This window comes from Dioscorea cayenensis, chromosome 7 (genome assembly GCF_009730915.1).
Source record: "Dioscorea cayenensis subsp. rotundata cultivar TDr96_F1 chromosome 7, TDr96_F1_v2_PseudoChromosome.rev07_lg8_w22 25.fasta, whole genome shotgun sequence".
Classification (NCBI taxonomy): Eukaryota; Viridiplantae; Streptophyta; class Magnoliopsida; order Dioscoreales; family Dioscoreaceae; genus Dioscorea; species Dioscorea cayenensis.
The window spans coordinates 20,773,455-20,824,929 of record NC_052477.1 but is presented as its reverse complement, the minus strand read 5'-3'; the positions used below and the strand labels follow the sequence as shown (position 1 = coordinate 20,824,929).

The window sequence follows — 51,475 nt, the reverse complement described above, 5'->3', positions numbered from 1 at the left end:
CCTCATGGTTCAACAATGCATATAAGGAAAACAATAAGAGAATGAAATGAAATCAATAAAGCTCCCTTCTTGCTTCACAATCTTTGTCGGAGAGAGATTAATGATGATCTTGCCAGTGTTCCTCCATTCCCATAATGATCTCCCAATCCAGATCCTACCCTGAACAGTGCCAAGCTCAGCCCTAGCCCTTGTCTCCAAAAAGAGGAAGAAGATCCCAAGAAAAACCTAACTTTAGGCTAAAAACGCAGTTCCCAAAGTAAGCACGGTTGTGCTCTTGGTCGCGCTCTTGTCCGTGCTCTTCTCGATATGTCTTGGAACTTGTTCTCGGTATGACTATAGCCTAACCTATAAAGTACACGAGTGTAAGCATGCCCATGCTTACTGACCATGCTTAAAGAGCATGCTAGTGTTAGGAGCAAGGATGTCGAGCTCTTCTTTCTCTGAAAATTCAAGTAAAGTGTACGACCATAAGCACGCCTCATGCCATCGATTGTACTTCAAGACCATGATGGTGCTAGGGGTAGTGAAACTGTGCTCTTCAGTTTGTGTAGATTTTAGTGAAGTACACGGGAATAAGCACGTACGTGCTTCCTGCTAGTGCTTCCAAGCACAGGTGTGATTCCTCAGTTGTGCTAAAATTCTCTAAGTCATGGAAACTACATGGTCAGTAGCATGGGTATGCTTCCTGACTGTGCTTGCCCTTAAAAGTGCATTCCAACTCTGTTTCAGGCCGAAATTTATCCAAATTCATTCTTTTTGTTCCAAGACCTATTTTCCTACACAATTAAACATACATACCCAAAGCAGCATCGATTTACAATAAATGTATGGCTAAACACAAGCAATTCATGTAATAAGGTATACTAAATATGTATATAAAAAGCACTCATCAGATGAGCAATCAGACTTGTTAAGCCCAACTCATACATAAGCACGGGACAACCGCCACGTTAATCCAAGTGGGGTAAAAAACATCTTCCCTAAATTAGCGCAAGGTTGACAAAGAACTTGAGCAAACCCACATTAGATTACAATTATAGAATATGCCAAATAAAAACTAGAAAGAACTATATATAAAGAAAATACAAATGCCAGTACACAATGTGATATACACAACTCAAATATACAACCCAGTGGATCCAATCTTTTTGATAAGTGTTTAAAAAGTGTGCATTTTTACACATCATTTACACTACATTTTAGAATGGTATTTAACATGTTTAGCACTAAACTAGTATCTAATTTCATTCTCTTGTTCACCAATAGCTTTAATTCCATCTTAGGGCCAAAGAAGCGAATATAGAGGTGTTTTAAAGCAAAAAAAGTAAGCTTGCTGAACCAGAGCATCACCACGGACTATGGTAACATCTTACCATGACCGTTGTCCACTTGTACTCATAGCCATCGTCAAGCCGTAGTAGTGTGAAATCATAGAGAATAATACATAAGTCATAACGGTCAGCAACAACAATCGCTATGAATCATAACTCGCCGAGACCAATCCATACAATGCCAAGATAGATCGTGCCAGGATACAACTTGGGGCCCAAATAACAAATCTTACTCACCATGACCTCGACAACTAGCGTGGTAAGGCCGTGCACGGACTCAATACTATAAATACCCTAGGGCATGGAGAGGCCAGATTTTTGGAGACCCTTGTCACTGGAGACAATTTCGATTAAGATTTCAGTAGATACCGGTGAGTTTTCCAAGGAAGATTCAAGGTGCATCAATAGTGGGTGCGTATGAAGAGATGCGATTCTCTTTAACGATTATGGGATCTACTCAACCTCAACCATTAAAGACCATATTAGAGGGAGCTAGCCTAGGAATTCTTTTAATTTATTTCCTTTGAATGATTGCTATTTATTGTTCAATACTTGTGTATCCATTAGAGAACCCTACTTCAAGGGAAATTTCATGTAAATTCATCTTGATTGTTACTTGTGATTCTTTATTGGAAATTCATTATTCTTTTTAGTCTTTTTTGAATCATTGAATGTTTGCTTAATAATATTTTGCTCCCCATTCTATAAAAATTTTGAGATATGATGAGCCTTTTTATCCTTGCAGGGATTCTAGGGAATGATATGCACCCCACTACCTCTAGAGGCTGGACTCACCACATAGTACTAGCCATACCCCGTGTTCGAGTTATGAAGTGTTAATCATCATGGATGAACTGGGGAAGTTTCCTCATACCCTTCTCTTGTGTTCTTATTGCATTTATTCATCATGTGTTGCAGATTTATGTACATCGAGAGCAATGCATGACTCTAAGTGTAGGGATGGGGTATTTCACACATTTGCATGCTTGGTTTATCCATGATAGTTGTGATCATCTTGTTGAGAATCTCCTAGCTTGAAAGAATAATAGATGTCAGTTGTATTTTTCTGCATAATTGAATGAAGTCCTTTTTTATCTCCATTGTTTTCCATAAGCTTCATCACCAGGCTTCTTTCTCGCACACTCCAACCAACCCATCACATTGATACCGGTCTTAGACTGCTAAGTGCAATTTTTCAATGGTCCTTTAAGAACTTTTGATTCTTTTGTGAGCTATAGCCTTAGTGACATATTGACATGTAGTCTAGACCAGGAGACATGAGATAGGCTATAAATAGAAATAAGTCAAGAGACTGATTCCATTGCTCACATTGGTCAAGTAGCTTAGGTTACAGCTCCTAAACTAGAGTGTACTCTAAGCTAACAGCTATTGAAGCATGAATGGGTATATGTAGATATGTAATAAATCGAGTAGATGGGTGCTTGGGTACCTAAATAGCATGTGCATCCTTCAAAAAGATATTGTATAATCTACGTTAGTCCAAATATTATCATATTGATCTCCCGATTATCTACTACTATTAGAATGAGAACAGAGTCCAATATAGGAATCGAAAGGATCTTAATTGACCATTGAGAGTGTTCTTAGCAACTCTAAAGCTGGTAATCATTGTGTGTGGGATGAATGGAACCCTAGACTGATCTAGGGTAATAAGGCGTAGATAGGAGGTTCACACACACATAAGAGCACCTATAGATGAAACAGGACTATCTTTTATTTGGTTTCTTTTGATACAACTCAACGTCTTGAATTCTTTTCACCTTATGCTTGTAAGATTCTCTAGTTTCAGAGCTTGAGGATTTACATTTAGCTACCTATCATATTTCCCTTTTTCTTCATGTTTTGTTTGCTTGAGTATGGTAACAAAGTGTTAATTAAATCGATCTCACTGAAAGTCCAAAGATTAGATTGTGTTAAGGTTGGTGGCGAGATAGGTGGCTCTCTCTTTTTCAGGATTACTTGTTTCCACCATCTCTTAGCACGGAAAATTTTTTTTCCTTGGGTTGGTCCCATATCAAAGGTTTCCCCTCAACAACAAGTTCTTGGTAGTACACTTCCTCCACCAAGTCATTTGGTTCATTAGCTTCAAGTGGTTCGTCCTAAAAATAATTCTAATAGTTTATCCTTCATGAAAGTGTCCTACACATACTCAAAGACAAAGTCATCAATGACATCCACACAATAACATGTATCATCAAAGTCCATTGGAAAGATAAACTTGTCTACCTTCACCAACATATCTTCAATAATACCTTTTGGTTGTCAGATGGACTTGTCTGCTAGTTACAAAATCATTGTGGTGGGCTTTGGTTCTCCTAACCCGAGTTTTTGGAAGATTCGGAAGGGCATCAGATTAATACTTTCTTCAAGGTCAGCTAGAGCTTTCTCATCCACAAGTCCCCCAATAGTGCAGTGAATAATAAATCCCCCAGGATCTTTTTCTTTCTTGGGAGCTTGTTGGTGATCAATGCTGAACATTCTTCACTAAGTGTCACTAAAGACACTTCTTCCAACTTTCTCTTGTTGGTGAGCAATTCCTTTAGAAATTTTGCATACTCGGCATTTGAGCAAGAATCTCAACAAAGGGAACATTTATGTGCAAGGTCTTGAACACATCAAGGAATTTTTGTATTGCTCTTCTTGTTGATCTTTCTTCATTTCCTTTCGGGTAAGGGGAGTTTTTGGTTGACACTCGAGCAATTCAGGTTCTTCCTTTTTCATTTCTCTTACTATCAGCTGGAGCTTCAAGATTATCATCCATCGCCGGCCTTGCCTATTTGACTGAAGTTCAACAATTTTTGATATCGGTTTCTTTCTCTCGAAGGGCTTAGGAGTTCCTTACCACTACTCAAAGTAATGACCTTCAAAGATTCTTTAGAATTGACATCGTGTTACTAGGGAAGGAACCTGGGAGTCTTTCCTCTATTATCTTTGACATCTGAGCCATATGATGCTCCAAGTTCCTCACAGTGGCATTAGTTTTCCTTATCATCTCTTCATGCCCTAAAAGATGAATTTTGTTGTCTTTTATGTATTGTGTTAATAGAGCTATGAGTTTGTTAGAAGGTCCGAGAGAAGGAGGAAGAGATGGGTGAGTATGTTATTGCGAGACCTAGGTGGTTGTTGTGCCATTTGTCCTTGTCCATGTTGGCTCCAAGAAAAGTTCGAATGACTCCTCCAACCACATTGTATTTATTCTTTACGTATAGGTTGTTTTGGTATCGATGGTTCTTCCCAACAAAAGTCAACTGTTTAGTGCACTGCTGGTACCCATATCATAAGAAGAACACCAAGGATCAATCTAGGATACCTAGTTCTCATAAGGTGATCCACGAGACTTGAGGAATTTGATTGTATTGCATCAAGCCTCTTTGTGATTGCCTCTACACCTTGCGGCGAAAGTTGTGACAACATCCACTTGATAAATCTCGGTTTCGCCTTTTATCGAGCTTGTTCCTTTAAGAACTTCATTGATAACCATTGTCATTTATCAATCAAACTATAGATTGTTCTCGGTTGTTTCTGCATAGGATCCTCCCAAAGCTACATCAATCATTTTGCTTAGTGATACTATTTATCGATTGTAAAAAGATTTGGATTTGCATCCATTCTACAATTTCATGTTACAGGCATTTTCTCAGTATATCCCTGTACCTCTCCCAAGTATCATACAAGGATTCGGACTCCATTTGTTGGAAGGAGGAGATATCACTCCTCAACTTGGTAATCTTTGCAGGAGGGAAATATCTTGTAAGAAAAGTCTCGGCCAACTGCTTCCATGTAGTAATAAACCCTTGAGGGCAAGGAACTTTGCTTGTTTGTCCCTTCCTCGCATAGAAAATGGGAAGAGTCTAAGGCGAATATCGTCCTCGGGACACATTACTCACCTTGAAAGTATTATAGATTTCAAGAAATTCTTCAAGTGTTCATACGGATCCTCATCTTGAAACCCATCAAAAGCTGGGCACATTTGCTTTGCACCGTCACGGATAAAGGTGGATTTTCCAACTCAAAATTGTTCGCCTCCTGGGCGAACGATGCTAGACCCGATTCCTTCCAAGTCTGATCAAGCAAAATCTGAAATACTCTATTGTTGATTCCTGACCATTTCTTCCTCTTAATTTACCTCTATACTAACTTCCACGGGCCCAGTTTCTCTTAGATTGACTTGCCTCAATCTTCTTTAAAGAATTATTTCACTTTTTGGATCGGGGCTTGCCAATGGAGATGAAGTGCTCCTGGGTCATGCAAATATCCCTCCACAAGATATAAAAATAGACAAGATCAAAATTAAGAGTGAAATAAGAAAATATAGAAGAAAATGAATGATCAAACAAAAAGGAAAGAGTATTCACAATTATGAACAAAAATAAACAAGACTGAGATCACTAGAATCCTAATTTTTCCTAAAAAGTTGCCAGTCTCCTGCAATGACGCCAAAAACTTGATGCATTCTCACTACAACAAAAAAGGCTTACTGTGACATTTTTGGAACGACATTTTTTATAAGTGTTACTGCAAACCATTAAATTGACTTTTAAGAAACAATTATAATAAATGTTGGTATACTTTTATTTATTCCTACATTTATAATAACATTTATACTTATAGTTATAATAGATTTTTGTTTTACGATATTTTTGAAGATTTTAGGGGCGTTGAAAGAAATGTCGGTAAATATGTATTTGTTATAGGCACTTATTATGACCTATGTAACAAATTTTTATAATTCAATATGACTTTTATTGCATCAATTTATTTCACGACATATTTGGAAATGTTATTTTTAAGTTAGGATATATGATATATATATATATAAATATATATTCAAAATATGAAAGATAATTTGAAATAGGGACTTTAAGGAAAAATAAAATCGGGTAATATTTTTGAATTTGAGCAGTGCTGAAAAATTGAGGCAACAATTATTTTATGAGCGCCAAAACCTACGTATTGTGGCTTATATATACAAGATCTATTAGAAAGGAAAGAAACCCTAATAATGTAAACAACCAAAAGTAAAAGTTTTTCTTTGGAGAAAAAGTAAGATGCCTCGATTTTTCTATTCCATATTATTTTCCATTGTTTTTCTTGTAATATTATTTAAATATTTATGTTTATTTTGATGGATGTTGATAGATGATTAATTTTTTAGTTAGTTTTTTTTTTTATAAAAAGTATGAGAATTTTAATTAATCTAGTCCTACTGTTTGAGAATATTTTTTATAGAAGATTGAATTTAATGGGGATGAGATCTCCCACATTTGTTGAAAATTAAAATGTGTTTTGGCTTTTCTCCTTGCTTATGTGATGATGGGGAGGTCATGATATCACATACAGTGTCATGGCATGGATCTAAGTCTTCAACCCTTGAGATTTCTTTTTTTTTTTTGTTTATTTAACCCTAGTTTTGTTGAAGTTTTAAACTTTTTTTTATTTTTTAAAAGGTTCTTGCAATGAGACACTCCACGGCTTTGGTGAAGTTTTTGCAATTTGCCCTTATATAATTTTTATTTTTATAGGGTTATTGTTAGTTATGACCCACACATAGGTGATAGGTTTGTTAAAGTTTTATATTTTATCCTTTTTTTCTAGGTTAAATTTTTTTAGGTGTTCTTATTATAGTACGAATCATATATTATCCATTTAAATAAAAAAAGTTTATCTGTATTCTTTTTATGCAAATTGTATATTCTCGACATAGTTTTTTTTTTATATTTCAAATTTGTATATTATTGATTTTAATATATCATATATGTTGATATTTGATTTAATTTAATTTTTATTGTTGTATTATGTTGATTTTGTTAAATATAAAAATTGTTGTTGGTTGGAGATAGTAGAAGTAGTCCTTGTTCTCAATTAACTACTTCTCAATTTCATTATAACGATCATGATCATATTATGATTTTTATAATATCGTCTAATTACATTTTTAAATTTTAAATTTTAGTAACGATTAATCACTTTTCTTTTTTAAATTGAATTTGATATCTACTAATATATTTGTATATTTTATTTTTGCAGTTAAGAGACCACGATGATAAATTTAAAGATAATTCCAAGGATTGAAGCCTTAACTTTTTTATAATGTTTGAAAGCTATTACTCAGATATTTGTAGATCATATTAATATTATTTTAATTAATAATTGCATTTTCAAAATTTTAAATTTTAAATTTTATTATTTATTTATCACTTTCCTTTCTAAATTGATTTGGATATCCACTAATGTATTTGTATATTTTATTTTTGCAGATGAAAAGGCCACCATGATAAATTTAAAGACAATTCCAAGGATTGAAGCCTTAGCTTTATTATAATTTTTGAAAACTATTTTTTTGAGATTTGTAGATCATGTTAACATTATTTTAATTAGTTAGTATATTTTTAAAAATTTAAAATAAATTATTTATTTATCACTTTTCTTTTTAAAATTAATTTGGATATCAACTAATGTATTTGTATATTTTATTTTGCAGATAAGAGACCACCATGATAAATTTGAAGACAATTCGAAGGATTGAAGTTAGCTTTATTATAATGTTTACTTTGAGATTTGTAGATCCTATTAATAGTATTTTAATTAGTGTTTTAGTGCTAGGTGGGATTTTTCTATTTTTAATAAAAAATTTTAATTATTATTTTATTACATTATGTAAATTAATTTTATAAAATTTAAATTTAATCTCATATTTATATATTTAAATTAGTATTGTGAAAAATTATACAATATTTTTTTCAACACTTGCAAATGTTGCATTTCGTTGTTATCCACAAACACTATACGGTTGACAACAATAATGAAATGTCGATATAATAGTTTTAAGAAACACTTAACAAATGTTACTAAATAATTTTTGTACAAACATTTATAAATGAAATTTAATTTTAAAATTAGATATGATGAATAAATTTTACCAATATTTAAAAATATTGACTTAAATTGGGATTCACAATTTCTATTTTGTTAAACTAATATTTACAAAAGGTCAATATAAGTAATTTAAGAAACCTATAACAAATGTTACTATATAATCTCTATAACAACAATTACAAATGTTGCAATATTTCAAAATTAATGTGATAAAAAACTTATGGCGACATCTGAAAACGTTGCACAAAATAAAAAAAAGTGTTGCTCAGGCCATATACAAATGTTTGAATAAAATTCATATTGAGATTGTTTACAAATATTGGGAAAATATCACAATAAATGTCGGAATATATAGATACCGAAGTTTCATGGAAATGTTACAACAAAGTATACCGACTATAGCAATTACAACATATAATCGACATTTGTTACAAAAGTTGGTATAGAGCTATTGCAATGGTTTTGAGTTATTTTGCAACACATGACAAATGTCACAAAAACCCATTTTGTTGCAGTGGATCTCTGCAAGTGTATGGATCGTAACAAGTAATAAAGTGGAACCCCGTGAGGGGTAGGGTTGTTGAACTACAGGGACTAGACTTCTCGTACTGATTGATCTTCTCTTCTCTAGTAAGTCAAAGGAAGGTTGGTAGAATGATTAACTAAACAATTAAAAAGATAAGGGATGGAAGGAACATGCATACTAGGATTGAGTTTTCAACTAAGAGAGCAATACACTAGGTCAATCCCTATGTACTTTAGTGTACTGACTTGCTTCTAATGTCTACCAGGTACATTCTAAGATTTCTGCGGGTGCTCAAAAGTAATGTGGAATTCACAGGTCTTAAATACGCCAAGTTTTGCAAGTGTAACTGACATGTCCGATTTGCGTATGTGTTCCGCAAGTGCATGGCTGTCGAAGTAATAAAATACCCGGTGGGTTGGGTAGTCGAATCCATAGAGAACAGGGTTACTAGTACTAACTCCTTCTCTACTATCTAGCCTAATGATAAATGGGATGATGTGATGATCTAATGTGCAAAGAAATGAATACCAAAGATGAATATGCAAGGGTAAATAAGAGGGAGATCTCAATTAGTATAAGGGGGGTATTCGGGCAATGCTCCCCCTAGGATTCTGGTATTAGGTATCTTTAAAGTGTTTCTATAATGAGTAAATTAAGTCGTGAAAATCTAAGAACAAACAATCCCTGCCTCCAGGCCACCAATACTAGTCCCCTACGAGGTCCCGGTGGAGAAATCGCTCAATCTCAACACCTCACACCGCATATAACCGCAATAGACTCTAGGGATTCCAAAGGGTGTATCCGAATCGTAAGAATAGACCTAACCCTACCTCTAGGTGAAAGGTCCTTAACCCCCTACAAGATCTCGGCGGAAAAATCTCTCAATCTCACGTCTCACACCAAATATGATTGCATAAAGCCTAGGGAATAAGGAGATAGAATACACCAATTCGGAGGGGAAAAGTGACGAGCCACTATCTCATGATTCACCCTCTCAACCCTCTTCAATCTTGAGGTTCTAACTCTAATGGAGACCTCTCACGCACCAAGGTAAACAAATCATGCAAACCAAATAAAAATAAGATCAATAAGGCAAGCAAGCATTAGGCAAACAAGATTGAAACTTAACCAAACTTGGATTAAATAGAAACACAAAGCAAATCTACAAAAGATTAGAATCCTAGGGGTCACAATCCCAAATACCCTCTAGGGGTTTAGCTCTCCATGGAGCAATATGCAAAAAAAAAAAAACCATCAATGAATTAAATTATATATAAGCCATAGAAATAAACCTCCCCCCTATATGTGAATCCACTATGAAGCTAGGTCGCTGGTGGCTTCCTTGATGCTATGACAGAGGAGGAATCAATCAAAGTTACTGAAGAAATGCCTCCTATACCACAAAGGCCTCCTCTCCAAACCGTAGCCATCTCACTTCTCAAGAGTCACTCAAAAGATGTCCAAAGAATAGGGAAAACGGTTATTTATAAGCCTAAACCATGTTTGTCACGTGCCTCCACGCGACCATGTGAGATTTCATGCGCCTGCGTGAGCTACAGAAATTTCCACCCGATCACGTGGAATTTTCACGTGGTCGCATGAACAGTGCTTTTGCTATAGTAGAATGTTACAGTGTTTTACTATGGTGCTTTGCATAGAACGTGGCTCTCATACTCTTCTCTTGAGGCCACATGTTCGAGCACACATCCACATGGTAAGTTATAAGACTTTTCATTGTTGAATTATCATTTGGAATCTCTTGCATTCTTCACACAAGTAGGGACATGGTTGTGCGAGTGAAATAGAATAAACGATGATAGAATAGGAAAAGGTGAAATAGAATAAACGATGAATAGCTAAATAACAAAGTGTAAAGTGTTTCCAAAATACCTATTCCCGGGAAACGGCGCCAAAAACTTGACAACACCCCTTGCGTGTGACCCGCAAGTGCACGGGTTTGTTGAAGTAATAAATCCCAGTTGAGTGTGTTATCATATCAACAGGGAATAGTGAATAGAAACACAACAATTGCTACTTAACTAAGTGAAGATGAAACAATAACAGTGTGGATAAAATCAATGCGAACAAGACTAAAGACAATAAGAAAAAGAGGTGGAATAAAATGAGAGGAAAGGCAATCGATAGAAAGTGGGGTACATAAACATTGCTCCTCTTAGAATTATTGCTTCAAGTGCAAGACCAACTATTATGTCTCCTAACTGATGCTTAATGAGTCATGGAAATCATAAAATACACGGTCCCAAACCTAAGGTTAGCCGTGACTAACTCCACACTATGACTTGGCAGAGAAATCGCTCAGTCTCAACATCTCACACTGTATACAATTGCAAGAAGCTCTAGAGATTCCAAGTGATAAACCCTATTCCTATATGTAAATCAAACCCTTTGATCCAGGCGAAAGACCCCTAGTCACAATTAAGCCCCAGATACTAAGGATTACTTCAACGCTTCACTCTATTGCTCGTGCAACTAAGCCCCAGCGGAGTTCCTCTCTTAGCACTTCACTCTATTGTGACCACCAAGAACTCTAGGAACATGGAGGTAGGATAAATCACACCGTTACCTCTCGATTCACCCTCTCAATCCTCTCCAATCTAGCAATGTCTAACCCTCATGGTGTGTCACTCATCCACAAAGGCTACCAAGATGGACTCTCGACCCTAATGTCACTCTAACGGAGAAATAATTCAACAAGCATTCATGATTGGAGCTCAATTAAAGACATTAATTAAGGAAAACATAATAAAATATCAATGAAATAATAACATCCTAGGGTTTACAAGTCCAAGTACCCACTATGGGGTTTAGCTCTCTATGGAGCAAGATACAATCAATAACGAAATCGAAAGTAAAAACATGTAATCCACAAGAAAATCTCCTTGGTATTCGTGTCGATGGTCTTATGGAGTAGCCTCGTCATCTCCAAAGGTCCCCTTGTCAAGCCTAGGGCACACCTCGCCGGATCAGTGCCGACGAAAGCTCCTCCAATAATTATCTTCTAAGAGAAATGCAGTGTCAAAGCTATAGAACCTCTCCAAAACCCTTGCCAAAGCCCCTCTAAACCCTAGCCACCGGCCTCCCAAAAGTTGGCGAAAAGATGGAGAGAAGGATGAAAGATGGATCCCCAAATCGGTACAAGTTGCGGCTTTATAAAGGGCTGGAATCAGGAATCCACACAGGAGTGTGGAATTTCCACACGCTCATGTGAATCTGCAGGAATCTAATTTTCTGCGGCCTATGAACAGTAACTGCTATAGTAAATTGCTAAATTAATTTGTTGCAGTAACCTGCTACAGTACTCTGCCAAAATACTCCTGAATCCACACTTTTCATCGAGGCAACATAAACGGGCACACATCTATGCCGTAGATCATATTGTTTCTTCAATAAAATGCTATAGTGGTGAAGATCTTGCTAACATTGCACAAGTCAGAATACGCAAATGTGACTGCCTTTGTGCTCCTTCAAACCATATAATTGCTTGAGCGCATGGAGATTGGCACACATTCACGTATCTTCGATCACAACTTGTGTCTTCTCATGTGTTCACTTCAAGATTCCATCAATATAATACATTCACAATCTACTTTTGCTTCTTTCTTCTCTATTTGGCTCCACAACTCTATATGCGCAAAAGAATACAAAAACACATGCATTAGAGATAAAATCTGATAAAAGTAATGCTCATCTTAAGAAAACAATACTTCATATTCTTAGTACACAAACACTTATTAGTGAAACTGCTTTTGTGCCTTTCCAACTAGCAAATTGGCATGAATCCTCTTGGAAGTTGGCACACACCTCCATGTACATGAACTCCTCTTACGTCTTGATCCTTAGATTCCACAAAAAACTCCCAAAATGTGTATTTATAACCTATCTTTGCTTCTTTTTCTTTTTTCAAGGCATTCACAATCTAATTGTACAAAAGAAGACTAAATACACTATATGAGACATAAACCATGGTAAAAATGATGCTCAATGCATGTAAAACATATAGAGAAATATATCTACTCAAGAACATATTAGTAACTATGAGTTTCATACAAGCAAAGTTTTGTAACTACACAAGGCAATCACAACTATGGTAATCCACGTACGTCAAGTTTTACACAAACAATTATGCAAATCAAGCACGCCAAGTTATGCAACACATGAATTAACACAAGAACGCAATAAAAATCCATAGAAATTAAAAGCAATTAATTCAAAGTACACTAAGCAACATAGTTCAGCATCCCGAGGTACCGTGGAACGGTTAGCTCCTCTTGAATTCATACAACTAAGAAGAAGAAATAAATGTACTAAGGTGAGAAATCACGACTCTCCTGTTTTACAAAATCTCTTTAGTTGTGCTTTAAGAGTTTCATGGATAAGCTAACTCCACTTCTCTAGTGCCTCAAACTCGACCTTGACCCCCTTAGATTGTGTGGTGAAGACTGATCATCCTCCTGACGATCACCCAAAGTTGGAGAAGAAAACCCTCGGCCAAGCTCCCGCTTTAAAAACCTAGATCTAGGAGATAAAAAGGACTTTTCGGGCTCAACACAGTTTGAGCACGGTTGTGCTCAAACCATGCTTTTCTTGAGGATTTTCAAGAGAATCGGCTAAATGTCATCCAAAGTAAATCATGGGGAGAGTACAATCATGCTTTGCTTGTTGATAAGTGCTTGTGTATTAGTAATACAAAGTATTATTTTCTTACTATGAGCATTTCTTTTCTTAGATTTTATCGCTAATACATGTGGTTTTGTCTTCTTTTCTGCATGAAGGGTTGTGGAGTCAAATGTAGAGGAAAGAAGCTAAAGTAGATTGTGATTACACTTTGGTGATGAAATCTTGGAGTGAACAAACGTGAAGACACAAGTTGTGCTCGAAAATACGTGAATGTGTGCCAACCTTCATGCGCTCAAGAAATTACATAGTTTGGAGGGGCATAAAGGCAGTCACATTTCCGTATTCTGACTTGTGCAGTGCTAGCAAGATCTTCATCAATGTTATCCCTTATTGAAGAAGCGACAGGATATACTGCATAGACGTGTGCCCATTTATGTTGCATCGATGAAAAGTGTGGATTCGGGAGTGTTTTTGGCGGAGTACCGTAGCAAATCACTGTAGTAATTTACTGTAGTAGTTACTATTCACATGCCATAGAAAATCATATTCCTACAGATTCACACGAGCATATGGAAATTCCACACGCCCATGTGGATTCCCGATTTCAGCCCTTTTAAAGCCGTGACTTGTACCGATTTGGGGATCCTCTTTTCCATCTTTTCTCCATCGTTTCCCTAACTTTTGAGAGGCCTCCGGTTAGGTTTATGAGGGGCTTTGGTAAGATTTTTGGAGTGGTTCTACGGCCATCGACACCGTATTTTTTGGGAAGAGAGTTATTGGGGGAGCTTTCGTCGGCACCGATTCGGCGAGGTGTGCCCTAGGCTTGACAAAGGAACCTTTAAAGAGGACGAGGCTACTTCACAAGAGCATTGACACGAATACCAAGGGGGGTTTACTTATGGATTACATGTTTTTACTTTCGATTTCATTATTAATTGTGACTTGCTCCATGGAGAGCTAAATCTCTAGTGGGTACTTAGACTTGTAAACCCTAGAATGTTATTGTTTTCATTGACCTTTTTAATATGATTTCATTAATTGATGTCTTTAATTGAGTTCTAATCTTGAATGCTTGTTGAATGACTTCTCCCTTAGAGTGACACTAGAGTTGAGAGTCTACATTGGTAGTCCTTGTGAGTGAGTGACACACCATGAGGGTTAGATAAAGCAAGATTGGAGAGGGTCGAGAGGGTGAGTCGAGAGGTAGTGGAGAGTCTCCTTTCCCATTTGTTGTGATTAATCCTACCTCCATGTTCCAAGAGTTCTTTGCGGTCATAATAGAGTGAAGTGCTAAGAGAGGAACTCCACTAGGGCTTATTGCAGGAGCAACAGAGTGAAGCGTTGAAGTAATCCTTAATGGTGGGGCTTAATTGTGACTAGGGGTCTTTTGTCTGGACCAAAGGGTTAGACCTATATTAGGGAATAGGGTTTATCAGTTGGAATCCCTAGAGCTTCTTGCAATCGTCATGCGAGTGTGAGGGTGTTGAGTCTGATTGATTTCTCCACCGGGGCATAGTGTAGAGTTAGTCACGGTGGACCTTAGGTTTGGGACTGTGTATTTTAGGATTTCCAAGACTCTTTAAGCATCAGTTAGGAGACATAATAGTTAGTCTTGCACTTGAAAGCAATAATTCTAAGGGGAGCAATGTCCGAGTGCCCCACTTTCTATCGATTGCCTTTTTCTCTCATTTTTATTGGCCCCTCTTTCTTATTTTTCTTTAGTTTTTCCATATTGATTTTTGTTCACACTGCTATTGGTTCATTTTCACTTTAGTTAAATAGCAATATTTGTGTTTCTGATCATTATTCCCTGTGGATTCGACTACCCACTCACCATGGTATTATTACTTTGACAAACCTGTGTACTTGTGGGTCACACGCAACGGGTGTGTCAAGTTTTTTGTGCCGTTACCGGGGAAAGAGCTACCACTTATATAGTGTGCTAGAGCACACTATAAATGGAACACATGGACCGTACTTTACTTGAGGTAAATGAACACTATCAATCCAAAGAAAATCACAGGGAGGAAGCTCGCGCGTGCTCTAACCATGCTCTCCTTAGAAGCACCCCCATACTATTGATTTACTCGAGGGCTTTTAAATAATGAGCAATAATCATGCCTAGAGAGCACTGACGTGCTCTCGGCCATACTGGCTTGGACACTTAGAAAAATTATCCTTTTTTTGGTTGATTTTTGTCTCCCGATTTCACTCCTATTTGTTTTGAACCCTAAACATATCCAGAATAGCATTATATGTGTACAAAAAAGATGCTAAAAGATGAGCAAAAGTATAATTTGGGGTACATTAAACATGATACAAAATGCACTCATCAGAAGTACATAGTCACATTTGATCTACATGGGTAATTTTGCATGGCCGTGTAGTTCTGGCGAATTTCTCCTTGAGGAGCACTGCCTCATGTGTACGTGGTCACGTGCTTTGCATGAGGATTCCTTTCTCTCATTGATTACATGGGCAGACATAGGGATACATTCCCATGTTTGTTTGACCATGTACAAGGGAGAGTTATGGTAGAGACTATTCATCATCTTTCTCTTTTGCTTAGTTTTGTCCCTTTATTCTCTCCAATGCTCAAACCACTTCCACGCTCATCATTTCTCAGTCCCGGTCAAGTTTAGGACCTTTTCATAGTTTGTGGAGATCGTCACCCCTTTTTATTCATCGCACTCTCTTCCCCTCTAAAACCTATTTTCTCCGGTTCCTATCAGTATAATTCTTTTAATTATTCTATGCGATTTCTTGCCCTTTTCATTCCATTCTTGAGGTAGAATGATTGCATGAGACATCTAGTTTAGTTTGGAACTTAGATCTTAAAATTTCACTAAGAAATTGCTTAGATTGAACTTAGGATTTTACCGAACATGGTCTCACAATGGCTTACATGGGAGTGTTTTTGTCCGTTTAAACTTCATGTTCAGGAAGAGGATGACCGTTGCACGGTCTCTGCTTGATTTACATGACCGTGTTTATGCCCGTGTAAATCTTCATTTGAAAAATTTGTTGGCTAGGCCTTATTTTTGCACATTTTCGACCCGAGAGATACACGGTCTTGTTTCCGGCCTTATAAATCACTTGTTTGGGGGTTTTTAGTTTATCCTCATCAAGTATACGACTCAACCTTAGGATTAAGGAGCGTATTGATACCCATGTATTTCTCAAGTTTGATAATTATATCATGCACTGGGAGTTACACGGCCATGTAACAGTCCACGTTTTGCTCTAGATGGCAAATTTTGTAAAGAAAATTTGAATTACATGACCTTAGCCTGAGATACACACCTGTGTACTTCGATGTGTAGTTCATTGTTTCTCTATTTTTCATATTTTCTAGTTGTTTTTAATTTAGTTTTCTTATGCAGGAAATGGGGAAATCGAAGTAGATTACCCATAGGGCCAAGAGGCAGAGGGGGAGTCATCTATAGCTTCCATAGCATCTAGGGCACCACCACAGCTACACCCACGGGCATCTTCACTACCCCCTCAGCAGCCTCGGCAACCTGCACAAAGATTCAGAGTACCAGCTCACTATAAGCGGTCCTGGTTTGACCAGTTGAAGTTCGAGGAAACTCGGACTATATACTGGCCTACACTTGAGTCAGTCGGGTTAGCTTTGGAGGTCCACAAGCTACCGAGGGAAAGCCCGTGGGAGACCTTATTCACCCTAGATAAGCCAGCATATCGAGAATTGACCCTGGAGGTGTTAGCAACATTCGAGATACCATGAGTACGGCTCAGCTGGACTCGAGATGATATAATCTAATTCTAGCTCTAGAGAGAGATGGTACAGATGTCTTATATAGATTTCTCCCTCTACTTGGGACTATGTGATTGGGCTTTTACTCAGATGCTCGAGTGCGCGGCTCTGAATACTTTAGTTCCCTCGAGGGTTTCACAGCAGACTTGGTGGCAACGTATCAGCCATAACGGATTCTACCACCTGACACGGTCGAAGACGTCGACACTGCGCACACCTGTCCTGTGGTATATTTATGCCCTTCTCAGCAGGTCATTGATAGGTCGTGGTGACTCCATGGGTATTGTGAGCATCATAGATCTCTGGTATCTGTATAGAATGACCGATCACATACCCATTCATCTGGGGTATGTCTTGGTATAGTTGATCATCCATTAGGCCTTCAACGCTAGCGCTAGAGGCCTCCACGCTAGCGCATACATCACTAGGCTAGTCTGTGGGATGGGATGGCTACGGGACAAGAAGTGTATGCGTTCGTAGGTGACACTGTTCCTCTAGGCATCGAGACCCTTTGAGCTATGAGGATGGTTCACTTTCAACATATAGCCAGAGGGCACCGATATATTCTGTTTGCCGCTTAGTCTTAGTCGGAGCAGCTATAGGAGCAGCAGTAGTAGCAGCAGTCACAATTCCTATCTCTGTCGATACTGCCATCATCTTCACCACCACCTCTAGCTGCACGAGCACCACCAATGACCACATCAGTTGCCCCATCATCTTCATCGACATCTCTTTTTCCTTCATCGAGATGAGGCGATGGTTAGTCGAGTCGATGACCATCATCGGGGATTTATTGGGAACGAGACTTCCTTCCCTATACTCATGCTTTGCTATTTTATCTGTACGTCGATAAAGGGTAGAGAAGGAGTCCGAGGATAACCAATAGTGAGTAGAGCGACTATCCAGGCCACACGAGTATACCTCCGGTTGCTCGATAGAGCGATGCTTTTTGAATTTATTTTTTTGTGATTCATTTCATGTTATTTGTACTTTCTATTATTTTTGTATTTAGCAAGGGTTACGTCCTTGCTATTTTTACTTACCATTTTAGTATTTTTACTTTTTTTGTACTCTCTTTTTTTGTATTTTTATTATGTCTATCTTCTTTCCCTATCCCTACTAAACTCTCTTCCTCATATACAGATTTGGATGTGAGCCCCACTTTCAAACTTCTTTGTCAACTTGCTTCTTCAACTCACTTGTTGTGCTTGGACATAGGAACAACATCCTCGTTGTATTGGCAAGAATTACCAATTTTTTGGGGGAAATACTAGTTCTTATTGCACCCCTTTCATATTTTTATCATTGTTCATTCATTCTTTTTATGCTTTGCATACATTGAGGACAATGTATAGCTTTGTGTCTGTGTGGGGAGAGCGGGCGAACTGTGGGTGAGTTTTGAATTCTCTTGTTAAGTGATTGATCTTAGGGAGCTTAAATAATCTAATTGAACATTGTTTTGAGTACGAACTTGACAACTTGTAGATTTTACTTGTCTTCATGCTTTATTGTTTAGTTAAATTACATATGATTTTTCTTGATTGGATTCCTGAACACTTAGACAGGGTAGGTTAGTTGAATTGTGTTTTAAATTACTAAAAAAAAGGGGGGGAATAATAGAAGGAAGAGCTACCCCTTTTGAAGTGTGAAGCTACTCTTGAAAAGTAGGATACTTGTATGCCTTCACAAGAGAAAGAGCTACCTTCTAATGATGTGTGAAAGCTACCATTTTATCGGTTGAAAGTTTTGTGTTAAATAAATTGTCAAAGACCAAATTTATAGTTTCTTTGTGTTTAAATAATTCATTCTTTGTTAGTAAGGGAGCCTTTTCAATTTGAATTACACACACACACAAGGAACACTTTAAATAGGGTGTACTTATACTTGTGCAATGAATGTTATTGAAGTCTACTTGTTGTCATCTTTGATTCACTCCTGTGAATATACATTTTTGAAAGCTTGAGATTGAACACTTATCTTTCTTATATACTTTTTGTTTGAGGAAAAAAACGACTTAAGTGGCCGATTATTTGATAAGTGATATTTTGTACGTAATTGATCTATGTTGTTTTAGAACTTAATCAACTATTTTAGGCTTTGTTTGTACATATAACTTGTACTTATTTGTTCACTTTGTTCCATAAGTTAGAGGAAGCACAACAAGAGCCAAAGGTAACAATTCTAGAGTATTTTGGTGCTTAAACAAGCAAACAATGGAATATATGACCATGGTACACGCCCATGCACTGGCTCGTGTACATCTCGGTACCATGTGGATCAACCGCAAGACTCTTGATCACATCTTACCAAGAAGAACATGCCCATGTAAACCAAGTACACACCCGTGTACATTTGAATGAGAACATAGCTCACCTTAGACAAGAGCACAGCTAGAGGAACTATTGAAGGGGCGTGTATCTGATGATCTGAAGAGGAATAATTCCTGGGAGATACACGACCAAAGTTAGAAGAACACGGTCATGTACAGTGGCCCGTGTACATCAAGTTTCAATGGTTTTTGGGATTTCTCCTAGGAGTTACACGGGTAAGGTACACGCCCATGTACTTGCCCATGTAATGATCTGGTCTGGCCAGTATAAATAGAAATCCTAAAAGGGGTTTTTAGGTCATCCAAGTCTTGGATGATTTGAGGGAGAAAATATGAGGGCTCTTTAGCTTTGATTGAAGGAAGGTTTTGAGAGATTAAAGGAGTTTAAAGGAGTCCTTGGAGTGATGATCCATTGGCGACGATAGTGAATCACATAATCTCCAATCACACGACATCCAGAAAGAGGATTTTTTATTTCATGTGTAGGTATTTAGAGATTGAGCTTTATCTTGTATTGATGAAATGAGCCCCATGGAGGGCTAACTTCCTTGGGTGCTCGGATTGATGTAGCTTGGGACTGCTTTTTAATGAAAAATCGGCCTTCAGCCTCCAGATTTAACCTTGTTATATTTGTTGGGATTGCATAACAAGAGTGCCTATTCCATTTGTTATTACTCAAGTGTCAAGAGATCCTTGCAATTAGAACTCACTTGGTTGAATAGGTATCACTGATGCTCACCAGCGATAGTAAGGGCACTATGTAACTTTCGATTGAAATCTTATGATTAACCCCGTTTCTTGACATTGAATCCTAGAACTCATTGCAATCGTGCGAGGGTAGGAGTAGAAGAGATTCACTTCATATCTTAGCATTGGATTAGACACTAGGGAGTCTCAAGAGAGCACTTGGTGTGTATTTTTTATTTCCTTCGTTCTGGTTAGCTAAGGTCCATTTTTTGTTAATTTGTAATCTCATTAATTTTATCATCCCAAGTGAAAGATCCGGGCACTGCTTTCTTTAATTGAGCTTGATTGCTTGTTTCCCTTTTGCTTAGGCCTTTTACTTGTTCTTTTCTTTTCTTATTATCATGTTCTCCCTTGAGAGTCTAAAGAAGTCGCACAATGTAATCCTTAAAAAAATTGGATATTTTTTGTTTCTCATTTTAATTAGCTAACAAAGATAGGGTTAGTACAAGTACTATCTAGTCTCAGTGGATTCAACCTTACTTTGCATGTATTACTTCAATTGACGCATCTGCTTGTGTGCATCTACTTCACATCGATCAATTAGGCTCTCAATCTAACCTCTAGATCCATTCATTCAAACAATGAAGAAGGAAGGAGAGAATGAGAGTTTACCTTGAGCAAAGAAAGGATTAATCTTCAAGCACCACTAGCAAGACCAAAAGATCAACCAAACCAACCCTTAATCTTCGAAAGAATACCAAGGATGAGAGGAGGAGAGGATGAGAGAGTGACGGAGAGGAAACCCAAGAATAAAACACTTAAAAAGGGCTTATGAAGGCACTTTACGCTCGTGTGTAACCTAGTGTGCGGCCCACATAAGAGGCCTCACACCTCCCTGCATGGGGTGTGTGGCCTGGTGTGCTGCCTATACGTAGCCCGCACACACTCTGTGCACAACCCACCCACTCTAGAACTTCGACTACAAACCCCAAAGAGCTCGGCAAGACGCACCGAGCTAAAAACAAAAAGAACTCAACTAAAACATCAAATCAACACACAAGAAATACCATACTCTACACAAGAAAGAAAAATGAAATACTACACTCACAATTCATGTTTTTTTTTTCAAATTTATATTTAGAAATTTTATTGTTATCATCTTATAATCCTATCCATATAATTATCTTAAAACTTCTATTTTTGTTTTTAAACTACAACACTTATAACAGGTCCCACAAATTTCTAGGGCCTCACTATTCATTTTTATTTTTAATTTATATTTAAACTTTTTTTATTTCCTATCCACAATTTAATTTTTAAAAAAATTTTTTTAATTATTTTTAAACTCTAAAAATTTTTTTCTTATTTAATTTATTTAATTGATTTATGATAATATTTTCTTATTATATTATATATTTTTATTATTTAATAAAAAAATAATTAAAAAAACATTTATTATGATTTTGGGGGCCCCATTTTTCTCTAAAACTGGTTTGGGTTAGATGCATAAATAAATATGATTTGGCTTTATTTTGAAGCAATTTTAGAATTTTTTTTTTTCTCATGGAAATAATTTATTTGCCATCGTTGAGCAATTAAAAAATTTGACTATTATGTTAAAGGTCAAGGGTTTGATTATCTCCTAATGCATGATTATGACGTAAATAAGGTATGTGTGATATCTTGTCCACGTTATAAAAAAATAAACTGTCACTATGTCTAATTAACGTATCATGACTATTACTTGTTCATATACCACCATGGTAGTTATTATTTTGTTAATAATAAAATTACCCTCTCATTAAAAGAAAATCCTCAAAACTATATACTTAATTGTTTCTTTCTTTTGGAAATATTAAACTTGAGAGATAAAAATTTGTCACAATACCTAAAATATCATTAATCTTTAAATATATGTGACGGTAATAACAAAAATAAATTTGAATTGAAAATTACCCATTTAGTTAAGGATAGGATATCGAAATAAAAGTTGGTTTATTTTATAAATTTATGGTAAATATTAACTAAAAACAATGGAGTTGATTAACAATGTACAATATTTAATCTGAGTTTTAGGGGATTTTTTGCTTCAATAACAATGCAATAATGGATAATTGTAAAACACCCTTGTAAAAACCATATTTACTTTTATATTTCTACAAATAAATTTTATTAATTTATATAGTTTTAGACCAAATTTAATTAAAGTTTTTTTTAATAACAAAGTTATCAGTGACTTTGTATACATCCTAAGAAGAAAAAATGAAAAAAAAAATTAACAATTAACAATTATTTTTATCAAATTTATATGTTTATTTATAAGGTATTTGACTATTATGTAAAAAGTCAAAGATTTATTTCCTCTTATTATTTGTTGGATCATATGCAACTAATTTTGTCTGGTGGAGCCATATGCAGAAAACCCCAATAAATTTTATTTTTATTTTTATTTTATTTTTTGTGACATATGAAGAATTATGAATTTTGTTAATGTGTCACACTGGCGTACATACGTTTCTGTATGATATTTTGCCGTGGGCATTTGTGCTTCTTGTGTGATATCCAGAAGATGGTACCCAAAGTTCTGATGGCAGCAGCTTCTACTGCTTCCTTTCACTTGGCTTCTTCATCTGGGTTGTCTCCCTCCTCCAATCCCTGCTTTCCCCAGTGCATGCTGCCCTCACTTTCCTCCTCACAGTATGGTAAGGAATTCACTTCTTCATTTCTTTCTCTTTTGATTGTGTTACATCTTGTAGTCATCTCTACATCCTTTCTTGTTTTTCTAAAATTCTCTTCTTCCTTGAAGAATCATGAAATTTCAAAGAAAAGTAGTTTGTTTGTTTGTTGAATTATTGTAAGATTATGAAATTTTAGTTTATTTTTTGCGGACAATTGGAAACCATACAATGAAAGAATAAAAACATTGATGTAAGATGACCACGAATTAAGGAAGAAATAGCTTTCTATCTATGGAAATCAGCGTTGGTTTATCTTATTCTGATCATTTGTCATTATGTACTTTCTTTTCTTTTTTTCATGCTTAAGTAGCATGAACGAGGAACCTTTTTGCTATGTCAGAGTTCTGATGTAGAGGCCCGGATCTTAGTTTGTTAGATTAATTTAATCCCAATCATATTTTGAGGATTGTTGGCTCTTCAAAAGTGTAAATTGGGCATGTATGTGGCGCCTATTTATTTTTATTCTTTTTCTATAACATTGGCTATGATATTTGATATCTGTAGATCAAATTAAACTTATAAAATCTTACATTTTTTTCTTTCTCCAATTTCTGAAGTAAATTCCGCAAATTATATAAGTTTTTTTATACCTTTTTTTGTTGTCCATTGAAGAACATAGAATTTCGATAATTTGGGCCATTTTTTTGGTTTGACATTTGTAGATAGATGCTAAAATTATTCTGCTGCACAGACACTGTAAATTTTTTAGAGCAGCATAAGGACAATGAAATTTGGGAAGGAGGTATTAATTTTGATGTCCACAGCTTCTGGATAGAAATAACAGTTATTTTTGAATTTTTATCCAGGTTTTGGAGGTGCTTACTTTTTAAGACACCAAAAAAACCAGAGCCATGCAAGGACAGTGCCACAAATTAACGCTGTTGCTATCCCAGCCTCTGTGGAGGAACCGCAAGTGTATGCCTTTTTACAATTTTTTTAGCCCTTATTTATTCATATTTGTTTTCTATAATCATTGTTCCAAATTTCATAAACATCCATGAGAAACATAGTCGATTATGCCTCATAAAATAATGTCTACTGAAGTTCCTACCTGGGAATAATAGGTGGAAGGTATCTAAGTCCAAATGTTAAGGAAATCAGGGTTTACATGTTTTTTATAAGTCTCGCGGCTTTTTTTGGCAGTTCTAAAATGGTTCAGGTGGCATGCTTCTTGACAGGTCTAATTGAATGTGGTGATATCCTTACACGCTTATAGGAAAGGAATAATTGGAACTCTGACCAAAAACCCATGTTGTTCCCTGAAACAAAAAGGTTTCTTTTGGTCGAAGGATTGAAAGGAAAATTTAAACATGGGCCAAGAGTGGTGAATTTTTGATAGTTTGATGACTATGGCCACACTGCTCTTCTTAGTTCAAGGATAAAAAAAAGTACACTTTCACCATTGTAAAAGTAAAGATTGAGTAGAGCCTTGTGTCCTGTCCCTTGTAACTTCAACTTTGGCTATCTTTTGCATCAAGAAATCTTAAAGCTAAACATTCTTATCATTTAAAATGCTATTGAATGTTTTTTGGGTTTTTTTCCTGAATGGAATGGAGCTTTTTCAGTGGAGTAGACCTTTGAGTAGTGCATCTTCTTTATTTTTCAGGTGTTATCTTCCTACCTGGGCTGATTTTGAGCTTGGAAGGACCCATGTTTTCTGGAAAACTTCAAATGGTCTTCCTCCTACTTCTGTATGTTGGCTACTCACTTAATCTTCTTCTTGATTTTTATAGTTTTTATTTCTTGTGTATGACTTCAACCATTGGCAGGGAGAGGAATTAAAACTCTTCTATAATCCATTGGCAAGTAAACTTGTGCCGAATGACGAGTTTGGTGTCGCATTTAATGGTACATGCTTCATTCAAAACTTTTTGTTTTGACGTATAGGCTTGATAAAATTTCCATGTGTTAAGATTTCATTCATTATAGGGGGATTTAATCAGCCAATCATGTGTGGCGGTGAGCCGAGAGTAATGACTAGAAAAAGCCGAGGGAAAGCTGATCCTCCCATATATACCATAAAACTACGTGTTCCTATCCATGGTATGTATACTTTACATAAATAGTTGGTTGAATTGCAAAAGGATGCAGCAATGGAAGATTGTTTGTCTAACTCCATATGGTTTATATAATAGCCGTAAACTTGATCTTCTCATTCACTAATGGAGTCGACTGGGATGGACCATACAAATTGCAATTTGAAGTCCCAAAGAGGTGGAGAAACAAACCAATAAGCTTTTTCAATAAGGTTAGCTAAATATAAATGCTATACACTTCTCTCAGTCCTCTTGTTTCCAAAAACGGAAACATTTCCAACTCAATGGTTTTCTTTATTTTTATTTTTTGCCAACTATTGGCTCTAGATCTAAGAAGTGGATTGACTTCTTTCTCTCACTTTGATTGCCTAGTTGTGAAGAACCCCATTTCTTTCCAACTTTTCACATTTTAAAGTTTCATTTCGGTTCAAAGCCTTGTAAAAATGGCATAGTGATCATCATTAAAATAATTTTATTAAAATAATTTTGACTTTATGAATGCTTCATTTTCTCAAAATAAAAAAATAAAAAAATAGAAAGTGAGACTATATCTCTAAATTCTCCTTCTTCAAGAAAGTGGCAAATCATCTTCACTTTCTCTGCTAGAAACCCTATTTCCCAAATTCATCTTGTAGAAGATGTGCTTACAGCGAATGAGTTTTTCAGCAAATTAGATATAGTTTGCCATTAGAATGTAGATAACGATTTCTCATTATCTTTATATTTTGAAACTCTTCTCTTTTGCTTAAATGTTGACAAATGTGCTAATTATTAATTACTGTTTCTTGCCTGCAGGGTCTTGCTGAAGAATTGAAGGTAGATGGTGCCTGCGATAGAGCAATCTTTCCAGACTCAAACATAGTCATTACAAGTTGCTCGATCGGCACACTATATGCTGAGGGGGTGGGTGAATAAATATATATATAAAAGAGCAAAGCTCAATGCTTCTTGATCTATCCTAATTAGCATTGTTTGTGTGACTTCTCTCTGCAGGGTGATCGCTGCAAGCTGGATCTTGTTGCAGGTTGTATGGATCCCGATTCACCATTGTACGATCCTCTGGCAAATGTTGACGACGGGTCTTGCCCTCTGGATTCTGATTCTGAAGAATGAGAACCTTCAGGTCTTTTTGTTCTATGCCTTGTTTGTCATGATGATGATGGATGATTTGTTTGGTGATTTATATGCAAGTCTAATGCTTGCCAAAGCTGATAAAAATGTTATGTGTTGTAGATATTATTTTTGTGCAAAACTGTAAAACTGAATTGCAGCATGTATGTATTTGTCCATGATTAGCACAGATTGAATCTTTATATCCATATGAACTATCATTTTTTATCATTTTTGTTAAAGAATGTGATAATTCAATAAGGTTATTGTTGATGCCGGAATTTGTCCCTCATTGTGAAATGATCTTAATCAGCGAGATAAATGAGATGTTGATGTCAACATACAAAATTGGTTTTCTTGGAGATTGGCAACCCCAAATTCAGGTTTGTATTTTTCATTTGTATCTCTATGTAGTGTGTGTATCTATATCTATTGCAATTTGTCTCTCTTTTGGTTGACTTCAAAATTAATATTGCTATTCCCTTCTCCTTAATAATTATTTTTTTAGGAGTTGGCAAATGCTTGGTCTTCTTCGTTGATGTCATGTTAGTCTCGTGCAAAAGAAAGTTGATTGGGTTTCAATCAAATTAAAATATAGAAAATTTAACAATTTAAGTACACCACATCCTTCATTTTATTGCTCTAACAATGTAAGCAACAACGCATATAGGGTGGAGCTATTACTTTGGATAAAAAAAGATTTAATAATTTAAGCACATCACATTCTTTATTTTATTCTCTAACAATGTAAGCAACAAGGCATATAAGTTGGAGTTATTATTTTGGACAAAAAAATTTCCCTGACATTTAATGTGAAAGATTTATGTCTCTACAACCGGATCGGTGCTTGGGATATCCTCAAGGAAACTTGAGGTCGGGTTCGTGGAGGTAAATGATGTGACATCAAAATTGAAGAATAACCAACAACCACAATTTTTGACAAAAGAAAGGATTTAAATGTAAATCTTTTTATTTTAGCCCTTTTAGACCCTTGTAATTGTAGTAAGAGCTTAAATAAAAAATGCTCCCTCTCCCCCGGCATCTAACTCTCTATTGAGAGATAACCTATCCTACGCTGATGCAACCCGAACACCTCCGTCCGTCGATAACTCACAACCCTGTGATTCTGATTGGCAATTTGTCCATAAAAAGCACCGGCTCTCGGATTCCAAATTGGTTTGCACAAAATGCTTGAGATCTGGACACTCCAATGAATGCAAGCACCAATTAACTGCCCGGCGTTGTCTTTGAGTCGCTCATGTTGTCGCTCACTGTCCCAGACGATCTCCTCATTGTGCTCAAGGTGATAAAAATCGCCAGAGATCCAAGAAGCCTCAGTCTAAAGCCCGACCTCTCCTCCAAGTTGCTCCTTCCTCTGCAACCGCCATTACTTCGCCGGACCTCCCTCTCCTTCGAGTATCTCTTCCCATTTCTGAAGAAATAATCAAATCTAAAGAGGACCTGAGAAAAATGATCATTATTAGGGTTTCATTAGGGAATGCAAGCGCTATCTCCCTGATGGCTTCACTGCCGGAGATTCTGAACACTGGTTCTATTGTTAACATCACTCATTATGACGATGACTTTATCCTGACCATGAACTCCTCTAGATCGGCTGTTTTGGCTGTCAAGCAAAGTCCACTTATGTTCTCCTCGAAGCATGGCTTTTGCACGATCAACCTCTCGCCATGGACTCCAGAATTCAAATCCCATTCTTTTGCTGCTGGAAACTACCAATAGACCAGGCTCTCTAATTTACCCTTTCACTGCTGGAATTGGGATTCCATTGTCTCCGTTCTCCGGCCCATTGGTGATCTTATATATGTGCAGAAAAAGGAAGAAGCTTCTCTCAAATTTCTCTGAGTGATGGCTAGACTGAAGAAACCTTTAGCTTTTCCCATGCAGATGATCGTCGACGTTGGGAGGAGGAGCTTCCTTGATGCCAGATCCCACCCTTGCAAACACAACCTGCAAAGATTCTCAAGAAACAAATACAGGTACAGCACTAGACTTGATTAAAGCAACCTGAACCTCAAAGATTCAATTACAACAGACACTCACACCACCACATTAAGAACTCAAGCTTTAAAGTACTGTGATAAAGAGAGATCGGAGGCTAGATGCCCGGAGATCTCCAAAAACACCCTCACTCACACAAGGGAGGAAGATGAGCAGGGAAAAAGGAATCAAAGAGTTTCAATAATTGCCTCCATTCCCAGATTGAGATCGTATAAGTTTAGAAATTAATTGAAGAGGGACCTGCATATGCCTCAACAGATGAGAGCTTTTGAATTAATTCTTCTGCAGCCGAATGACGAAAGAACCCTTACCTCTCCAGTGTACCCAACTTAACAGTCAGAGGGCACTTAATGTAAATTCACATCTCACCATTTTTCCCTCCATTCGGATTAACTAAAAGACAATACAACCCTTATCCCCTCGATCGAAACAACGATGCTTGTCGAAGGTAACTAATGTAATTTCACTCTTTTTAATCCTGCTTTTACCAAAATGCCCTTCCTTGCACGAGTAACCACCTTAGCGTCGTGGGTTATCGATGACATTTCTCCAGTACTCTAGCTTCCCAATCTCAGCCCTTCTTACTCTTTCATTGTTACAGCAATTTGAGATATCCTGCAACAATTACCTTCCCCTCCAGAGAAGCCTTGTCCTCAAGGATTCAAAGAACAAAAATGTCGGATCATCGGGCTGCTGACGACATCATAGAATTCCCGGGTAGCTATTACGGAATAGAATCGGACCATTGCACCGGTACCTTCACTCCGACTTTTATTAAACCTCTTCACCAATTGCCGATCTAGGATGGCCACGAATCTTCTGTACGGAAGGGTGCTCGGAAAGTTGGGCCATTTCGGCGTGGATTGTTGGTCACCCTATCTTCTTTTTTTAATTGGGAGATATGAAAAACATTATGGATTTTAGCCTCAGTGGGAAGGCTGCAATCTATAGAGCAGCAGTACCCTCTCTACGTGACTTCATATGGGCCAAAATATTTTGGAGATAACTTGTGATTCACCCTCTGGGCTACGGACATCTGCCTATAAGGTTTGAGTCTGATGTAAACCATATCCCCCACCTTCAATTCCCTATCAGTCCTCCTTTTATCAGCCATTTGTTTCATTCTATTCCGGGCCTTTTGCAGATTCTCCCTCAGTGACTTCAACATGCTCTCTAGCTGACAAGCTCCTATCCGAGCACCTCCAGTTTTAAGTGGTGGTCTTATATAGCAAATGCATTGGAGGAGCCTTACCATAAAAGCCCGCTTCAAAAGGTGAGATCTTAATGGATGAATGATAAGCTCGGCATTGTACCACCACTCGACCCTAATGGAAGCCACACGCTCCAGGTCCTTGGGTTTTTCTCGACATGCATCGCAAAGTCTTGTTCTAAGAATCGATTCACTACCTACATCCGACCATCCGATTGGGGATGGTATCTTTGTGAGAATACTTGAGTTTCACTCCTTGAAGCTTAAAGCAGCTCCTTCCAAAAATTGACTCAAAAATATTGGATCCCTGTCACTGATAATTGACTTCGGCAATCCATGTAGCTTGTAAAATTGATCCAAGAAGAGTTGAGCCACCGAAACTGCAATGTAAGGATGAGAGAGGGCAATAAAATGAGCATACTTACTCATCCACATCCCACAATCACTAGAATGGCATCCTTCCCATGTGAATTGGGTAGGCCGCTTATAAAGTCCATGCTAATCTCCTCCCATATGCCCCTCGGGTATTGGTAATGGTTGTAGAAGCCCAGCGAGAGAAGTGTTGATCCGCTTTTATTCTTCTGGCAAACCTCACAATTCTGCACATATTTCTTAATGTCCCCCTTCATCCCCTTCCAATAAAATTGGTCACTGATCCTCTTCCCGATCACTTCAATTCTCGAATGTCCACCAGTAGAAACTATCATGAAACTCCTGTAAAATAAGTTGTTTAATAGATTCATTTTCACCTATAACCAGCTTTCCCTTCCTTTTAAGTTGATCCTGTGCCCATTCATAGTGTGTGTCACCTTGATCCCCTTCTTTCGCAGACGTTGGATAATTTGCTTCAACTCCGGATCTTCCTTCCACTGCATCTGAATTTTTCTCCCATAGTATCGATTTCATCAAGAGAGGCGACTAGCGGGTCTTCGGGACGATTGCATCGACCCACTATGTTTTTCCTTTCCTTTCTTGTAGATAATTTCAAAGTCATATCCCATGAGCTTGGCTAACCATTTTTGCTGCATAGGGGTAGAGATTCTTTGTTCGATGAGGAATTTGAGACTTTGGTGGTCTGTTTTAATTTTTGAAATGCCTTCCTAAAAGATATGGTCTCCACTTTTTGCAAAGCTAGCACTATGGCCAACATCTCCTTCTCATAGATGGAAAGGGATCTATGTCTTTTCTCACTCGATTGCCTTGCTCAAATAGGCAATAGGATTGCCTTGCTGCATGAGAACAGCACCTATCCCTTCATCACAAGCATCAGTTTCCACCACAAATTCTTCCTTGAAATTGGGTAAGACTAGTAAAGGTTTGGTTGTCATTATACTCTTGAGTTTCTTGAAAGTTGCCGGTCTTTGCTCTCATTCCGAGTTGAAGTCATTCTTCTTGATGAATTCGGGTTAGAGGTCTAGATAGTATGCCATACCCCTTGATAAACCTTCTATAGTAGCCTGTCAATCCTAGGAATCCACTCAGCTCCTTGATGTTCCTGGGAATGGGCCAGTGTCAATAGCTTCTATCTTGGTCATGTATCCATCTCTACCCCTTGCCTAGTAATTACATGACCCAAATAATCAATCTTAGTGGCAGCAAATGTGCATTTACTCCTCTTGGCAAAGAGTTGGTTGTTCCTGAGAGTTTCAGATCTTGTTTTCGAGATCTCTGAGATGATTTTTCAATGCATTCTTGTATACCAAGATGTCATCAAAAAACACTAGCACAAATTTCCTCAAAAATTCTCTGAAGACCTTGTTCATGAGACTCTGAAAGGTCGATGGAGCATTAGTAAGTCCAAAGGGCATCACTAAAAATTCATAATGACCCTCATGTGTGCGGAATGCTGTCTTGGTAATGTCTTTCTCCTCCATTCTGATTTGGTGATAACCTGACCTAAGGTCCAATTTAGAGAAATATTCAGCACCATGTAGTTCATCCAAAAGCTCTTCGATGAGAGGTATAGGAAATTTGTCCTTGATGGTCTTCTCATTAATGGCCCGGTAGTCGATGCAAAGTCTCCAACTGTTGTCTTTCTTCCTGACTAACACAATGGGTGCTGAGAAAGGGCTTGAGCTGGGCCTAATAATTCCGTTGTTCAGCATTTCCTTGACCATCTCTTCAATGATATTTTTCTGGAAAGCTGGGTACCTGTAGGGCCTGACACTGATAGGATCAGTCCCTTCCTTCAAGGTGATCTTATGATCATGGCATCTCACTGGAGGTAGCTGCTCAACTTCTCTAAAAACATCCTCATAAGATTGCAACAATTGATCCAACTGGGCCTGATTGCTTGAAAGTAATTGTGTCTGCCCTTGATTGGACCCTTCCTTCTCACCCTGATCTTCCTGAATCATGACTAGGGAGCACAGTTTTGCATGGCATAATTCAGAGGGAAGACGTAGTGATTTTACCAGTGACTTGCATTGCATCATCTGCATCCGAGGTTGAGGAGATCCTCTTAGGACCACCTTCTTATGGTTTACCTTGAACTCCATCCTTAGTTCATCTGAAATTCCACGAGTATAGATCCCTAATAAGATCGACCCACCTGAATTCCCGGACACTACGACAACCCTCCATTGGTAGTATCATGAAATCGATGTGAACTCCACCCTTGCATTCTCCATCTCGATCCGAACATATTTGATCACATTTAATCTTCTCCCCGTTTGCCACCACCACGATCATGGGAGAATGATCAGTCATCTCACATCCCAGTTGTTGAGCTGTGAACTGGTCAATGAAGTTGTGTGTGCTCCCTGAATCAATTAAGATGTGCACCTTTTGCCCATTTACTGATCCACTGACTCTCATTGTGTTATAATCTGCTAGAGTCTGTATACCTGATAAGGCCTTCATGGAAATGATAGCTGATGTCTCTTCACTGGATTCAGTATCCCCTTCTGGTTCCTTGATTTCCATTTCTTCATCCTCTTCAACTTCCTCATCTCCTATTACTTCAAAGCTGTATAATTTCTTCATTTTACAAGTATGGCCTGTAGTGTATTTCTCATCACACCAGTAACACAACCCCTTTCTCCTCTTCTCCTCTAGTTCCCCACTGGACATCTTCTTGAATGGCCTGAATCCCGAGCTCTTGGAGTTCTTGTTAGTATTTTCTACTGAAGTGGACTCAATAGGCTTCTTGGAATTGGATAACAAGGGTACATTTCCTACTCTTGCCACAGACTTCCCTCTTCTCAGAGCATTCTCTATAGCTGCTTCTTGTATCTTTGCCAGACTGATAGCTTCTTGTAGGTTTGCAGGTCTGAGCAATTTGATAGTGTCTTTGATTTCCCCCTTGAGTCCACCCATGAACAAGCTCAAGATGTGGCCATCCGAGATTTCAATTCTGTTAAGAAGTTCTTCAAACTTGATCAAGTAGCTGTGGACTGACCCCACTTGCCTCAGGTCCTTCAATTCCTCCATAGGGTCGTAATGCAACTCATTACCAAACCTTGTATTTAGCTGTGTTACATAATCTTCCCAACTGGGAGGATTTTCTCCCCCTCTGCTCCTCAAGTAACCCTGATGCCACTGCAGTGCAGCTCCCTCCAAGTGTAAGGAAGCTATTTTTAACCTTGATACCATCCGAGTTTCATCAAACTCGAAGAATTGCTTGCATTTGAGCGACGAAATCATAGATGTGATCACCATTGAATCTGGGAAATTCTAGCTTTGTTAACTTGGGCCCGATGGATTTGAGATACGTGCGACTCTTTCTCGATCTGACAGGGACCTACAATAACACTGGACACGAGGTTCACTCCCCAGGGTTGTAGGTTCGATGATAGGGGTCCAGTAACCCATTGATATCTACATCTTGTTTCTCCCTCATCTCTTGCATATCCTTGTCATGTTTCTCTGCTTGCTTCTCTACAGTCTCTTTCACTAGTCCCTTCAAACTCTCTTCCAATTTCTTCAGTTCTTGATTTCTGGTTTCCATCAAGGTTTTACGGACAAAAGCTTTCTCCTTGTACAGCGATCTTGTCGCTCTGATACCAGTTGATGCCAGATCCCACCCTTGCAAACACAACCTGCAAAGATTCTTAAGAAACAAATACAGTGCAGATTACTAGACTTGATTAAAGCAACCTGAACCTCAAAGATTCAATTACAACAGACACTCACACCACCACATTAAGAACTCAAGCTTTAAAGTAACAGATAAAGAGAGATCAGAGGCTAGATGCCCGGAGATCTCCAAAACACCTCACTCACACAAGGAGGAAGATGAACAGGGAAAAAAAGGAATCAAAGAGTTTCAATAATTGCCTCCATTCCCAGTTGAGTGTATAAGTTTAGAAATTAATTGAAGAGGGACCCTGTCATCGCCCTAACGAGTGAGAGCTTTTGAATTAATTCTTCTCGATAGAATGACGAAAGAACCCTTACCTCTCCAGTGTACCCAACTTAACAGTCAGAGGGCACTTAATGTAAATTCACATCTCACCGTTTTTCCCTCCATTCAGATTAACTAAAAAGACAATACAACCCCTTATCCCTCGATCGAAACAACGATGAATAGTGCGAGGGGTAACTAATGTAATTTCACTCTTTTTGAATCCCGCTTTTTACCAAAAATGCCCCTTCCTTGCACGAGTAACCACCTTAAGCATCGTGGGTTGTCTCGATGACATTTCTCCGATGACTCTAGCTTCCCAATCTCAGCCCTTCTTACTCTTTCATTGTTGCAGCAATTTGAGATATCCTGCAACATTCCTCATCCTGCTTGAAGACTCCGGCATACCCTCACTCAGATCCAAGATCTCTCAAGTCAACACTAAGTCATTGAAGCCGGCGGAGATCAAGGAGGCCACTGCAATCTCCAAGACCTCACTTTCCGGGCCTGCTCCCCCTCTGGACCACTGCATCTCTCTCAAGATACACTCCGTCTTAAAGGGAAAAGCCCCGGCTTGTGTTTCTCCCAACATCAATAATTCCAGCAAACATGTTGAGCATGGCTCCATGCTTGGCCAATCGATGAATTAGGAGGTAGAGAACTTCGGTGACCGGCGGGAGTGTCCCATTCTCTCGATCGGTGGTGCAAGTTCCAAGAGAGGGAACAAACTGTGCACGCACGAGCCGGACATGTTGAGCACTCGCACAAAGGCAGTTGCTTTGCCTCCAGATCGGTATTCCACAATGCCGATTGTCCCCATGCAAACGTCGGCTTCCTTGCTTAGAGATCTAGTTGATCCCCTTGATGCTAATCCTGGAGCACCCTTAAGGGAGATGATTACACCTACCCTGTCTAGATATGTGGGTGAGATATCTAGTGAGATTCCAAAATCTTATCACAATCCATCTTCATCTCGTGATAAACTTCATGAGCTAACTAATGAGATTTCAAAATCTTATCTCATCCCATCTTCATCTCGTAATAAGCATCATGAGCCTACCTCCTCAGATTTGCCTCGCGATGATGTTCTGCCTCGGGATGGGCAATCCTCTAAGATTTCAGTAGATCAGCCTGCTGATAATCAACCTTGCAATGTTAATCCCCATTCAGACCTGATGTCTTGTGACCCGATTATAGCTCAAGTTGAGCCAATCATTGATTCATCAATAACAAACCTGGATTCCAAATCTATTGATGAGATCGATGATATTACTTATGATTTGAACATTAAATCCATCATTCCTACCAAACCCAATGATTGAGATCCATGATGATGTTACTCTCTACCGTGATTTAATTTCAGCAAGCAATGATTCCTTTCCTCGTTGTCTCACCCGCATATTCTTCTCAAATCATTGCTTCTGCTAAATTTGGGACTTTACCAGATCACTTGAAATTCCTCCCACCATCTATCCCAATCCCAGAACGTTACACCTGGGTTGTTTTACATAGAGGATGGATCCCAATTCCCAAGGTCAACTCTGATAAATTCTCTATCCCTGAACACCCTCCCATTTTTCCAACTAATATTGATCCCCTAGATGAGGAATTAGTAGACTGGGAGGATGATGATGATCATGACTTTTTGGCTGAAGACTTCGTTGATGTTGAAGATCTACCAGAGGATTGTGATGGTCCCGTTGACCCGGCCATCATCACATCGGTTATCCAGCAACCTGAGGTTGGTTCAGTGGATTTAATTGTTTCCAATAATTCCCTGTGTTCCCAAGGACCAACATCTACTGATTCTTGTGCTTCTACTGATGCTCAGGTCAATTCTAATGTTCGCCGAAGTGACAGAACCAAAAAACCTTCCACCAGATGGAATAAAGAGGCAAGATTCATACCTCATCTACCAAGGTCTACCAAGAAAAAGACCCCTGAAGATCCCAAAGAAGGTACACTTCCTCTTTTACACTCTTCTATTAATTCTTGGTCTGATGCATAGCTTCATAATTATAGTGTTGCATGCGGGGTTAAATTCCTTGGTTTTCCTCAACATAAATCCAAATGCTTCCAAATCATGAAGAACTTAGAATCGAGGAGATTTCCTTCTGAGGTAGGCCCTTAGAGGACTACCACCAAGACACCCAACCCCTCATTATGAAAATCCTTTCTCGGAATGTTAAGGGTTTAGGTAGGCCCTCTAAACGCCACCTAGTTAAAAATTTCCTAGACTCCTTCGAATTTATCCCTGCTTCTGGCTCTGCTGGAGGCATCATGTCTTGGGATAGTTCCAGAGTTTCTGGAACTCTCATTCACTCGGGGACCTTTTCCCTTACCTTAAAGTTTACTAATAAACTTGATAACCTTTCCTGGGTTTGTACAACAGTTTATGGACCCAATTCCAGATCTATTCGTTATGACTTTTGGGATGAACTTCGATTAGTTCATAGTCTGTGTTTGTCCACCTGGGTTCTGTGTGGAGACTTTAACACAATGTTTTCCCACAATGATAAGAACAAAGGTATTCCTAACCCCAGTGATCTCGCCTCAGCGCAAAACTTCCTTAACGAGCTTAATCTGGTTGATCCTCGTCTTCATCGTAGAAGCTTTACCTAGATAAACGGATAGATCGATCCTATCTGGACACATCTTGATCGTTTCCTTCTTTCTCATGACTGGTTTTCAGTTTACCCAAGTTCAATTCAATCTGCTTTACCCAGATTTGGTTCAGATCACGCTCCCATTTGCTTAGAGTTTGGTTCCCACTCTCAGGGACCTCGTATCTTTCACTTAGAAAAATCTTGGTACACTAATGAAAATTTTTGTACTCTTATTCAAGATTGGTGGTATGAAATCAATCAGGTGGGATGTGGTGCTTTTCTTCTCTCTAAAAAACTTATTCATCTTAAATCTCTCCTCAAGGTTTGGGCATCTGAGAATTTCGGTTCCATCTCAGTGCAGAAAAATTCCTTACTCCTAGAACTTAACTCCTTAGATTCTATTAGTGAGAGTGGGGGTTTGACTGACTCAGAAGTTCTTAGAGTCACTCAGTCGCTCCGGGATCTGTTTACCATCCTTAGAGAAGAAGAACCTTATTGGAGACAACGATCCAGAATCACTTGGCTTAGAGATAGAGATTCTAATACTAAATACTTTCACTTTGTTGCTAACGGATGACGTAATAAAAACTTTATTCCTAGAATCTGTGTTAACGACTCCTGGATCGAAGGTAACCAAAATTTGGGTAAACTCTTTTCAGATCATTTGGGTCTTCTTTTTGGTACCGCTAGACCATCCTGTTTCATCTTGGACTTGCAACATCTGTTCAGCTCTAGAGATAAAGTCGAGCTTTCCAACTTGGACCTGCCATTTTCCCTCGATGAACTCAAACAGGCAGTGTTTGACCTGAGCGCTTACAAAGCCCCAGGTCCAGATGGCTTCCCAATTTTCTTCCTCCAAAATCACTGGGACCTAGTGAAAGATTTCCTGACTTCCCTTTGTAATGATTTTTTTGATGGGAGGGACAATCTTGAATACATCAGTTGGACTCATATTGCTTTGATTGCCAAATCCAATTCCCCTGAAAAGATTTTTGATTTCTGGCCTATTAGCCTGATTAATTCTTCCTGCAAAATCTTATCTAAAGTCCTTGCTAATAGGTTGAGAAATATGATTAGTTCCCTAATTGATGACTCTCAATCGGCGTTCATTAAAGGCAGATGCATTGCAGATAATATTATTGCTGCCCAAGAACTTATTTTCCATCTTCAAAAGAAAAAGGTTCTTGGATATACACTTAAAGTTGACTTCGCAAAAGCCTTTGATTCTCTTGATTGGGACTTTCTTTTTGATATTCTTGCTTCTCAAGGTTTCAGTTCACGTTGGATCTCCTAACATCCTTCACACTTCCAAAGCTTGAGTTCTTGTGAATGGGGAACCTCATGGATTCATTCGTTGCAAACGTGGTTTACGCTAAGGAGATCCCCTCTCCCCCCTTTTTTTGCACTTGCTACTGACACCCTAAGCGCGATGTTCTCTCATGCACTTCGAAATCGCATCCTTGTGGGTGTTCCCCTTGGTACCTCAGATAGCATCTGTCATCTTCAATACACTGATGATCTCATCATTTTCTCTATTGGAGGTCAAGATGACCTACTCATTATCAAACTTATCCTGTACCTTTTTCAAGATGCCTCTAGTCTTACCATTAATTACAACAAGAGTTGTCTCTACTCCACCAATTATGGATACCAACCTAGTACAGTTTCAGCTTCAATTCTCAACTGTAAAAGGGATTGCCTTCCACATATATACTTATGTGTCCTAATCTCTGGTCGACGCCCCAAAAAGACCAGACCTTGGTTCCAAGGGTCTATGCTTGGTAGCTTGGGACAGAATTTGACATCCTCGTAGCATGAGTGGTTGGGGAATTCTTAATCTTCACTCCTTTAATAATGCCCTTCTCGCTAAATGGTGGTGAAAAATCTTCACTGGGCAACAAGGTTGTTGGTCTAAAATCATTCACCTTAATTACCTTAGCAGAGCACCTCCCGGGCCACTCTTTCATTCCCGTCCTAGGAGCAAATCTTTTTTTTGGGCAGGCATCACCCCAATACTTCCTGCTTTTAGAGCTTGTACCTTGAAAATGATACACAATTGTGCCTCTACCTTCTTCTAGTTTAACAATTGGCTTGGTAGTCGAGCTCCAAAAGACATCTGGCCTGATCTTTTTAATAACTTCTAATCTTGTATCCTTCTTTCGTGAGGTCACTACGGAAGATCTTATACCCCACATACAATCCCTACCTAAGTGCTCATCTCCTGAGGAGGACATGAACATTTGGACCTTGGAAAGTAAACGTTCCTTAGCGGTTCGCTCTTTCTATAATTTCTTTGTTGATGGTGGAATGGGCACTCCACTTTATCCCTCCTTCTGGAAAGTGGAATGTCCTAGCAAAGTCACACTTTTCTATTGGCTTGCTAATGATAACAAAATCCCATCTCTATCCAACCTTGCTAAGAAAGGCTATAACATCCAAAACGCAACAGATACTTGTGTTCTGTGTTTTAAAAATTTAGAAACTGTTGACCATCTTTTGATTCACTGTGATTTTGCTTCTTGAATTTGGGCATTTTACACGAGCAATCTAAAATTACATTCAATTCCAAATTCGCTCGATCAAGTTTGGTAGACTTGGATTCCTTCCCTGGACGCGCATCGGCGCATCTTCTGTGATCTCCTTACCAGAGCAATTTTTTGGAATATCTGGTTGGAAAGGAACAACAGAATTTTCAATCTTACCTTCCTTTCCACAACTTCAATTTATTTAAAATTTCTCATATGCTTATTGATTGGTGGTCTGCAGCTAAGAACTCAACTCAGCAAGTATCCAATGATTCCATTCAGTCTGTCAAGCGCTCTCTCGATTTCTTGAGTGTCAGATCACCGGAACTCGCCAGCAGCTCGGTTCATCCACAGCTTCATGAGTGACCCTTCTTGGTCTGACTGGGTTGACCTTTGTTTCCTCTTGGTGTATTTCGTTTTCTCAGTTTAAGGCTGGGCGTTTTTTGTTCATGCTTGTTGTTTGTTACTTGTTTGTTGTGGACTGTCACACCGTTGGTGTAACATCCTTTTTGTCCATGTTTGTGTTTTGTTGTTTTATCTATTTGTTGTTTGTTTATTTGTTGTTTGTTTATCGTTCGTTGTTCTGATTTTTCTAATAAATTCGTGGTTTATCCACTTCATTCAAAATTGCACGAATTTCTCTATTTTAATCTTATAATTTGTAAGGGTGTTTTTGTCTTTCACTATTTTTAGTTCATACTATAAATAGCTCATAGTGACAATTAGTTGAGAGCTTTTGTTTGATTTTTTTTTTAATCAAATTTCAATATTTGTGAAACTTTGGTGTTTTAATAGCTTAGGCTAGTATTACAATCTTTGTTGGTTGGTGGTCAAAAATTTTAATTCCTTGTTTCTCTCTCTCTCTCTCTACGCATATAATATTTAAAATAAAAATCGGTCACATCCTCCTCCGTTCTACATTCTACCCTTTTTTTTATTATTTCCACCTTTCATTCATGGGATGTATCCCTCTCCCACTGGTTATTCTCTAGATTAAATGTTTATTTAATCAAGATATAAGTTTTAATTTTTTTAAAAAAATGCAGATAAATTATTTCAACATTCATATTTTTTATTATTAAAGTCTCAATCTTGCATTAAAATAAATCAAATTCTCAACATTAAAAAAAAAAATCAATTGCTCTAATAACTAAGTTGTTATGCTAGTGACAAGCTTCTTCATTTTTATCACCCCTACGGTCAATATAGTTTAAGTATTTTATTTTTCACCTCATTTAAAATAATTTAAAAATATGTTGAACATGAGATACTGTGGAGTAAATTTTTTTTAGTGAGTACTGACATTTGGCCTTATTTCATTTTGAGCACTAATTTTTAATTTGTATTAAATTGAGCACTTAGTTTTGATTTGGTTTCATTGGTGGGGTAATTGGGGATTGCTGATGAGAAATTGATGATTTAGTAGAAAGAAAATACACGTGGACACCGGAGGCCCATGTCAAATGATGCGTTGCAGTTGTACACGTCACCAACTTATACACCTAGACAAGTAGAGTTCCACGTCACCTGCCACATTAGATTCCTCCTCCGTCCACTCTTCTCCTCTACCTTACTTGACTTCTTCTTCGAATATTGCCGTAGCCTGGCCACCGCAGTCGGCCCACAGCTGTCTAGTAGAGTTTGATAACGTCGACATCTAAAGTGAGGTGTGAAAGTCTATATGCTGGTGTGGAGGAAAGATAAAGCCAATTTCTCTTCTTTGCCTATTGTTCTAGGTTTAGGGTTTTTATATCAATGTAATTGTTGGGATTAGTAAACTTTGCTTCTAGTATAAATCAATTACAACAAACAATTTTGGCAGTCAACTGTAAATCATTTTAGGGTTTTAAGTTATAGCTTTAACAACTATCATAAAAATTCAATTAGTGGTTGGGTTGTTGTTTAGTTTGATGATATAATTAAAAGTAGTTTGAAGTTATCTCTAAAATCTTATTTGTAAATGTGATGACAAGAAATAATTTTAGGGTTGTTGTTTAGTTTGAAGATATAATTAAAAGTAGTTTGAAGTTATCTCTAAAATCTTATTTGCAAATGTGATGACAAGAAATAATTTTAATTTATGTCATATAATCTAAAGTAAATCAAATAGCTAAACATAGTGCCACGAGTTGTAAATCAATTACATGAAACAACTTTAATGTACATAGGCAACACCTGATGTTTTTACTGCAATTACAATTCCCTACATTTCAATTCTCAGAAATGGTGATATATCTTTAACAACCCATCCAAGCAAAGATAATACTTTCAATTCACAAAATCAAAATAAAAGCCATTCAATTAATTGTTACAATTCACTCAAATCATCCACATGGCTCAACAAAAGGCATATAAGCAAGTATCATTTGGTAGAAAGCATATAAAAGCCAAAAATGAATGATTCAACTATTTGAGATAACATAGCATACCATAGTTTAGCATTTATTTAAAATTGTACAAAAATTCCCAAAATGAATGATTCAACTGTTTGAGATATTATAGTTTTTGACCATTTTTTCAAGCTACAAAAATCCTATAGTTGAAGTCAATCACCTACTTAATTCATCCCTTTAAAAAAATAGGAAAAAATGTCAATACCCTCCATGACCTGGAGGAATCCACAATTTTTTTTTTCCTTGCAGCTCCTTTCTCCTTATCTTCCAGTGGCTTTTCTTTCATCTGAGACCTTAGTCCAGGGATTCTCAAGATTTTCTGCTCCTTGTTTCTTGGCATTTTTTTCCTTGTCTTTCTCCGTTTGTGTATATTGTAATTTGTCTCTTTAGTGAGCATCTCACCTGAAGATGTGGCATTTTTCTTCCATCTCTGGTCATAATTTTTTCTCTTCTACCAATCTTTTGAGGGGCAATTGGTTGCTGAGATGTCTCACATGCCTTCAAGGAGTGGAACCATAATTAGATAACTATAGTATAATTCTAAATAGCCTAATGATGCTAAATAAATATGACTGTGATGATAACTTTCTGTTTGGTTATGTCGAGGTGCCTCATCAACTTCAATTCCAGCAATGTGATCAATCTAAATGCATCAAGGTTTAATTTACTTGTGAGTAGAGCAAATGGCTACAACTAGTTACTTCTACACAAAACAAAAAACAACAACAACAACAACAACAACAACAACAACAACAACAACTATACCTGTGTTGTGTCCTTTCTTTAGGCATGCTCAGTTGCTTCATGTACCTCATTTACTTGAACTTCACTTATTACATCAACCTAGCTTTGTGAAAAAAAATAGTAACTTACTTGTAAGTAAGATGGAAAATAATTAACTGATGTCTGCAGTTTGTGATGTAGGCTCTCTTTGAAGATGATCATCTGTTTCATGTGCTTCATTTACTTGGGCTCTCATCATGTCAACCTTTAATTAATCAAGGGTACCTAGTCAGCTGCTATCTTCTACAAATACATGTTTTTCACTGACATTAACCACAAACTGGACGTTAGGGTCTGCTACTTTGATAAATTTTGGGTCAAGGGGCCTATACTGATGGCCCCTGACCATGTTCTTCTATATGAGAAGCTTAATGTCTTTTCCTTCTCCAATTTTTTTTAAAACTTTGGGGCGGTACATGTTTTCATATTTTTCCATAGCATCCCTTTTTCTTTACACCCTAACCATTAGCTTAATCCTAATGATTTCATTTATTGTGATGATTCCTTTGATTCTTGCATCTAGTATTATACTATTAAAACATTCATATAAGTTGTTCAATAACATGTCACACCTAAATTAGGCTCTAATGTGTGACCTTGACCAATGTAGAGGATCTATCTTCTTCAAGTACTCACATGCTTCTGGAGACATGGCATTTAGAGCATCTAGTTCTTTCACAAATGCAAGAATGTAAGAAGCCCTAGCACATCTCCGATGTTAGCCTTTTAGAGTCTTACCACTGCATTTTTTTTAAAATTAGTATGTATGTGCCAAACATAGAATCCGTGTTCGTCATAAGGGAACAACTCTTCTATTGTAGCTATCAAACCCTATAAAATGGACATATACACACACATGGAAGAGAAAAGAAGGAACAAAAAAAAATCATGAACATAAAACAAGTAAACAAAACAATGAGTTAGCAATGCAAATTTAGGTTATGATATTAAGCAAATAACACTTAACTATACATACCTTTTGATGGTCACTCATAAAAGCCCAATGATGACTGTTGTTGATTCCTAAATCTTCAACTAGCAATACCAAGAACTAGAACTAGTTGTCATGATTTTCTTTGTCTACCCTAGCCAATGCTATGGGATAGATGCAATAGTTTGCATCTACTCCCACAACTATGAGAAGATGACCCTGAAATAAGCCCTTGAGGAAACACTTGTCCAGTGATATTATTAGCCTGCAACCTGCCAAAAACCATGCCTTCAGTGGTTGTAAACAAACATACTGACACACCCCTTGCATGTGTGTACCGCAATTGCATAGGTCATCGAAGTAATAAAATACCTCGGTGAGTGGGTAGTCGAATCCACAGTGAATAGATACTTAGAAACAAGACGTATTGCAATTTAACTAAAGTGAAAACCAATTTGTGATGTTGATTCAAAATATCAATGCAAATAAAAGTAAAAGAGAAAAGAGAAAGTAAAAGGAATAAAGAGAGGTAATCGATGGTAAAATGGGGTACTCGGACAATGCTCACCCTAGGACTATTGTTTTAAGTGCAAGACCAATATTATGCCCCCCGAATTGAAGTTTAATAAGTCGTGGAAATCCAAAGACACAAGGTCCCAAACCTAAGGTCAGCCGTGACAAATCCTTTACACTATGCCCTGGTGGAAAGACATACTCTCAATGCCTCACACTGTGTGGGATTTCTTGATGTTCTAGGGACTCTAAGTGATAAACCCTATTCCCTAATTTAGATCTAACCCTTTGGTCCAGGCAAAAGATCCCTAACCACAACTAAGCCTCAGTACTAAGGATGACTCAACACTTCACTCTGTTACTCACGCAACTAAGCCCTAGTGGAGAAGATCTCTTAGCACTTCACTCTATTATGATTGCAAAGAACTCTTGGAACATGGAGGTAGGATAAATCACTTCGGAGGGGAAAGGGGCATTCCACTATCTCTCGACTCACCCTCTCAACCCTCTTCAGTCTTGCTAAGTCTAACTCAAGTAAAGTTGTCACCCCTTCAAAGAGTTGCCTAAATAGATTCTCAACCCTAGTGTCACTCTAAGGGAAAATCAAATCAATAAATACACAAGATTGAAACTCAATTAAAACATCAATTAAAGAAGCATAAAAGGAATCAATGAAACAAAAACATCTTAGGGTTTATAAGTCCAAGCACCCACTAGAGGTTTAACTCTCCATAGAGCAATACAAAGTCAAAGATAAAATCAAAAGTAAGTGCAAGCTGTTACACCCACCCCTTCTACCGAGCTAAATGTGGCACCCATCAGTTAAAAAAAATCCATTTTAACTAGAAAACCGACACACCTGAAAAAATCAAATACACTAATACCACAAGCACAATTACTTCAACATACTGGTACAAACACTACAAAATCACGACACCAACAGTAGAAAGAAAAGGGATCCACTGTAACCCTGAACTTAGCCTTGACTAGCTTTATACTCACACAGGACAACTAGTAGGGTCTTGCTCCTGCAATTGCAGCACATTCAACTGGTCAATAGTGGCTCAATAATTTCAAATAATTAAATATAGTGTATATAAAGTATAAAGATCAAATTTCCCAAATAACTTCCAAACTTTCACAAAGACCAGAATTTTAGCAAAATACAACTTTAAAGAGCTTTTGAAACATAAATTCAACATAAATCAACATCAAATTAATTTTCCCAGAGAAAACAAATCTTGTGAGAGACTGCCCTCCTTAGAGCGACAACTGGGCTTCGCCCCCTTATCACAATCCGAAATAGCATTTCTCAAAAAATACAAAACTTGTGAGAGACTGCCCTCCTTAGAGCGACAGCTAGGCTTCACCCTCTTATCACAATCCGAAATAGCATTTCTCAAAAAATACAAAACTTGTGAGAGGCTGCCCTCCTTAGAGCGAAAGCTAGGCTTCGCCTCTCATCACAATCCGAAATAACATTTCTTAGAAAATACAAAACTTGTTAGAAACTGCCCTCCTTAGAAGGACAGTTGGGCATCGCCCCTCATAACAATCCGAAATAGCATGTAAAGTAAAAAATCCGCAATCAAATCATCTGCCGAAAAACACACTCCTCGACGTAGCCGCCGTCGTGACTAGGTTGAGAGCTACCAAAACCACAACTATAAAATAGCACTATAAAAGAATGCAACATGGTCTAAAAACCTCTCTAAACCTTCGCTGTGGCCGCGGCTAGATTCCGAGCCGTCAAGGAACTCATGTCCTTAATGTTGATTCATCTGTCCACGGTGTGATGACCCCGGCTTCCAGATGAACATCTAATCAGGGCTCTACACTCTAACCTAAACAAGACCAATAAGTCTGCCGGTCTTCCACACCACCTCAACAGGCTGACCGTGAAAACCATCTACTGGAATAGGATGTCACCAACCAAATAAATATAAGCATGCATCTCGCAACGAGGAGTCCAAAACCAAGACAATAATTAATATCCAAAATATCTGTTATTTCCCCACAATTTAGGAATCAAGTAACAATCTGAATATCCTTATCTTTAAACAATAATGCTTTTCAAGTATGAAACATACGTAAATAACTCATTCCAATTCTAATAAAGTCTCAATACAAGTGTAATAACCAATAAAACTTTACTTAAACAATATAAAATAATCATAGCCAATTATTCAAAAATAGTAGCTACTACCAACTCATCTGGTCTCCCTTGGGTTTCTTTGCTAAACCTGAAATTCCCTCCCAAGCCTGAACAACACTTAGCAGGATAATGAAATAAAATGAATAAATACAGGCTTATTACGAAACCGAAACCAAAAGAAAATACAAGAAACAAATAATTGACTCTCTAATTGGGCCCACTCATTCTAATCGGTTAAAACCCGACTTTGCATGATCAAATTAGTCTCCAATTGTACTTAAACCAACTCAATTAGGGCTAAACCATTCTAAACCAACATGAACCAACCCCAATTCCACTGAACCAAGCTCAATTGTTATACAAAGTCTCTTAAACCAGCTTGGTTCAACTGAACCCATTTCTCTTTGAATTGGTTCACCACAAAGTCATTAACCCAAAATCTCAACCAAGTCCAAATCAACCTCAACCAACTTAACCTAGCCAAAACAGTCCAAGTCCAATCACAACTCATCTTGTTTTGATTAGACCTAGACCAAATCAATTCAATTGAACCCAATCACAACAACTCTCATTAAACCCAACTTCAAATTCAACCAAATCAATTAAACCAACCATTTAATTTCCAACCAACTTAACTTGATTTGATCCAACCAACTCAACCAAACCAATTTAACTCAACCAACACATTTCCAATCATTATCAACACCATCTTAACCATTATCATCAACTTAACCATCATCACCATCAACTTAATCAACCAAACAAACCCTAATCTTGATGCTACAGTAATGCTACAGTAAACCCATAATTCATCTAGAGCTGTCAAAACGGGCCTAACCCGTCGGGCCGGCCCACCCCGCCAACAAAAAATAGCGGGTTGGGTTGGCCTTTTGTAGGCCCGTTTGGAAGCGGGCCGAAACGAGCTAACCCGTTTGGGTTAGAGTCCCAGGGCGGGCGGGCGGGCGGGCTTTGAGGCGGGCTAGCCCGCCCCTTTAATTTATTAAAAAAAAATTAAAAAGGTTTAATGAATTGAAATTGACCCCTTTTTTCTCACGATCTCTCTCACCCTAATTGATCTAATTTGCCCTTCGAGTGCCTTCACCCACCCGCCGCTAGCACTAGCAAGGTCCCGAGGTCCAGCATCTCTACTCTTCATCGCCATCACCATCACCAAAATCGTCTCCCTTCATTCCCACCGCCAAGCTGCCACTGCCACCCAATCAACCGACTCGATCCTTGTAAAGAGCTCTCCATTCAAAGTCCGAACCCAGTCCACCCTTCCTCTCTCTCTATCACACTCTCTTTAGTCATTGGCTCTCTATTACGAGTATTCTCTAACGAATCTCTTTCTCACAGAGTCAAGGACAATCATAGGAGGAGATCAAAGAAACTACTCAAATCTGTCTCTATTCTGAGGTACTTCCTTCTCCAAGCATGACTATCTATGTTGTTCTAAATGTGCTGGAGATTGACATTATTAAACACTATGATTGTTTAATTAGTGGATGATGCTAATCATGGTCATGGTGTGCAGTGAAATAAGATGCATTGTTTTAAGCTTTAAATCAAGTTAGTATCAGAAACAATTATTTGTTAATTAAGGAGTTAATGATTCCACTGACATTAATTAACAAAGTTTTCAATTGGTGAAACCAAGGAATGACCACAGCCTTAGACACTATGGCTGATTAATTATATTTAATGTAAATTACAAAAAAAAAATTCATTAACAAAGTTTATGATGAGTTTGTTTTTAGTCTAAGATGGTTGTAAATCTTGTTGAGGATATGAATATTATTATTGTTGTTGAGGATAAGATGGTTGTATATCTTGTTGGATTATATTTTTTTTTTGAATCAGTGATCCATTAATTTCGGAGAAGTCATTGGTTTTAATTCACTTGTTTAATGACCGAAATCTTTATCGGTTGGTTATTAGTTATATCAACTTTTGATGTTTGTGAGTTAGGTTTTTGACATAATACACACATAGATGAGAAATACTTTTATTTTGTGAGCACTTATTCATAAGCAAATTTTAATTTTATAAGGGTTTATACGTAAATAAATATGCATTTTTCATATGAGTATATAAAAAGACAAATTTTCAAACAAGAAATCATGGTTTGACAGGTAATTGAAAAATAATCTATCTAAAACAATAAATTTTTTCTAAATATGTCATGCTTTAGTTTTTAACTTTTCTTGATTTTATTTTACATTTTTTTTCTTTTCAATTCTTTTTTGTCTGAATATATATTATATATTACAAATAAAAAAAATCTTGAAATTAAAAAGAACAAAGCCAGAACCCATCAATGACTATGAGGCTATCCACCCAAAGTAAAAATTCAAAGTTAATAATAAATTAATTGATTGATTGAAAATGGGAAGGGAAAAGTAAAAAAAGGGTGTGCCACCCATTAATGAATGGCAATGGCTCCGGCCAGGCCACATATCTATGGTTCATGATTCATGACTAATGTTGTGTTTCGGACCATCCATTGAGTTTGTGGAGAAGTACTCAATGGCTTCTTAGAAACCTTCTCTCCATCATCATACACCACCATCATCTCCATGTATGCTTGTCCTCATTCTTTTCCATTTAATTAGTTTCACTAAGCAATGCATTTATACATTGTTTTGTTTACTTATCATCAGTAGTTGTGACTATTTCACATGTACACAGTACACAAATCCTTGACCCTATGAAAAACCAAAAAACTCACACACACACACACACACTAAGGTTACAATAAGAAAAACTCAATATGAAGATTCAAAGCAAGCAAGCACTGAACTTAATAATATCATGTGTCATTACTTAACAATCATTACCCCAAAGATTCAAAGCCACCATTATCTCTTTTTATTACTCCCAAAAAAGTCATGTGTCATTAGTTAACAATCATAAGAAGATTGGACCACTGTACTTAATAATATCATTTTTTAAAATAAATACTTAATAATATCATATTTTTATCATTTCTTATCATTGTCAAATATTTGATTATTATATCATATTTTTTTAATCATATCTTATATTTTTCATATATATTTGTAGGATAAATTAAAATCATGGAGTCCGCCTCTTTGAATCAAAGTGTGAACTTAAATGAAGAAGACTTGGAAAGCACTAAATCGGGAAAGGAGACAAGTAAAAAGGCGAAAGAATTTTCTGATGTTTGGAATTTTTTTATAAAGAAAGGGGTGGATCAAGATGGCATACAAATAGCAGAATGTAAGGGATGCAAGAAAGAATACAAATGTGGGGGTAAAAGGTATGGGACTTCTTCATTGAGGCGCCACAAGGATAACTACAAAATGATTAAATTCAATGATGTAGGACAAATGTTTTTTGATCATGAATGGAAGATAAGGTCAAATAAAGTAGATAAAAAAATTGCACGTGACTTGTTAGTCTAGCTGAGTTATAAAAACATGATTTGCCATTTTTCATTTGTTGAATATGATGGCATTAGAGCTTGGATAAAATATGTAAATCCTGATGGCATTTGCATTTCAAGAAATACTCTTGTTTATGATATTACAAGAATATATATGAGGGAGAAAGGGAAACTTAAGCACATTTTGGGTAATATTCAGAATAGAATTTGCTTAACTTCATATGTGTGGACTGCATGCACTAGTGAGGGCTACATTTGCTTAACAGGGCATTTTGTTGATGAAAATTGGAAATTGAATAGTAAAATTCTTAACTTTGCTAAATTACCTCCTCCACACTCGGGAGTTGAATTAGCTGCAAAGTTATTTTCATTTTTGAAAGAATGGGGAATTGAGAAAAAAGTGTTTTCTTTGACATTGGATAATGCATCTAGCAATGACAATATGCAAGATATTTTGAAAGAGCAACTATCTTTGCATGATAGTTTGTTATGTGGTGGCGAATTTTTCCATATTCGTTGTTCTGCTCACATTTTGAATCTCATTGTGCAAGAAGGTTTGAAAATAGCTCATGATGCTTTGCATAAAATCAGAGAATCTGTCAAATATGTGAAGGGTTCAGAAAGTAGAATGAAAAAATTTGAAGAATGTGTGAGCTTGAGTTGGCAACATCGACACCAGTATTGGCTTGCGATTAGATGTATCTACCCGTTGGAATTCGACATATTTGATGTTGGATAGTGTCATTAAATATAAAAGGGCGTTTGCTTCTCTTCAATTGAATGATAGAAATTATAAGTATTGCCCTTCAAATGAAGAATGGAAAAGAGGAGAGAAAATATATGAGTTCTTGGAGCCTTTTTATGACACTACCAACTTGATATCGGGATCTTCTTATCCTACATCAAATTTGTATTTTATGCAAGTTTGGAAGATTGAAGCTTTATTGAAGGAAAACTTGATAACTGAAGATGTGGTGATTAGTGATATGTGTAGAAGGATGAAGGAAAAATTTGATAAATATTGGAGACAATATAGCATGGTGCTTGCATTTGGGGCTATCCTTGACCCACGAATTAAATTATCAATGTTGGAGTATTTTTATGGGAAGGTTGAGAGTGATTCTACTAAATGCCAAGAGAAGGTGTCACTTGTGAGAACAAAACTATACACACTTTTTGAGCAATATTCAAATGCTAATAAGTCAAGTCCTTCCCAACCACATTCTTCTTCTATCATTACACCTACATCTACACAAGGTGGTGGAGGAATTAAAAGTAAGGGTAAAAGAATCTTTGATGTAAGTGCTCTATCACTTTCTTTCTTTATATATTTCTCTAATTTGTTTATATATGATAACATATGAGAATTATTGATTGTAGGAAATTAAAAGCATTTCGAGAGGCAATCAATTACAAGTCGCGGAAAATCTCAATTGGATCTTTATTTGGAGGAGCCAAAGCTTGAATTTGCACATTATGAAGATTTGGATGTGTTGGAATATTGGAAGAATCATAAGCATAGGTTCCCAATTCTTGCATTAATGGCGAGGTGATGTCTTAGCTATCCCAATAACAATCTGTTGCATCCCAGATCGGCCTTTTCTATTGGTGCTCGTGTCTCAACAAATATAGAAGTTGTACCCTTCCCGAAAAAGTACAGGCTCTCATTTGCACCCGTAATTGGTTGCATGGTTATAACATTGGTAATTTATAAGTTATTAATTTAAATTGTTTATTTAGTTGAAATCTTGAAACATTTGTTTATATTAAATTCATTTTTAACTAGTTTTTATATTTGGGGTCTTTTTTGTAGATAATGAAGATGAAGCAAATACTAAATCAACTACATCCGGTGAGGGTTCAAATATTGTTGAAGTTATTGATGAAGATAGAATGGAAGGAGGAAATGGAGAAGAGGAAAATTTGAATGATTTAATTTAATGATTGATGGATTTTAAGTTTGTAATGAACTCTATTTTGTATGTCTTAAGACTTAAGAGGGAGAGAGACATGAAGAATTATGAAATATTTGTTTGTCTCATGGTTGAAAAACTATTTTATTATTGATGTTAAGATGCTTTTTGTTAGAATTTTAAATGATGGTTTTGCTTATAAATAGGAAGGAGATGGTTGATTTCCATTCTTAATTAGAAATTTGAGTTGGCATGTGTGAAATTGTTGTTGCTTTTAAATTTTTAATGGATGATAAATGAGGATAAATGTTTTATGTGCTTTATGTAGTATCATAGTATTGATATTTCTTTTGTCTTTAGTTGTTTAATTAATGTGGGAATTTTTGAATGTTGGGTTAATTGATTAAAGTTGGATATGTTATTATTTACTTGTTTTATATTTTTATTATCTTAGTTGTGTGATTTATCATAATCTCATATGTAAAGTATTTTTTTAAATATGTCTTTTGTATTATGTTTTGTGTTTTAATAAATATCTTTTGGTTTGGTTTGTTAAAATTATTAAACATATAAAATATATAATTTTTAATTGTTTTATATTTTTTT

General features: G+C 37.1%; 1 protein-coding gene across 1 annotated transcript; it reads left to right on the top strand.

Moving 5' to 3' along the window:
- The first annotated feature begins 22,714 nt into the window (after positions 1-22,714).
- Positions 22,715-26,279, top strand: LOC120264526. Its single transcript, XM_039272339.1, has 8 exons — positions 22,715-22,888; positions 23,731-23,839; positions 24,531-24,615; positions 24,694-24,772; positions 24,854-24,967; positions 25,060-25,172; positions 25,756-25,863; positions 25,954-26,279. The coding sequence occupies exons 1-8, from the start codon at positions 22,756-22,758 to the stop codon at positions 26,071-26,073; spliced, it is 861 nt and encodes a 286-aa protein (XP_039128273.1). The 5' UTR covers positions 22,715-22,755; the 3' UTR covers positions 26,074-26,279.
- The last annotated feature ends 25,196 nt before the right edge of the window (positions 26,280-51,475 follow it).

Excerpts from the sequence above, each read along its gene's own strand:
- LOC120264526 (XM_039272339.1), top strand. The coding sequence starts at position 22,756 with ATGGTACCCAAAGTTCTGATGGCAGCAGCTTCTACTGCTTCCTTTCAC. Across the intron at positions 24,616-24,693 it reads ATGGTCTTCCTCCTACTTCT|GGAGAGGAATTAAAACTCTT; the intron begins GTATGTTGGCTA and ends AACCATTGGCAG. Across the intron at positions 24,968-25,059 it reads ACTACGTGTTCCTATCCATG|CCGTAAACTTGATCTTCTCA; the intron begins GTATGTATACTT and ends TTTATATAATAG.